Source organism: Camellia sinensis, chromosome 6 (assembly GCF_055761805.1).
Source record: "Camellia sinensis isolate YWXY chromosome 6, ASM5576180v1, whole genome shotgun sequence".
In the NCBI taxonomy this organism is placed as follows: domain Eukaryota; kingdom Viridiplantae; phylum Streptophyta; class Magnoliopsida; order Ericales; family Theaceae; genus Camellia; species Camellia sinensis.
The window spans coordinates 32,153,095-32,225,183 of NC_138966.1; the positions used below are offsets into that span (position 1 = coordinate 32,153,095).

Here is a 72,089-nt window from a genome sequence, read left to right on the forward strand (position 1 = left end):
CATGGCACATCATAATAGTCCATATACATACATGTTAATAACTCACGTCAAAATAAGTAATAGCATAAAGTTCTGTACATACAGGATCATTAAGTCTAAGTCGGTCAAACCCAGAGTTTATATATAAAAGTAATCCGGCGTTTTCGCCAAAATAACAAAACCATATCAAAAGAACAAAAGAGGCGAAGACAAGTCTCGTGCGTGAGACGTTTGGGCTGACTCTCCAAAACCTTGACTGTATCTCACATATTTCACCGAGGCTGGGTTTGGGCGTCCCTTGGCTCACCTACATAAACATGAATGAGCGTGAGCGAAAACCCAGTGCATAATATCTAATAAGGAAGATACATGAACAATCTTTGAAACAGTTACGTCAGACGGCCTTAGGCCCAATTCATGTTGCTATTTAATGTATCACTTGACTAAAGTTCCAGACGTGTCAAACGGCCTCGGGCCCAATTAACTTGTACCTGACGGCCTTTGGCCCAACCGTTCCTGTTCGACGGCCTTTGGCCTAATCATTTATGTCAAACGGCCTTTGGCCCATTCATTCACGTCTTACGGCCTTTGGCCCATTCATTCACGTCTTACGGCCTCTGGCCCATTCATTCACGTCTTACGGCCTCTGGCCCATTCATTCACGTCGTACGGCCTCTGGCCCATTTATTCATGTCATACGGCCTCTAGCCCATTCATTCATGTCACACGGCCTCTGGTCCATTCATTCATGCCACACGGCCTCTGGCCCATTCATTCATGTCATACGGCCTCTAGCCCATTCATTCATATGTCAGACTATCATTTGTATCAGACTATCATTCGTATCAGACGACCTTTGGCCCAATCATCCATGTCCAACGGCCTTTGGCCCAACCAATTGTATCCAACGGCCTTTGGCCCAATCACATGGCATAACAAATATTTGTCCCAAATTCAATGTAAGAAACTTACAAGACTTACACAAAAATAAGCAGTTAAACAAATAACATACTTCAGATATCTTTGTTAAGATATTACTCACAGTGCTATGCAGGTGGATTCACCCTTGAGCTTGACCCTACACATTACATAACACATATGGGTCACAAACGATTCAATCCGTTCTTAATTCATATATCCCTCTTAGGCTTCTTTCTTATCCTTTTTTTTCATTCATAATGCTCAATGCATGCCTAAGAGTACTTAGAAGTGAAAAAGAACGGAAAACGAAACATATAACATCTTTACAAAATTTCTAAAACAGGGGTCCCCGCTCGAGTGTGGACTTTCTCGCTCGAGCGAACCCATAAGGTCTGCAAAAGTACTGGCTGCCTTATTTTTACGCTCGAGCGTGAATTCGGACGCTCGAGCTGAAAGTCTCACTACATGGCTCCCCGCTCGAGCGTGAATCTCCTCGCTCGAGCGAACATCCATGTCTGCAAAACTTCTGGGAGCTCGTATTTCCCGCTCGAGCGGTGCTTTCCCCGCTCGAGCAAACATGCCAAATTCTGGAAAATCCAGAATTGTTTTTGAGGCTCAAACTTGATATTCAAAGGCTCCAAAGCTCAAATTAAGGTACCAAAATAGGGAAACACATTATGTATCATGAGTACACAAACAATATAAGGCCAATTGCTCAAAATCATGGCCCAGTTCTTCAAAATTAATCAACATTCCTTTGTATAATCATGGCTCATGCATTCAAACCTCATATAAGCTCCATATCTTTAATAATCAAACTTGCATGCCAATTTTGACTTCATTTCTATTTCAAATGATGCAAATGGTGTTCATTCTCATGAAACTCAACAAAACCATGCATGCATGTATGATCCAACAACTCAATTTTTCATAATCAACATATTACATGCTAGTTTATGCAAATTCATGGCAATTTTATGCATGCATGTGTATATTGACTCCCAATTCATCAAAACCAACTCTTTTTCATTCAATTCATGTTCTTGATCACCATTCAACTTTGAATTCACAAGTTACAAACTAAAATCCATGAATTTACTCACCTAGGAGCTTCAAACACCCAAATTCTAGCCAATTCTTGAGTTAATCTTCAAGATTTTCAAGCCTCTTGCTCAAATCTCCAATTGTTTCCCCCATCTCACTCTCTAGCCGACCCTCTCTCTCTTTCCTTAGAGCAATCTCAGCCAAGTTGAATGAAAAGAGAGGAATTGAGTGTATAATGGCCCTTTTATAGCCCCACTTAATCAAATTTGATTATAACCAATTAATGACACTTAATTAATCATTTTGAATCTAATTATTTTGATCAATTTTCAATTAAATTTCACCGTAAGCTCTAAAAATTACGCTAATCACAAAGGCGTAGTCAATTTCGGTTTCTATGGCTGATAAGGCCTTCAATTTTCAGTTTATAATAGTAAGTTGAACAGATATTCCTACGGTGAACAGATAGAAATTCAAAATCACATATATTCATATAAGTGGCACACAAAATCATATCAAACACATAATCACAATCATAATTCAGATTAATTAACATAATACGGAACAGGGTTATCACACTTTTACCTCTCTATTCTGTTGTCAGTGCTTTAACTTGTTTCTTTGCTACCAGATTGGCCTTTGCCATCATTGCTTTGTCAAGTATATCCACCTATGTAGGTAGCTTTAGGACACCTACCCAATCAAATACGTCTAGATCCAATCCACCTTCAATTTTCGAGCTTTCTTATAGTTCGTATCCACCATATGAGGAGCAAATCAAGCTAATTCAATAAATTTAGCCTCAGACTCGGCTACAGACATGTTGCCTTGCTTAAGTTCCTGGAATTCTGAAACTTTTCGATCCCGAAAATATTGGGGAAAGTACTTGTCATAAAAGATCTTGTTGAATTGAGCCCATGTTATATTCCCATTGCTAGTTCGGATTAACAACCACCATCTTCGAGCTTCATCTTTTAAAGTATAGGTGGCCAAGAGAACCTTATGAGTCTCGGAGTAGGGAAATACTTCAAATAATTTTTCCATCTCGAGTAACCATGTTTTCGCCTTCAATGGTTCAATACCACCCAAGAACGTTGGCGGTTTCATCTTTATGAATTTCTGAGTTAAATTTATGATATCATTCTTATCCGATTCAACTTGGATCGGAGGGGGAGGAGGAGGTAAAGGTTGTTGTCTTTGTTGTTGTCTCATTGATTCAGTTAGGGCTTCGCGTATTTGTTCCATTCAGCTCATGCGAGCCTCTGAAGATTTAGCTATACCGTCACTTCTTGTATTTTCCATTTGCTATAAGTAAACAGAGCACATATAAAAATAGGCAGATAGTTCTTTTTCACAATCTTCGGAGTATTTAGTTCCAATTCATTCTTTTCAATTTCATATGTTCATGTTTAGATTCAGCTTTCACATTTAGAGAAATTAATACTCACTCATACATGCAGATAAAATGTCCCTAATTCTTTTCTAAGACATCCTATAACTTATATGGACTCATGTGTGTGGCGTAACTCGTGCTCTAATACCACTATGTCACGACCCAAACCCACCCTTACAGATTTAGCATCGTAATCGACCAGTAATCCTCGAATTATCGAAGGCCTGCGACCTGATTAGCAAATTATAAGGGGCTAACGAAAGCAAATATAGAACATACATAGTCTATTGAGCTGTGTAGATATATATGGAACAAAAATTTCAAAACTTTATATACATATACGTGACGTCATAAGTACAGTAGTCTTACGTCATAATCATTACAGATATTACCAAAAGGGGACTTAGCCTGATATACAGATAAACAGAAAACTTGTTCATAATCCAAAAAGAAAACAAAGTCTTAAACATTCACAAAACATGACCACATGACTTTCGAAACTCATCGGGAAGCACATGGGTTGGCCGATAAAATAGAACTCCAGGTTTTCATCATTGAACCTGGCCATGCACTAATCACCTACATACATAAGTAATAGAACGGGCGGAAGCCCAATAAATAATAAAAGAGTAAAGAGTTTTAATTAAATGATGTCCCATATCAGATTTGAAAATCAGAGTTCATATCATAAACAAATTCATATTTATATACAGAAATCAGGATTCCTGCTTAACCATACGTGGTACATCCATTAGTACTAACAGAACAGATTGTGGTTATGTATAACCAGTTTTATAAAGGAATATCTGGATCCGGGTAACAGATAATAGATATGCTGAGCTCTATGATGGAGCCTCCGGTACAAGTAACAGATTGCAGACATATTAAGTTTCATGATGAAACCTCCGTTACCAGGTAACAGCTAACAGATATCACATAATGCTAAGGATGCCAAGAATACATGTCACAAATTGGACGATCATTCATTATACAGAACATAACATTTCAGAAAACAGATCTTATTTCATCATACATAAAATAAATAAAGTTGAACATAACTTTACTAAGTTATTACTTACAAATGGCTCCAAAGCAGACAGACAGAGCAGACAAATTAGATAACTTGCGGCGCATGACCTACACAAACATAACAGATACATATATTGAAACACACACTCGGGTAGTACTTAACTTCTTACATTTCGTTCTTAGTGTGCTTCTAAGTCTTATTCTTATTATTATGTCTTAATTAGGGCTTACGAATGCATAAGATGCAATGAGGATGCCAAAATGTGGGTCAAAACACTTAGTCAAATTTACTGAAAACATGGTTTTCGATCGAATGCAACTTCGGTCGCTCGAGCGGTCTGTAAACTCTGTAAAAGTACTGGTTGTGTGAATTCTCCGCTCGATGGTTGCTCGACGGTCACTCGGGCATGAGACTGAGGTCTTCTCTCGAGTGCGAGCACAACTTTAGTCACTCGAGCGGTTTACAAAATGTGTAAACTTCTGGGACCATGCATTTTACGCTCGAGCCAACTTTTGGTCACTCAAGCGGAAGTGCAAAACAAAGGGTGGTCACTCGAGCGTAGAATCTGTCACTCGAGCGAAAAGGTAGAATTCTAGAATTTCTAGATTAATGTTCAAGTTGCAAAATCCATTTCCAAAGCATCAAAACACATCATTTTGGGCCGAAACTTAGTAAAACATTGAGACACTCTTTGTACATGATGAGTTGTAAACCATTTTGCAAAATCAAGCCCAAAGCTTTGTCAATTGAACAAAACTAAACTAGAATTGTATGTATGTATAATATGCATGTATTGACTTGGCTTCAAAGCTTCCAAAACATGATCAAATGAGGTCTAATTGTGAGAAATGTCATGAATTCTTAAAACCATGCTAGAATTACCACATGCATGAGAGGAAATCTTTGAAAACAACCTCAAAACTCCATGAAATGTACATGCATGCATGAGATGCTCTTTTTTACTACTTCCTTAGTTCAATTCATGCATCTCATGGCCTAATTTCTTTGAATGCATGCACTAACCAATTAAATTACAAGACTAGAGGCTTGAATGCTCACCTTAGATGCTTAATTAAACTCTAGTTGGCTAATTGTTTGAGTTTCCAATTCAAATCCGCGAAGTCTTTACAATACTCAAGCTTTGAACTTAACTTTTCCTAAGTCTCTCTTTTTCCCACGTTTAGGTAAGTACAAAGATGATCAAAATGGCTTTTAGAGGCTATTTTGGCCATATATAGGCCCACTTAGTTTAGTTTAATTAAACTTAGCTTAAGATTAGTCAATCACAATTAGTTAATTCTAATTATTTGGTTCTGAATCGAATTTCAATCAAACCTACCATAAAACTCTAAAAATTTCAACTAACACATAAATCAAGTCAATTTCGTGATCGGATGCCGATAAAGCCTTCAATTTACAGAACAAAACAAAAACACCAATAGATATTCCTACAATAGACATATAACACAAACAATGCAATACACATACAATTAATTCAAAATTTCATCTTAATTACTCATTAAGCATTCTTAATTATGATTTAGAGCTAATCATAGTTCGGGATTATTACAAATCCCATACTAGCCAATCAAACGTGTGACCGCTGAGAAACACCTGCATGTGGGAGCTCTATACTAGAAACTCAAAATGAGCCAGTATAAGGACATCAACCCAAAAAGAATAGAAATAGTGTCTCATATACCCCAAACCCATCTAATTACACCGGTCCAAAAAATATCTCTAATCCCTCAAAAGAGTATGTTTGACTCTCTCAATTCTTGTAATATATTCACACTCAATCTGTCTCTCATATATAGCGATGCGAGTTGCCGACAGTGAATATACAATGGTGGTGTAATACTAGATGATCTTCCATTTGCCTTCATACCATTTAGTTTGGGATTGACCGTTTTCCCAGTGATAACCCTCAAGGCCGAATCATACATGTCACGCCCCAAACTTGCCCCTAAAAGTTTGGGCATGACCTACACAGAAACGGACGCATAACCTGGTATACATATCATATGGGGCCTGGACGGAAGCATTTACCAATATAAATTAACATAAATAAAAGAACTGCATCCATTGAGCGACCACTATCATGCCAGGATCACAGACAGAACATAAGGCAAATAAACATACAGTGACGTGCACCAGAGAGTTAGTTATGTACATATATATATACAGACCCAGCCCTTAGAATTGGGCGTAAAACAACATGGACAGGCAAAGGAATTATATATACATCAACCTTAAGCAAACAATCAGAGTGTAAAATCAAAAGTTTAGCAAAAAGGCTGCCTTCACTTAAGTGCCTGGATACTCTGAGGTTGACAAAAGAGGCACGGGTGCCATGGGTTAAAACTGACCTCCAGGTGGAGTGCCTACAGAAACAGACATAAGACAAAGTGAGTCAAGCTCAGTGAACAGTAGTACATAAACAATTTAAAGATTAACTTAATTTACTTACAATGTACACATTTTTCTAATTAGATAAGTAAATGCAAAAATCCTGTGGTTAGTTTGATTCTGTACACATTTCAGAACAGTCTTGTCGGTTCATAACTTCATAGGTTGGCCCTTGGCCTGATGGGTTCACACATTCACAAATTAGCCCTTGGCTTAACTTAGATGCATAACCTCACAAATTGGCCCTCGGCCTTCGAGATTCATAGTTTCACAAGTTACAGATTCATACTTCACAAGTTGGCCCTCGGCCTCATAATTTCAGAATTCACAAGTTGGCCCTCGGCCTCAAAAGTTCACAAATTCACAAAGTGGCCCTCGGCCTCATAAGTTCACAAATTCACAAAGTGGCCCTCGGCCTCATAAGTTCACAAATTCACAAAGTGGCCCTCGGCCTCATAAGTTCACAAATTATACCTTTCATATCTTCACAAATTATTTCTTTCATAAGTTCACAAGTTATTCCTTTCATATCTTCACAGATTATATCTTTCATAAGTTCACAAGTTATTCCTTTCATATCATCACAAATTATATCTTTCATAAGTTCACAAGTTATTCCTTTCATATCATCACAAATTATATCTTTCATAAGTTCACAAGTTATTCCTTTCATATCTTCACAAATTATATCTTTCATAAGTTCACAAGTTATTCCTTTCATATCTTCACAAATTATATCTTTCATAATTTCACATAACCGGGTGACCCATAAAGGGACCAAATTGGCTTTAAGCCCAGTTCTTGTATGTATGGACTCAAGAGGTGGTTCGCATTGCAGCACTTAGTTTCGTACTAGGAATCAATAGTTCTTGAAGACTGAACAATTCATATTATGTCATAGCATAAACGAAGTGAATAAACATAACATAATAATGCCAGGTTCATACGAATACCGTTCACAATGGTGCACATAAATTTTCCTTTATGATTCATTACATGTAGCCATAGTCATCTTACATATAACAAAGTATTAATAATAATTATTTACAGAAACACATGTGTCGTTACAGTACTATTCATGGGAATAGAACAATTCGCACCATAACGTGAGTCATATAACAATGTTATTGATATTCAATTCTTTGACGTATAAGGAAACCCATGGTTCTGTTCGATTTTCATTTCGTTAATCCATTTTAGGCAGATGTCTATGTCATAAAACATGTATCGAACTAAATAAGGCTGTAGGAGTCCAGGATAGGACGTTCAAAATATCATGTTCCCATTAAGCGGGGTTTATATTCATAATCCCTTCTTACCAACCAGTTGCATAATATTAATAATTCTTGTGCGGAGTTGTAGGTAATTTACAGGTTATTATACCTTAAGGATAACCATTAACCATAACCAGAATGTAGAGTAGTTTCAGCGTCATACCGAAGTGCACATAATCTTTCAATGTTCTCACCGATCCCTAAACAACATAAATGCTTACAAAGAACAGTGCGTTAACAATAAGAATTATTTACGGTAAGTAAACGTACGATTGCAGAACTACTACTCACAGTGATTGGTTCCCGGTGGTAATAGGACGATATCCTCGTCTCGACCTACAAGTACAGTGCACAACACATAATATGAGATTATACTCGCTCATTTACTTATTCTCTTTGATCATTCAATCAATTATCCATGGCGGTACCAAGCTCATTATTTCTTAATAAGTTATACTCCATGTCACAGAAACAGGAGAAATCAATGGAAAATGGTTTAGGCGAAGAAATGGTATAAAATTAGTTGACAGAAAGTGAACAGTTGTCACTAATTTGGGCATAACTATTTTTGTATTTAGAATTTGGGAGTGAGACCACTTCCATTGGAAACTAGACTTCCGGGGCTTGATTTTAGGCTCAAGAATCATTCAAAACGGAGCCCCGAGGCAAAAGATATGCTTATTCAAAGATGGCGGGACAAAGCTGTCTCCCGCACGTGCGGGAAACAGGGCCGCACGTGCGGCTATGGGCAGTGTGTAGTCCGAAAATGGCTCTTTTTGCTCCAACACTTGGTTTTTCCATTTTTAAGCTTGGTTCTTAACATAAATCACTCAAAAACATGTAGAATTGCCCTATAACATGATAAACTAACATCAACCAAGTGTAATTTCATTTCAAACAATTCAATCTTTGTCTCAAAGTTCAAGATTAATGCTTAATCTTTCATGATCTTCAAGGTTCTTAAAAACACAACCCACAACCCACAAATTCACATGATTCTTGCATAATCTAAAGTTTATTTCATGATATCCATGAGCTTGAGCTCCACTCATAAACAAAATTAAAGAACTCAATTTCTAATTCCTCAAATTAGCTCAAGTAAATACATAGATAAACCTTAACTCCAAATGGGTTTAAATCTTCCAAGATCTCTATGATTTTACCAAATTGATACTTTAAACACAAGATTTCAAGATAGATTTTCATACCTAACTCAATGTTTGTCTACCTCTTAGCTCTCTTCAATTCCTCCAAGTCCCATGGGTGATCTTCTTTCTTTCCTTCAATTCTCTTCCTTCATCTTCAAAGCCTCCATGGATGTTGAGAAAATTGACACTCTTCCCTCTCTCCCTCTCACGGTTTCCTCTCTCTCTCTTTAGATATTTTGTTTTTTGACTCCAAAAGTATGAGTTCACCACTTATATAACTCATACACGCCTATATATTAATTATACAAGCTTTATCACAAATAAGGAGGGCCAAACACGCCCTTACGAATCGCGAAAAATTAAATTTCAATTAAACTTTCCAGATGACTCTAAAAATTATGATGATCATAAATATGTCCCCTATTCTGGTTTCTGAAGCCTCTAAGGCCTTCAATTTGCAGTACAAAGTTAACCACCCAAACGCACATTAACAAATCAAACAAATTAGATTTCCAATTAGGTTTCCCAAATAGTTCTAAAAATTTTCATTAACACATCCAAGTCCTCAATTGTGATTTCTGAACCCGTAAAGGTCGGTAATTTCAATTTTACAGTCGTGGCTCAACAAATAATTCCTCAATTTGAACACATATCAATAAATCAAAATGCATTAACCCAATAGGCCGTAAAGGTAATCTCTAATACGGATTTTGGGGTCGTTACATCCTCCCCACCTTAAAAAGTTTGGTCCTCCAAACTTGATTCACCCTGCCACAAGTCCAGTTTCGTCTTGGGTACACAACATTTCTCAATTATTTAACAATTCACAATCCTATATAGTCAATTTCAATGGAGTTTGCTCCAAGAGTCACAAGTAATTCATCTTTACTAGCTAATTGGTAACCCAATTAATAAAAATACTCAATATCATCAAAACATCATCTCATTATTCATGAATCTTGTACATTTCAATTTATTACTCACAGAAATGAATTCATTCGAGTATTCGATTGCATGCAACTCATAATCTATTAAACATAATTCAAATTCTTTAGGTTCACAACAACCCCCATTATCGTAATTCCTCAAAGGTTAAGGAGACATTTACTACATACTCACGTTTCAAAGGCATATGCTTCTTACAACAATTAAATCTAGAATAACACATATGTTCTAAATCAACGACTTCGTGACTTCTGTCGTACCTATTATAAATTATCAATTCAAATCAAATTTCTAACAGACTCCAAAGAACAGCTCAAATCCCATATCAAGGAATTACATGTTCAGGGTAAATTATTAGTAAAATCAAATACGGCTCAAACCTTTATGGTTAACAGGCATTAATAGTTCGTATACAAATCTCAGCACTTGGTAATTCCTATAATAGAAGTCACTTAGTGATAAGCTGGTAACCCAAGCTGTACATCATTTCAACAGACATGAATAAGTCGTATAGGCATGTAGTCTCTAGCTTCACAATTGTTCTTTGTATTTTCCATTTCCGAAAACACAACAAAATCATTTCGTTATATGGATTTAAAACCATATATACTAATTCGTAACAAGATCAAAACGATGGGAAGAAGAATCCCAATCAATATCGTTAATTCTTCACAGTATTACTTCTAAATACAGTAACACAAGGAGAAATCAAGTAGTTATGACTATACCAAAGTAAATAACCTATAGTGTTATAAATTCACGCAAACATACCATTGTAGATACTTGGTCATACCGTCATAAATTCAATCGAACATTAAATACAACTATAACAACCATTATTTTGAGCAAAGGGAGCCACTCAAAACAAAGTCAAAAATCAAATTCAAAATCATGCTTGATTAATCAGTCATAACCATAAGGTCATAGATTTCCTTAAGTTTACAGTATTCACATCCATCCAGATTCCATATTGGCTTGAAATTCAACAATTTAGCGACGAAATAATTTGACCACTTAATATCAGAGTTAGAACACTTAGCCAGATCAGTTTAATAAAATAAGAAATCAACTCGGAATCACGTCGCACATATTATACAAATCAATATAAATACACCGGAGGAGGTAAATGTCCAGTACATACCGTTAACTCACCATCAATATAGAATATGCCCATGCCCACTCTTCTTCTTCTTCTTCTTCTTCTTCTTCTTTTTTTTTCTAAAGTTCACAGTGTCGTGCAGAACAATTGCAATATCTAACATTTGCACATTTACGCAGAAGTATATCACAGAAATGATTTCTCAATCTTAAGTCATTAGTATACAGAAACAGAATTTTTAATTCTTACAGTAACTTATCCGTTTATCAATCATTTAGTTTGATCTCGAAGTAGTCCATAACTGTCTATCTTGTTACAAGTCTCATGTAAACAGACACGTGATGTGGGTAAGGTCCTCCATGTTGTTCAACCATTCTTTATAAGAAATCCTGATTACGGATTACAGTTTACACATAACAAAATAGATTACGGATAACAGAGTTAGCTTTCAGATTTCAACTTCAAATTTCATATTACAGATTTCAGATCGCAGGTTTCCATAAACAAATTACACACAATTCTAACAGGGGTCATCATATGCCTAACTTCTTCTTACAGCCAATCGTACTCAGCACAATTTCAGTTAGCACACAAACACATTTTATCAAAATACTCATGTGTAGTAATTGCTCGAAATCACAGATCTAAACATTGTTGTGGCAAAGAGGACTATATCATTTTCTTTAGTCTTAGAAATATTCTATACTTAGAGTTTAATCACTTCACCTAAACAGATGGTAAGTAACTTCCAATCACAAATAACAACCGATACCTTACATCTTATTTAATCATTGACAAATGGATTGTCTTACCGATCAGCTCGAACCCTTACCACGCTTCTGCAGTGTAATTTTGTTGATTTAATCGCATCTGCATGTCTTATTATGTTCTACATAACAATCATTCACAATATACACAAAGAATATATAATGGACATGGGTTATAATCGTTAGTGTTAACAGAGTACATTTAACGTTGTTATCAATTTTTCCATTTTCATTCAAAATGTCATGCATGATGCCTAAGTCTTTTCTAGACACCCTAAGGCTCAATGGACTCGTGTGTGAGATAGCAACTCGTGCTCTGATACCACTTGTCACGCCCCAAACTTGCCCCTAAAAGTTTGGGCATGACCTACACAGAAACGGACGCATAACCTGGTATACATATCATATGGGGCCTGGACGGAAGCATTTACCAATATAAATTAACATAAATAAAAGAACTGCATCCATTGAGCGACCACTATCATGCCAGGATCACAGACAGAACATAAGGCAAATAAACATACAGTGACGTGCACCAGAGAGTTAGTTATGTACATATATATATACAGACCCAGCCCTTAGAATTGGGCGTAAAACAACATGGACAGGCAAAGGAATTATATATACATCAACCTTAAGCAAACAATCAGAGTGTAAAATCAAAAGTTTAGCAAAAAGGCTGCCTTCACTTAAGTGCCTGGATACTCTGAGGTTGACAAAAGAGGCACGGGTGCCATGGGTTAAAACTGACCTCCAGGTGGAGTGCCTACAGAAACAGACATAAGACAAAGTGAGTCAAGCTCAGTGAACAGTAGTACATAAACAATTTAAAGATTAACTTAATTTACTTACAATGTACACATTTTTCTAATTAGATAAGTAAATGCAAAAATCCTGTGGTTAGTTTGATTCTGTGCACATTTCAGAACAGTCTTGTCGGTTCATAACTTCATAGGTTGGCCCTTGGCCTGATGGGTTCACACATTCACAAATTAGCCCTTGGCTTAACTTAGATGCATAACCTCACAAATTGGCCCTCGGCCTTCGAGATTCATAGTTTCACAAGTTACAGATTCATACTTCACAAGTTGGCCCTCGGCCTCATAATTTCAGAATTCACAAGTTGGCCCTCGGCCTCAAAAGTTCACAAATTCACAAAGTGGCCCTCGGCCTCATAAGTTCACAAATTCACAAAGTGGCCCTTGGCCTCATAAGTTCACAAATTCACAAAGTGGCCCTCGGCCTCATAAGTTCACAAATTCACAAAGTGGCCCTCGGCCTCATAAGTTCACAAATTCACAAAGTGGCCCTCGGCCTCATAAGTTCACAAATTATACCTTTCATATCTTCACAAATTATTTCTTTCATAAGTTCACAAGTTATTCCTTTCATATCTTCACAGATTATATCTTTCATAAGTTCACAAGTTATTCCTTTCATATCATCACAAATTATATCTTTCATAAGTTCACAAGTTATTCCTTTCATATCTTCACAAATTATATCTTTCATAAGTTCACAAGTTATTCCTTTCATATCTTCACAAATTATATCTTTCATAATTTCACATAATCGGGTGACCCATAAAGGGACCAAATTGGCTTTAAGCCCAGTTCTTGTATGTATGGACTCAAGAGGTGGTTCGCATTGCAGCACTTAGTTTCGTACTAGGAATCAATAGTTCTTGAAGACTGAACAATTCATATTATGTCATAGCATAAACGAAGTGAATAAACATAACATAATAATGCCAGGTTCATACGAATACCGTTCACAATGGTGCACATAAATTTCCCTTTATGATTCATTACATGTAGCCATAGTCATCTTACATATAACAAAGTATTAATAATAATTATTTACAGAAACACATGTGTCGTTACAGTACTATTCATGGGAATAGAACAATTCGCACCATAACGTGAGTCATATAACAATGTTATTGATATTCAATTCTTTGACGTATAAGGAAACCCATGGTTCTGTTCGATTTTCATTTCGTTAATCCATTTTAGGCAGATGTCTATGTCATAAAACATGTATCGAACTAAATAAGGCTGTAGGAGTCCAGGATAGGACGTTCAAAATATCATGTTCCCATTAAGCGGGGTTTATATTCATAATCCCTTCTTACCAACCAGTTGCATAATATTAATAATTCTTGTGCGGAGTTGTAGGTAATTTACAGGTTATTATACCTTAAGGATAACCATTAACCATAACCAGAATGTAGAGTAGTTTCAGCGTCATACCGAAGTGCACATAATCTTTCAATGTTCTCACCGATCCCTAAACAACATAAATGCTTACAAAGAACAGTGCGTTAACAATAAGAATTATTTACGGTAAGTAAACGTACGATTGTAGAACTACTACTCACAGTGATTGGTTCCCGGTGGTAATAGGACGATATCCTCGTCTCGACCTACAAGTACAGTGCACAACACATAATATGAGATTATACTCGCTCATTTACTTATTCTCTTTGATCATTCAATCAATTAGCCATGGCGGTACCAAGCTCATTATTTCTTAATAAGTTATACTCCATGTCACAGAAACAGGAGAAATCAATGGAAAATGGTTTAGGCGAAGAAATGGTATAAAATTAGTTGACAGAAAGTGAACAGTTGTCACTAATTTGGGCATAACTATTTTTGTATTTAGAATTTGGGAGTGAGACCACTTCCATTGGAAACTAGACTTCCGGGGCTTGATTTTAGGCTCAATAATCACTCAAAACGGAGCCCCGAGGCAACAGATATGCTTATTCAAAGATGGCGGGACAAAGCTGTCTCCCGCACGTGCGGGAAACAGGGCCGCACGTGCGGCTATGGGCAGTGTGTAGTCCGAAAATGGCTCTTTTTGCTCCAACACTTGGTTTTTCCATTTTTAAGCTTGGTTCTTAACATAAATCACTCAAAAACATGTAGAATTGCCCTATAACATGATAAACTAACATCAACCAAGTGTAATTTCATTTCAAACAATTCAATCTTTGTCTCAAAGTTCAAGATTAATGCTTAATCTTTCATGATCTTCAAGGTTCTTAAAAACACAACCCACAACCCACAAATTCACATGATTCTTGCATAATCTAAAGTTTATTTCATGATATCCATGAGCTTGAGCTCCACTCATAAACAAAATTAAAGAACTCAATTTCTAATTCCTCAAATTAGCTCAAGTAAATACATAGATAAACCTTAACCCCAAATGGGTTTAAATCTTCCAAGATCTCTATGATTTTACCAAATTGATACTTTAAACACAAGATTTCACGATAGATTTTCATACCTAACTCAATCTTTGTCTACCTCTTAGCTCTCTTCAATTCCTCCAAGTCCCATGGGTGATCTTCTTTCTTTCCTTCAATTCTCTTCCTTCATCTTCAAAGCCTCCATGGATGTTGAGAAAATTGACACTCTTCCCTCTCTCCCTTTCACGGTTTCCTCTCTCTCTTTAGATATTTTGTTTTTTGACTCCAAAAGTATGAGTTCACCACTTATATAACTCATACACACCTATATATTAATTATACAAGCTTTATCACAAATAAGGAGGGCCAAACACGCCCTTACGAATCGCGAAAAATTAAATTTCAATTAAACTTTCCAGATGACTCTAAAAATTATGATGATCATAAATATGTCCCCTATTCTGGTTTCTGAAGCCTCTAAGGCCTTCAATTTGCAGTACAAAGTTAACCACCCAAACGCACATTAACAAATCAAACAAATTAGATTTCCAATTAGGTTTCCCAAATAGTTCTAAAAATTTTCATTAACACATCCAAGTCCTCAATTGTGATTTCTGAACCCGTAAAGGTCGGTAATTTCAATTTTACAGTCGTGGCTCAACAAATAATTCCTTAATTTGAACATATATCAATAAATCAAAATGCATTAACCCAATAGGCCGTAAAGGTAATCTCTAATACGGATTTTGGGGTCGTTACAATACATGACAGCAGGCAACATACCAAAGTAGCAGAACATCAACCCCTTACCTTATGACATAGTCAAAGGTCACAAAAGGGTACATAAGTAAAAAAACATATAAATAATGACACGTAATACTCGCACGGTGAGGAAACAGGGATCCATTCTCTCGCCTCATTACTTGGTCGCCAAGCACATGTAGTATGCATACATGCTACGATGGAGTAACTCTTCCAAAGAGTGACATCATACTCGATACACTGTACAAATCTTAGTCTAGTCACTTTCTAGTGCCTAACCCGAATTCTCTATTTGTTTGCCTATCAGGCACCAAATGAGATCTTGCATTTGGCCAATCATAACAGGCACAATATGGAAAGTGGGTACTAACGTCCATGTTTGGTCTTTAACACAACATCATCTTGGTTATAACTAAGGCGACATACATAGTGGATAATTTAAGCCTCTCTTAGCTCCAAATAAAATAAACCACTAGTCTTATCCTTGCTCGCTCCCAAGCGCCATGGGCTATTGCTCATGTGAGTGAGCCAATCTTGCCTACTGACATCATCATCTACTAATCATTATAACTCAAAGCACAAAAGTATCAATATCCCATAATCTCACAACAAATAAGTGATCGATTGAAAAAACACAACCACAGTTTGTGCAATTCTAGATTCCAAACATAAGCCCTATCAGCACCTCTTGCGATAAGCATATACAACAGAATCCACCATGTGCGCTTCATATAAAGTGGTTCAAGATCACTACTTCTTGCGCAATTACCTCTCTAAATATATTTTGGTGACCAATTTGCGTTCATTCAAGATGCGCCCAACAAGCACATTGAATCTTACAAAGGGCAAATTTATACACTACCAGTAAAGCTTTTTATCCATAGTTTAATAAGCAAGGTCAAGGTCTAAACTACTCAGTTGACCATTTACAAAAAATAGCACTCATCATGCCAAATATGCCTACATAGCGTACTTTAGGATCCCATAACAAAGGATCAAGGAATATGGGTCATCTGTTTCTTCTAAAGACAATTCGAAGATTCAGTCAATAGTTAAGGCTCTAGCTTTTACCGATAGGTAAGTCAATGGGTTTGCAATTTCGCATCTAGAATCATTCTAGGAAATTCCTTATGTAAGTCATCAAAAACAAATCGAGAATTCTCCCGAAACAATCTCTAAGGAACGTACAGCCGAGCATATAAATTACATCACCTATATCCATCATGTCTAAAACAGAGGACTGCCAACCCTAAGTGGCGACAACCTTATAAATTCCTGGCTCATAATGACTAAGGAAAAACTTCTTTTGGACCATTGATCATGCCTTAGTGGTCTTAATCGATCATTGTTAGCCTATCATGGCTTGACGAAATCTAAGAACTATTATTTGGATAACTGTCTTAGGCTGTAAAAATTTTATTAGAACTAGCAATTTTTTTGCACTCCTATATTTTCACCAAGCAGAAGGTAAATCCCTACAGATTTACTTATCCAATTCTCCAATGAGAAGTTGGGTCACAATGTCCACAAATCAAAGTTCCGAACTCATGTCAATCATAGCCTAAGTCGAAGTAACCTCACTCCCCATGAGGAAGTCTTCTCGTGGTCTACATCTTCCTCAATGGTGCGACTTTTCGGTATCTAGCGAGCCTTATGCCTCAAAAAATGATTATCCAAATCGCGTATAACTTTAGAACAGTTTCGCATCATAATGGAAAGTCAACCAAATCTTAGAAATGGTTAATCCTCAAAGACTTCGTCTTAAACTGCGTAACATTGATCCACTTTTCTAAAAGTAGGGTACTAGAGAGCCTTTGGCATTATCCTAGGCTCTTTATCATCTTATGAAACAATCATGAATGTTTCCCTCTTAATCACCCAGTGATAATGTGAAAAATTTTCGCATTCGTTACCACGTAACTAAGACTGTAGAGTATTCTTCTCTAATGAAGTAATCTTCTAGTAGGCACGTTGCTCCCACTATCCCTAGGATATTGGAAATTTCTTTCCATTCTCAACTAGGCTATATAAAGCGCTACACTTAGAATTCTCTATCTTATAGAGTTCCAAAACTCTATTCATATCATCTTTACTAAGAAAACTTTATGTGACTTACTTAAACTCCCATAATGCTGCTCACCTATAAGCACATGACCTAGAGGGTTTACATGATAGCATATAATAATGCGCCACATGACCCTAAGCGTTTAGAAGACAGCATACAATAATGTGCCCTAGAACTTTAGGTCTTTAACTTCACAACCTTATGAGAAGTAAAAATAAAGATAAGCTACTTGATGGTTACAAATCACCTATAACCGCTAACCCATAACTCAAAAAGACTGTAAAATCTAATATGGAGGGCATTTAGTTAGGGACATAGGCAACAAACTAAAGTGTAATCCCCAATTGGGAAATATATTGCGCCATCATCCACCTAACATAAACAATACTTAATTTCTTATCTACTACATCATTGTGTTGCTAAGTACTAGGAATAATCAATTTTCTAAGCATCCATTTCTCTTCACAGAGCTTTTTAAAAAACAACTCAAATAGATATTTGCCACCCTGGTCAAGACTAAAAACACGAAAGCTCTTATCTAATTGATCTCGACCTCATATGTGCAATGTCAAAAATCATCTCAAAAGTTTTGACTTATAGGAGATCAAATAGCTTTGCCTAAGATGCATATCGTAATCTATAAATATATAGAGATTGGGGCTAGCTATCATATCCTTACACATATCCAGTCACAAATATCATAGTGGACTAAATGCACCAATGTAGATGACTTTCTACGGCTTTCCTACTTGCTTGTGAGCGGCCATTGCAAACAAAGTTACACATTCAAATGAGAGTAGGATGTCACAAGCGAGTGGGCCCGAGAGGGCCTACACAAACAATTTATGTCATCTTCTCATTAATGTGATTAAGTATAATAAGCCACCAGTTCATGACCAATGTCATAAACTAATTCCAATCATCTTAATGTGTGCGGTTTCAAAGACAAGTGTAAAGGTTTAGGCCCAACTAGGTAATGACTCACGACTAATTCATGTTCACTAGATCATAAAAGGATGTCATGGAGATATCAAGTGCGTCTAAGTCGTAAATTTAACTAATAAGTGCTAATCCCCTATACCTTCAATTCAATTTTATTCTCCATACACTTTATTGTATCTAGTTGAAACATAACGATACTCCTCTTGCCATCTCTATTTCTCACTTCATAGTTAGTTGCAATTAATTCTACTATCCACAAGAAGAAGAAAATAAGCTATCAATATATGAAAGCTCCTGAAGTAATTTAAGCGCGAATTAGGCTAAAGAGTCTAATTCAACACAACGCTCTCACGAGCGACACGTTAAATTCTTATAGTCACAACAACCTTGTTGGCCTTGACCTCTTCATTACTATGCTGCAACTTTTGCGGTTAGAGGTAAACGTCATTCAAAAATGTTAGCCTAGCTAAGGAATCATACAAACAAGCACCTCCTCATGTCTCACACTTAAGTGTGGAAACAGTAAGTGTCCAAACTTAGACAAGTTGGCAATGCTAATAGATTTTTCAACCACTAGGCGCTAATCTTTTCACTTAGTGTTAATAGATTTTGCAACTTCTAAGCACCAATCTTTTAACTTTAAGTGATACTTCAACGCACACTATTATAGTGCATGAAATTTTGCTCTATCCACTCCTATCAGTTGGGTAGAGAGCAAAACACTGCTCATACTGGCTACTCGTCTTACATTTAATGACTAACTCATTTAAGCTCGCATTTCTTGAATGACATCACTCTTGAGTGTTGCTTCATCCAATGATGCAATATTGTTACAAGTCAAATTACAAAGTCAATCCGCACAGCTCAATAGTCAAGATCATATCTAGATCTATTGATGGCTTACTCATTTCACAACTCCAAACTCGCCAATCAAAAACTACTTAGCATGCCGCTAACCATAGCACACACATCAGTTTTTATTACGCCAAACAAGGCAACAAAACCACAATGACTTTGAGTCATGTTTCCTTACTTCGGCTCAATTAAGGTCTGACCTAAAATCTCTAAGACTTTCTACTCATCTAAAGAATAGGATTACATTGTTCACATTTGAACATCTTTTCTAAGTCTAGGTCAACCAAATTAACTTTCATAAGCTAAGTCAATTTAGAGAGAAAAAATGCGCATTGAGATTAATTTGATTAGCATATTATAATATAATTTTGCCACAAAAATCTAAATTAAATAGTGACAATATTACACAAGTCGCAAGATCGAAAATCCGCTATGTTCGTAATCATCTCTTACGCCACAAGTGACAATTATCCAAAATTTAATTTAATTAATGCGCAAAACATTAGTTTTCGGGAGTAAGTCTACAAAGATTTCTCTCAACCAAACAACCTCCCACTAACTATGGCATGTCTAAATCATGATAAAATATTTTAATTCCATACAATAGCATCTTAAAGTAAATTCACAATCAACTCATGCTATGTTACATTTAATAATAGAATTTTAATAAAAAAAATTAATCATGCTATTTTAATCACGACATATTAGAAACTCTAGGAAAAAAACAACAATATGTTGTGTTTAATATTCAAATTATGCCATAACAGAAAGTACGTAACTTTTGGAATTTTCTGGAATTTTCATGACTTTTAAATAATTAATAAACACACATAAAATTAGAAATAACTATTCCAGAATCTGGGAAAGTGCAACAATCATACCAATAAATAGTAAACCATTACAGTAGTCTACTGTAAAAATTTCCGCTTCAGAAACTTAGTCATGCAACACCAAAAGCATTTTAAAGCAGAAATAATGAATTATTATCTCTAGAAAAAAATATCTTTATTTTCATAAAATTTTGAAAATTTTACAGTAGATAAAAAATTTAATTCTAAGTCCAACAGTACCAACCACGCTCAAAACAAGGCTATAACGAATTACTTATGACCATTTAAAGTAATTTAGAATTTTAAAAACAAACAAAGAGAGTCTTACCATCCAGCAACCAAGCCGGTGCGAAAAGCGGAGCAGCGCATGGCGCGTACGTGGAAAAAGTGAATGGTGCGCTTGTGAGCAGCGCGCGTGGCACGTGTGAGCGGGTGGGACACGTGGCAAGCGCTGGCAGCGTCGTTCGGCGCGTGAAGCACACACGCCGCCTTCCGAGGTGATTTTTGGTCTGATTTTGGTACTGTCGGACTCAATTTTCCAAAATAAAAGCAAATGGTGCTCTCAAAATTGACATTTAATAAACATAAATGATAGGTTATATTACACACACTCTCTCTCTAGTGAGAGTAGAAGTGCAGAAATTTTGCACTTCATCTTCTTCCTTAAGCCACCAAGAACTCACAAAGAACCCAATTTAGGGTTTGAGTTTTCTTATCAACTGTGAGTCCAAATCTAACAAATAATATATGGTTTCAAAGGTCTTGAAACAAGAATTCTAAATATGTAAGATTTGTAGATTGAAATTAAAGCATGTAAAACAATCATGCAAGTAAAGTTTCGAGAATATAAAATGGGTTTCCATTTTTCTTAAAATCTAACCGTTTGATTTTCATGAAATTTTGCAGATATGTTCTACATGAGATGTACTACAACACATGTAAATTTCAGGTTGATCAGAGAAAGTTCGAAAAAATATTAATTTTTATGCATATATCATGTATACACACACACACACACATATATATATATATAAATATAATTATATACATATTTTAATGTACAAAAATAAGCACGAAAATACCCCATATGGCTCTGATAACAATGTAAGATTTGTATAATGCAACAGATAAAACAGATTCGGGCATACCTTATGTGTTAGAATCCAAAACAAAGAACCTTGGGGATAAATCACGCGCTTCACATTCACGAACTAAAAATAGCCAACAATGGAGTGATACTACAACATAAGTATCACCCACTCCAGTCACAGTGTAAAGGCTTGATCGTTCTTTGATGGGAGAAAGTTAGGGCGAGAGTCTTGAACAATGTTATAGGGTTGGTATATACATAACGTATCTGATACATATATCAGATATGTAACCATCTATCCATATCTCCTAAAAGAATATGATAGATGTAGATAGATAGTGGGTTATCCTAACAAATAGAATAATCAGAAAATCAAATTCAAATTACATGGGTAATTTGAATGGGCCATGGGTCACGTCACATGAGCGCCCAAATCTGGGTCCAATACTCGGCCTATTTTCCAACAGAAATAATTATGGTATGTGGCATTCTTTAGAGTGTCACAATCTTCCCTCCTTTAAAACTTTTATTTATATGGATAAGTTATTAATTTTCGCTGTGCGCTATGATAAAATCATCATTTATTATTCTCCTTGATTTGAAAATGGTTATTTACCTTGTATCTTATACCTCTCTCAAGAAATAATCTCTTTCTTTTCTTAATTAAAGCTTCATGAAATGGCATGCTACTATTTAATTGAGAATTATCATTTGGCACATCTCATCAGTATCCTATGGTTGTACCCGTTAAGGATTGTTATCTTGGAAACGTTATTGGTGATAGGTGATTGTTCTTGTTAAATAGGCAAGTTGACTTCATGATAAACTTATATTATTATGTTTTCATTTCTATTATAAGTTGAAGGTTTGTTAAAGTATTTCCATTAGTTTTCCTATTTGTTTCTTTTCTAAGCAACATTATAATTACATAGGTATTTTAAATCCGTATTGTTCTTGCACTTAGTCACTAAAACTCGTATTTGAGATTATGATTCTTCTATTTTCGATAGGATGAATAAGTAGTATAAGATTATGACTCTTTTATAAAATCAACTTTTATCAAATTCTTTTATTTGATTTAAGCATGCTAAGGACACATTATATCCTCTCTTGGTTCCATCTTTCTATATTTCGTTTCTCTTTTACTTTAATCAGTTATTAAATGGTAATAGAAATATTATCTAATCAATCTTGAGACTAAATTTTTGGCATTTCAAATTTTCTACAAGTTATCCAATTAAGGTTCTTAATTTCCAATGAGTTTCCTTTAATACTATAGCTATCACGATTCTAGTTTTAATATGCTACATGTCAACAATCCATTATACATGGTATGCAAAAGAGTTTTCTTCAATAAAAGTATTGTTAAGAATCTAAGTTCTAAATTAGAAATACTACATAAGGAACTGCATTACTTTTCTCTTGTGCATAAGCTAAGACAAAATATGATTATTTTCTTTCTTTCTTTATTTATCTTTTTTTTCCCCCCCTCAAAATTCTTTGATTAGGTCCAAGTATATCAAGAGTGTGTCGCTTTTCTATCAATTTTGTTTCTAGGTTATCTTATTCTATCCATTTACAATTAGTAGTCTATTAAATGATGACAAAAATTTCACTTAATGAATCATAAGGTTAAGTTCTTGATTTTTCAATCCATTATAGGTTATTGTGGCATGCTTTTGGGAGATACCCGAGCACGCCCAATAGTTTAGACTTCCGATCTCCTGATCTAGTCTCACAAATGCAATATGAAATATAAATAAGAGTCCAGATCCGACAATTTGTACAAAAATCCATTTTATTACAAAATCTTTAATAAAAATAGACTACATCACCAGATCTCAAGTTGCCGCCTAATCTTTTGGGAAAACTAGAAAGCCCATGACTTTTGCCAAAGGCCATTTTCCGTTGGTATGAAGGGGGAATGTCGTAAATTGAGCACCCTTACTCACCCAATCAAAAGAACAAGCTCTATTAAATCATAATATGAGTTTTATAATCTTTATATGTTCATGTTTTGGTTATTAATAATGCTAGCATTACTATTCGTCTATTTTAAAAATCAAAATTGAATTGTATATTGAGAAAACCAAATCAAACAGTACGATTTAGTCTGGACTAGACTAGTTTACGATTTTTACACTTAGCCCTACCAAATAACATATAACCCATATGTGTAACTTTTTATCAATTAGGGCACTCAATTTATAAATCTAAATTTGAATTTTGTTTGGTCAAAAGTCTACACTCTAAAATACTTTGTTCATAAGGACATACTTCAATGAATGACCAAAATATCCCTGTGTATATATATAAATTACAAACATGGTTTGGAAACCAAACCTACCATACATTTTCTCTCTCTCTCTCTCTCTCTCTCTCTCTCTTCTTTTCTGCATCTTCGATCTCCAATAGGACACCATCGCCACCACCATAACAGAGCCATCCTCTCTCCTCCCTAGAACGCCGTCGTCAATCACGTCTTCTCCGTTGCCTACATGGTCGTCGGCCTCTTTTTCCATGCTGGATCCCTATTTCGCTGCTTTATCTCCAATGACGATTGCTCTTTTCCTCTTCTCTATCATCTTCATCTCAGATACGAAAATCACTAACTAGATCTGGGCAATGGTAGATCCGAAATGGAAAACAGTGTTCATCGACCATATCTATTTTCGACAACTGTGGAGATGAGCTTTGCCTTTTCAACAGTGTTCTTTAGCTAGCAACAAAGCATACCACAATGAATCAACTCAGACGCCGTCGATAAAAACGACGATGACAACTTTGAAACGTTGTTGTAGTATTATTTGTTAATAGTGTAGAAGAGACCCAAAGCGTTCTTTGCTGGACAAGCACACACATTCGCAGATCTACTCATATTTTTCTCTCTTGAATTTCTCTCTCTAGGGTTTCAAACTTTCATTTCAGCTACCTCTTCTCTCGCGAATTAGGGTTTCAACCTTGTTTTTGTGCTGCCATTGCTATGAATAATTATGAGTTAGAGATGCTGCTATGATAGTTGTACTGATGTTGAATGGAATTGTTTATGTGTTCCTACTATTGATCTTGGTTTGTTCTTCTCATAACAAATTAACAGATTAGATCTGATCTAAAAAAGAAAAAGATTGAACAGAAAAGGAAAAAAATTAAACAGATTTGATCTGATCTGATCTGGAAAAAGATTATTCAAAAAAAGATTTTAACATATCAAACCTGTTAAAAAATAAACAGGTAAAGTTTTTTAACAGATAGGTTATATATAATTTTTTTTTTTTACAAATTGTGTTAATTTAGACAAATAAAAAATATAAGACATATTTCCATAGTGAATTTGAACAGATCACTCTCTTTTCTCTCCAAATGGATCATATTTGTTCAAAATTATATAGATAAGTTGAGATAAAAAATTGAATAGATAAAAAAAAAAAAAACAAAAAAAATAATAATTTAAATAAATAGATATAAATTTAAATAAATAAAAAATAATTTAAATAAACAAATAAAAAAAATTAACAAATAAATTAAGAAATAAATTTCTCACTAAATTATTCACTTCTTACCAATAAAAAAATATTTACTACAACTAATCCTTATACGTTCTTTTTCAACAAATTTCTCCATCAACTATCCTTAAATCTTTTAAAAAAATAAAAAGATATATTAGAAAAGCAATTGTCAAAATTTCTGACAGACTCGGTTGTACGGAATCGGCGGACCGAGTTGTAGACCGTTGATAGAAGAGAGAAAAAATAGGAAACGAAGAGAGAGAGAGAGAGAGAGAGTGAGAGAGAGATGGAGGAAGAGCGGAGCAGCAGCGGCAGCAGCAGTAATAGTAATATTAGTTTGGAAGCTGGAAAATCGGAGAGGTCGGTGTGGCTGATGAAGTGCCCACTCGTGGTTTCAAAGTCATGGAACTCTCACTCCCTCTCTCACTCTCAATCCTCTTCCTCCGACTCTCCCTCCCTCGCCAAAGTCGTCGTCTCCGTCGATCCTCTTCGCTCCGACGATTCTTCTTCCCTTCAGGTACTTTTTATGATTTCTTTTCTTTCTTCACATCTTTGCTCAATTTCACCCCAAATTTTTGAGTAAGTGGAATATTGATCTACTTTTGAATTCAATGGATTGTTTTGTTTGATTTGTGTTTGATTGATCTAATAGCTCGTTTGGATTGGTTGATTTATCTTATTCCTCTCAAATAAGAGAAATAGAAAGGTTTTTTCTCTTAAAAATATATATATATATATATATTTGGGTAAGTTATGTAAATGGTCTATGTAGTTTATACAATGTATTAATTTGGTCTCTATTATTTTAATTTACTCGATTTTGTCTCTTAATTTAATGAATTGTGTCATATTGGTCTAATAAATAATGGCCGGTAGGTTTGACGGTTGGAAAGTGGTCATGTGCTCGAACGATGTGTCAATTTGGTCTTTTAATTCGATACAAGATGTGTCAAATAATTTGCTTGATTATGATAGGGGCCTAATTGACACATAATTGACACTCTGTTTGAGTTTTCGTCCACCAAATTTATTGGACCAATGTGCTGTTAAATTAAGGGACAAAATCGAGCAAATTAAAACAAGAAGGATCAAATTGACACATTATGTAAACTACATTGACCATTTGCATAATTTACCCTATATTTTTTTGAATATCTCCAAAATTGGAGAGATTTTGAGAGAAAAGAGGTGTTAACTAGATATCTATTTTGCCCTCATTTTCCGTGAGAATCGATTTCCTCACACTCTTAGGCCCTTATCCAATCAAAATTTGAGTAGAAGTTTCTTTTGATATGAAGCACTCGAATAGCAAACTCCAATTTTTTTCTCAAATTCTTTTTATAAATTCTCATCATATTTCAATAATGGCAATTTGGTAAATAAATATAGCAAATATAGCCTTTGGACATTTTCAAGATTTGAGTCTCCCTTTCTTTTATATATATTTTTTTATTTTTAAAACTCAATTTGGCACGAGTTTGAGTCAAGGAGTGGAGAAGAGTTTGGGGGTGTTTTTACTCAAATTTAATTTTGAGTCAACATTTTGATAAGGATTGGAGATACCCTTACTCACATTATAAAGCTTTCATTTTCCTTTTTCTCTTTTTTTTTTGGTCTCTCTCTCTCTCTCTCTCTCTCTCTCTGTGGTTCAAACAAGAGGAAAGGAAGCCAATTTTTTTCTTTTCCTCTTAGTTTTGCAAACAAACTATAAGCTCATGTTGACGATGTCTATGTAAATCTGATAGTTGATTTATGATGATCGGAGAAGTTTATTGTCCCACATTTGTTACATTATTGTTGTAAAATATTCTACATGATACTGCTGATTAAAAATAAATAAAAACAATCTACATGATATTGGTGAATATGTAGTTTATTTGATCTTTTTAACTAGTAATCACATTATGGGATAAGTTTATCAAAGAGGCAAACAATAATTCATTTCCGTATTTCTCTAAAATTGTATGGATGGAGTTACTGATACATACTGTCTTTTCATCTATGCAGATTGATTGTATTTTAAAAGTTTTAAATTTATAACAAAATAAGAGGAGGTAGTGATACAATTATTTGGTGCTCATTCTATTCTTGTTATGTGAATTGTTGTTTGTTATTTGGGTATGTTCATAGTGTAAATCATTCTTTCTTCTTACATTGATCTTGAATGACAATCAGTTCACAATGGAGATGGCTGGCAATGAGATTGCAAACATGCCAAAAAGCTATGCTTTGAACATGTTTAAAGACTTTGTTCCAATGTGCATTTTTTCTGAGACAAACCAAGGTGAGGATTATAACATTTATGATTATTGATATCTAATTTTTCCAATTAACAAATATTTGACAAGTGTACATTGTCTTCTTCTTCTTCTTTTTTTCTTTTTTTCCCTCCATTTATTGCTATTTACACAATGAAACCAACTCTAAGGTCATGTCTGTGTTATATATACAAGTCAAGAGATCTATTAATTCATGCATTGATAAGAAAAGGAAAAAAAAATGTGAAGGGGGGATTGGACTGATGACAAAATAGAATCCTGGTTCACAAATAGTGACTCAATTGATGATTTAGAAAGAGAATTCGTGGTTCAGTTCTCCACCTTAACGATAGAAAAAAGGATTGATCAAATTCTATTATCTGACTCATAGTGATCATTGATCAAAGAATGACTCTAGTTTTAAAATGATTGGACAACCGAGAGCAATTTACTTGCGTACTTAGTTGACAATCATAAAAAGTATCTAATCAATTATGAGTTCAATACATCCTGTTTAGGGGTGACAAGGTGAATAATATTATAAATTCAGCTGTAATGTGTTAACAACCTCTAGAGGTTGTTAGTACAAATGATGACAAATTTTTAATTGGAGAAAGGATTGGAAGTGTTGCCTTTACCTTTAATGGGTATTTGACATGGTACTTGTACCTTTATTGGGTGTGAGGGGGTTGATAATGTTAATTAATCAATTGGAACATGTGTACAAGTCTAAGAGGTTGATTTATGCCTTGCATATGAAAACTTAATTGCTTTGGTAGGTCTTTTATCAATCATTTTATGTAATCCTATTTTTGTGGAGAAAGGAGGACAATGAAGTGATTTGATGAGACACTACGAATACATATTTAACTCTGAGTGAGAGAATAATTTTTGTTTTTGTTTAAATTTTACACTGCATTAGGGTGATGGTCTATGATAGGATTCATTGCATACTAAAAATGTAATCATGACAGTACTATGCTATATGCCTATTGTTACTATGCCTAGATTATTCTTTACTCATAGCGTGACCTAAAATGATTGCAAACTATTGGTTGCTTGGTTTTGCGTTAGTGACTTGACAATTGATTGAACATCAACTATGTTTGCTTAGGCATTATGCAATATACGATTGAACCGGCATTGTAGAAGATTTGGTTCGTAAAACTTCAGTGTTATTCACAGTGCAACATTTAAATTGCCAAAAGTTCTCTGAAGCCCCTAATGTATGTACCATAAATAGAAGTCAAACATGGTGTTTGGGATGATCTAAATAAGTATATTTTTTGACTTTTTACTGACAGATGTGTAAAAAGTAGAGAGGTGATGTGACCAAAAAAAGATAAAAAAGTGCATTTTTGTAGAGGATGCCAAAGAGTGCCTTAGGAGGTTAGGAAAATCATCATTATGGTAGTAGTAATACTTTCAAAAATCTTTTTGGTAACGCAAAAAATAAAATAAAATAAAATAAAGGTTTGATTATGATATTTCAAAAACGTTGCGGCCCTTCTCAATGAGCACATACACATGATCTTCTACAAGGAAAGTAACTTGTTATTAGTTCACGTCTAACGTGAGATGAATATGTTATTAGTAAGCCTAAAGGCCCTACAATCTTCTAAAGCGCTAACGTGCCCCCAAGCGAGAGACTATAACTGTCAAAACGTCTTCAACTAAAATGAATATAGTCATGAAGCTCATTGTTTCACTTTTAACGTGAGATGAATATGTTATTAGTAAAGCCTAATGGCCCTACAATCTTTCTAAAGCGCTAATGCGCCCCCCCAAGCGAGAGACTATAATTGTCAAAAGGTCTTCAGCTAAAATGAATATAGTCATGAAGCTCATTGTTTCACTTTTAAAAGATGATGGATAAGCAGTCTTCCCTTACCATAGTCCTCCCAATCCAGAAATGGTGGAATGACTTAAAGCTAGTATTCTCAACTCTTTTTGGTTATTTATATCAACTTCTATCTATTGGAAATACTAAAGGAGGTATCCTTTGGTATGGGGGGGGGGGGGGGGGGGTGGTTATGGTGAAAAGAAACATTTCTTAATAGCTTGCGATGCACACAAAAGGAAGGATGGATAATTTAATGTCAATCCTAGGCATGTAGTTTTAGTATGAATTTGGTGATAAAAAAAATGTAGTTTAGTAAGAAGTGTACATGCTTTGTTCTTGCTTGAACTTCTTGTTAGTCACCATTACGAGTGATCATAGACAAACGGAATTCATCTACCAGACTACAAAGTTCCTCATACAAAATGATATGGTGTCTTAGTCTCTTATAATCTAAAAGCTAATTGGCTTCTAGCCTATTTTTTCAATTACTATTCAATGTTTTACTTCTTAATGGCCTTTTAGTTTTTTTAATTTTTAATTTTTTAAATACGAAGATCCAAAACTGAAACTATTTAAAAACCCAAATGTCAAATAAAAAGTCTAGTAAAAAATCTGATCCAAATAAGGTATAAGACAAAGTGCAGCTGTCACATCATTCTAGACAAAATCTTGTTTTTTGATTTTGTGAAACATTTTACTAATGATTATAAACACACAAATGCAAAGAGTGATTTGGCTTCATTGTGGTTTTTCTATCAAGTAAGTGTTAGAATGTGTTAGAATATTTCCTACTTTATTCTGATGAATATTCAGTATTCTTATTTTATGCCTTAGGGTACTCCTGTAATTATGGTGATGATTTAATATAAAAGAGGATGAGATACCACTCATACTACTAACTTTTCTCCTCTCAAACATTGACATGGTATCAGAGCCACTCTAAAACCCTAGAAACCACAACCCTATAGCCACCTTCACACCACCACCGCACCACCACACCAGCAGCAGTCCACACCACACTAGACGCCATCCCCCTAGGGTTTTGGCAGTACCAGTCGCATCTTTCTAGGACTTCGGCAGCCCTAGCCGCAGCCCCCTAGGGCTTCGCCAGCACCCTAGGGCTCGTCAAAGCCCCCTTGTTTCCAGCCTAGGTCTGTTAGCAGGCTTGGAGGTTCAGTCTGGTGGGTTTTCCTCCCTTAGGTTGCCGATAGCCACTCAGGACCTCTCTGGCTCAGTCGGCTCTCTGGTTCAAATCGACTCTCTTTTCTATTAGGTTCAGTCGACTCTCTCTCCTCTTTGGTTCAATCAGCTCTGTCTTGGATCTAGGTTGAAGTCCTCATTCGATGATCTTATGTAATTTGTCTTCTCAAAAAAAAAAAAAAAATGTTTTGTTAAATTCTTTTTTGTTTTGTTTGGTATGTTTTCTCATCTTTCGGGTTTGTGATTAGACTAGTGTTTGTGTGAGGGTTCCTTAGTAGAGTATTCATGACAGAATTGACTAGTGAGTCCACTACTTCACAGCCTGCTCCTCAAGGCGCGAGTCTTGGTTTGCCTACTACTATGACTGATTCCCTCAACCCTGGCCAGAAAAATCACCACCTCTCTTTTTAATGGTTAGAATTATCTAGCGTGGTCCTAGAGTTTGACTATATTTTTGAAGAGCAAAGGGAAGCTGGGATATGTTGATAAGCGCGTTCAGGCCCCCAGTCTCACAGATCCGGGTTATGATCAGTGGGAGATTACCAATTCTTTTATCATGGGTTGGTTGATACATTCCATGGTTTCGGTGATTGGTGAGGGATACTTGTCTATGGACATAGCACAGGATATTTAGGAGGCTGTGGCCACTACGTATTCTTGCAAATGTAGTTTTTCATAGACTTTTGAGTTGCGATGCTCAATTGACCGGTCCGTCCAGGGTGAGATGACTATCCTCCAGTATTTTACTTTCTTTAGCAATGAGTGGAAGAGACTTGATCATCTTCAGGACTACAAGTTTGTCCCACAAATTCTATTGGGTACCGAAAATTTGTTGAACAAGTGCGGGTCTTCAAGTTTTTAGAAGGTTTGAATGTGGAGTTTGATCCTGTTAGGAGTCGTTTGCTGGGTATGGATGTGCTTCCTTCTCTCCAAGAAGCGTTTGCTTATGTGTAGAATGAGGAGAGTTATCGTTCTGCTATGCTTCCGTCTGCCGCTTCTGATCGATCTGGTCTAGTTTCTGTACCTTCTTGAGATGGGGATCGTAGTTCTTGTCCTCCTTCTGAGAAGGATACCCTTTTCTATGACTATTGTCGTCGCCTTCGCCACACCCGTGAGACTTGTTGGAAGTTGCATGCCATCTGGGGGTCGTGGAGATCGTTTTGGGTCTCGAGGGGGTCACTTGGGTCAGTCTAGAGGCTGAGGGCCCAATGCCGAGCTCATCATTCTGATACAGTTGAGCCACAGTCTCCCGCTCTGGTTGTTTCCTCTGCTGATATTTCTGGGTTTCCTCTACTTTCCTATATCATCAAATGTTGCCTTGGATTATTGATTCTAGTGCTTTCGACCATATGTCTGGATCTTTTGATTTGTTCTCTGCATATACCCCTTCTTCAGGATAGGATAAAGTTTGAATTGCTGATGGTACCATTTTTTCTGTGTCAGGGAAAGGTATAATTCATGCCACTGCTTCCCTTTGTAACTTTTTTCTTGATCATTGTCTGTTTCAGGACCTTATCACGAGGAAGATAATTGGCATTGGTAGAAACGAGAATGGTCTCTATATCCTGGATCAAGCAGACAACTTGGCTCATTCATCCATTTAGTTACCATTTATAAAGGAAGACCTATGGCTGTGGCATCGTCGTCTTGGGCATCCACCTTTTTTGTTACTTAAGCATCTTTTTCCTTCCGTTTTTTTGAAAAATAATGTTTTTGAGGTTCAATATGAGTCATGTCAACTTGGAAAACAACACAGAGCTTTTTTTGCTCCTTCTATTAATAAAAGTTTAGTTCATTTTTCATTAATTCATTCTGATGTATGGGGTCCCTCTCGTTTTGTGTCTTTAAAGGGTCATCGATGATTTGTCAACTTTATTGATGATTGTTCTCGGACCACATAGGTGTATCTTGGGTTTTTTTGTGTTTCAAAATTTTTATTAAATGCTTTGCACTTAGTTTCAGGTGATTGTCAAAATTCTGCGTTCTGACAATGGGGGGGAATACATTGACTCTGGCTTTGCCAGCTATTTTGCCACTCATGGTATTATTCACCAAACTTCGTGTACAAATGCCCCTCAACAGAATGGTGTTGTAGAGCATAAAAACCGCCCTCTTCTTGATATTGCGCGTTGTCTGTCCTTTGAAATGCGTGTTCCTAGATCATATTGGGGGGAAGCTTTTCTCACTGCAGCCTTCCTCATCAATCGTTTGCCTACCCAAGTCCTCAACAAACACTCCTCTTCAGGTTTTAGGGTCCCACTCATTTGGTTTCTTCATTCCTCCCAAAACCTTTGGGTGTGTGTGCTTTGTTCATAACCATTCTCCTACCCGTGGTAATCCTAGGTCTTTTCGGTGTGTCTTCTTAGGTTACTCTGCCACACAAAAAGGCTACAAGTGTTATCATCCCCTCTCTCGGAAAATGGTTTGTCACTATGGATGTGTCTTTCTTTGAGTCTCCATCCTACTTCCTATCCTCCTCAAGTGTCCTAGTCATCCCTTCAGGGGGAGCCTTGGCGTGAAGCGATTCTTGTGTCGCTATCATCAGTGATTGAGCAGGTTGAGAATGTTAATGGTGACCCTGCTATTGAGAATGTTCAGTCTGAGTTTGAATCCGCAGTGAAAGATGTTGAGTCTGAATCCGCAGTGAAAGACGGCAAAGTTTATGTCAAATAGAAAACAAGTTACTTGGGTACAAGAGACCAATTTAAATTCTCCACTGCTATCTTCTCCTCCTGATGAGTGTCCAGAATCCTCTTCTTTTGATGAAACTCCAGGTAACTCTATTCTTTCTTAATCTAGATGTTCCTATTGCTAAAGGAAGGGGGTTAGGTCTTGTACTCAACGTCCTATTTCTCATTTTGTCTCTTACACTAATCTGTCTCCTTCCTATAAAGCTTTTTTGTTTAAAGTTTCTTCTGTGAGTCTTCCTTCTTATTTTCAGGATTCTCTTTTTACTCCTGAGTGGAAGCTTGCCATGATAGAGGAGATGAGAGCCCTAGCTAAAAATGACACTTGAGAATTGACTGAGTTACCTAAGGGAAAGCGACCTATAGGATGTAAGTGGGTGTACACAGTGAAGCACAAAGCTGATGGTTCTATTGAACATTACAAGGCAAGATTGGTAGCCAAAGGCTTTACACAGACTTATAGAGTAGACTACCAGGAGACATTTGCTCCTATTGCTAAGATGAACTCTGTCAGAGTCCTCTCCCTTACCTCTAATCTTGACTGGCCTCTCCATCAATTGGATGTGAAGAATGCCTTCCTTCATGAAGATTTGGAAGAAGAAGTGTACATGAACATTCCCCCAGGCTTTGAGGATGTTAAAATCAAAGGAAAAGTATGCCGACTACACAAACCGCTTTATGGCCTCAAACAGTCACCTAGGGCTTCGTTTGAGAGGTTTACTCAAGCCATGCTGCGATATGGTTTCAAATAGAGTCAAGCTGATCATACTTTGTTCGTGAAACACTCTTCACATGGTAAGACGACAACTCTTATTGTTTATGTGGATGATATTGTACTCACAGGGGATGATGTTGAGGAGGTTCCTCGGTTAAAGGAGTATTTGGCCAATGAGTTTGAAATCAAAGACTTAGGTAGTTTGAAGTATTTTCTAGGTATTGAAGTTGCTCGGTCCAAAGAGAGCATCTTCATATGTCAAAGAAAGTATGTGCTTGATTTGCTAAAAGAAACTGGGATGCTTGGAAGTAAAGCTTGTGATACACCACTAGAGCCTGGACTAAAGCTTAGTGAGGATCAAGGAGGTGAGCTTGTAGACAGGGGGAGACGTGTCCTGACATTGCTATCGCAGTGAGTATGGTTAGTCAGTTTATGCATACTCCACGTGCAATTGACTTGGAGGCAGTTATGCGGATTCTGAGCTACTTGAAGTCTTCTCTGGGAAAATGGTCATCTTAGTGCAGAGGCATATGCAGATGCTGATTGGGCTGGATCAGTCACTGATAGAAGGTCAACCTCTGGTTATTGTACCTTTGTTGGAGGAAATCTAGTTACTTGGAGAAGCAAGAAACAAAATGTAGTTGTGAGGTCCAGTGCAGAGGCTGAATTTAGGGCTATGGCTCAGGGTGTGTGTGAGCCATTATGGATTAGACTACTTTTGAGGGATTTGGGGATTCATCAGACAGATTCTATGTGGCTATACTATGACAATACAACAGCCATCAATATAGCGCACAATCCAGTTCAGCATGACAGGACCAAGCATGTGGAGATTGATAGGCATTTTATCAAGGAAAAACTCACTAGTGGCACTATATGTACGCCATTCGTGAGGTCTAGAGACCAACTGGCTGATGTTCTCATCAAAGGATTAGGGAATAAACCATTCCGTGACATTCTTAACAAGCTGGACATGAGAGATATCTTTGCATCAGCTTGAGGGGAAGTGTTAGAATGTGTTGGAATATTTCCTATTTTATTCTGATGAATATTCAGTATTCTTATTTTATGCCTTAGGGCACTTCTGCAATTATGGTGATGATTTAATATAAAAGGGGATGAGATACCACTTACTTTTCTCTTCTCAAACATTGACAGTAAGAAACTACTTTTAAGAGTTAGGTTGGACCAATTTTTTGGTTTCACTTGGTTTCAAATATTGTCAAATTTGAACAAGTTCGCATGACCAGTAGTAAATTGTGAGATCAACTTGAAATTTGTCCTATATTCCTTTTACCTTACCTATTTAAGTGGTGGATTATGACAATATAGAATTAGTGTTACTCGAAAATGCTAGTGACTTACGTATTGGAAAAGCACACTTCGAAACATGGTATATTTTCTTTATAGTAAATTCGACGATCGAAAACAATCACAATTTTTTTCGTATTTATTTCCTTGGGAGATATAAAATCATATATAATGATACATCAGATCTTTTCATCAACCTATGATCTTTTGTTTTATAGGTATAGTACATGCAGTTATCTATAAGTACATGATATACCATAAAGAATAAAATGTACACTTCTTGGGTGTTTGGTCTTAATTTAGCAAGTTGGATTTGATATTAGTCCAAATACAAGTTGATTGAGCCAATGATAGGTCAACTCAATAATCTATTGCATGTTTGTTAGTATACCTCAATATCTTGTTTTAGAAGTAGAGTTGAAGTACGCCATCATATTAGCATTGGCCCATGCAAGGACCAACTAAGGCGGGGGTTGGATTTAGCTATGACCTTGAAGGTGGGATTTTGAAGAAACTCTACTTCAGAGGAAACCGGAAAGAATGTAGAGGGTTTTAAAATAAATTTTTTGAAATATTTTCTTGTATGTTTTCCAAATTTTGATTTTTGGCTATGTCATCTACTTAGTAAGAGTAGATACAAAGGAAACCTTGAACGAAATATATAAGTATATTGCAAGTGGTTTAATTAAAATTTTGGAACAATTAAAAGAATTGGAAGCAACTTCATTGCCTTTGAAGTTCGGTTATCAACTCTAAACTAAGAAGCACAAACCCATACACATGAACATGGATGCGGACACGAGACACGGTGATTTAAAAAAATAGGGATACGGACACGGCGGCGGGCACAACAATAAAATATTTTTTCATATATTTTTATTTGTTATGTTGATTAATATTAAATTCACAAAGAGTCAAAATTAACAAAATTTATTACTATTTTGATATTAAAGAAAAAAAAATCACTTTTAAATTAACACTTATCGTTTGTATATTTTTTATTTTATTTTATTTTTTGTGAATGATCTATTAAGTATTTAAATCTAAGTAATAATGAATAAACATTCAACATTCAACATCCAACATCCATCAAAAGCATCAAAGAAATGGAAAAAATAACTACTTGGCGCATCCCCAAAGTGTCCTCGATGTGTCCTCGACGTGTCCCTTAAAAAAAAAAAAATTAAATAAAGGGACACACTATGTGGCATGTCCCATACGTGTCCCCGCCGTGTCCTACGTCTGACATGGCTACGACACTTATTTTGAAGTGTCGGTACTTCATAGACTCCAAACAATAGTCAATTGACCACGGTAGGTTTGTACGTATTAAGGGTTCGAATGGGTTGAGGGTTGGTCCAACATTCCAAGCTCATTCCGAAGTGTAGAGGAATTTGCCTAAGCTTGACCTGAGCCGACTCGATCTTGACCTCTATCCTGAACTAGCTTAACCAAGCTTGAGCATTAAGTTGTCTTTGATTAAGCATTATGTCGTAAAACCGATGTGTTGCACCTTTTGAAAATGAAAAAATTACATGGAACACAATATGAAAATTGACATATGTAGGATACTATGTTATATGGACTCAGGTATGAGTATTGGTTGTTGATGCGCGTCCAAGAGTTATATCTTTCTAAACCTAATTCTTAAGGACATTGGGATATTGATATTATTGCTGGTTGAAACTTGAAGCGTACCCTATTACTATTGCTTGTTTTACATCATGGCTTCTTATACACTTCACAACCCTTTCATTTTTTTTTCTTCTGAGATATTTAGGTGATAGTCTATGAAGCATGGGTATGGATACTGGTACAGGTACGCCAGTAAGGCAAGAACTAAAAAAATTAGGATACGGGTACTGTTAGGGGACGCCGAATTTATTTATAATTTTATAATTTGTAATTTGAGATTTAACCTACAAATCAAAGTTTAATACCAAAACTAAAAGGAGAAATTACAAAACCAAAAGAGAAATCATATTTCAATAATACCAATACCAAAGCAAAGTTCATAAGCTATTTTAATGCCATTAAATAAGAGAAATTACAAAATAAAGTTTCATTCCGAAAGCAAGCTAATTAAAATTTAAAAACTTGAAATTTGAATTTTCACTTCCATCAATTTCATCATTGAATAATACATCTTTCATCTTTGGCGCATCAAATAAAGGATTTATAATTTCAAATAAATTAGAACTTTAATAAATTAAACGTATCTCCACCAATGTCCCATAGCTTGAGGTACCCCTGTATGCCCGTCTCGTACCCATGAAGTACCCAACTGTCAAAAAATGTATAGAATGTACCCAATATGAATTTCGAGTATCCGGTACGCATGCAACTCTATCGGTTTGCGTATCAATTCCCGGTACGAGTACGACAATATTTTCGGAGTACCCGTGCTTCATAGGTGATAGTTGTAGCTGTAACATTTTTTTATATAGAAAAGAAACCATTTGGCTGTTTTATTTGTTGGGACCCGTATGTGTTTTTTTGGGGGAGGGGATGAGAGGTAGGATTAAATTATCTGTAGTTAAAAACTTCCTGTTCCTCTGACTCCTGTGCTACATTTGCATTTTTTTTGGGAAATTGTTTTAAAATAGTTAACCAATTTGGTAGAAAATGTTGATATTGTAGGTAAGGTTGCAGTGGAAGGGAAAGTGGAACATAAATTTGACATGAAGCCCCATAATGAGAACTTGGAGGAGTATAGCAAAATGTGCCGTGAAAGGACAAATAAATCAATGATTAAGAATAGACAAATTCAGGTAGCAGATATCTCTGTTTATTTCCTTCATCTCTCTCTCTCTCTCGCTTTCTCATGGAATATTTTTCTTCTTCTTCTTTGGCTATTCAATAGGTGATTGACAATGATCGTGGAGTCAATATGAGGCCTATGCCTGGAATGGTTGGCTTAATTCCCTCCAGTTCTAAGGTATTGATTCAAAAATTTATGGTGAAGTTTACAGTTGCCCTCATTTAAAATTATAAGAACAAGTTTAAGAACAAGAGAAGAGAAGAGAAAACAAAAGAGAGAATGATTATTAGGAAAGAGGCACAAAACCTTAGATTAGGTTTTCCCCTCTGTGACAATGTATATTTGTACTAATCAAATAAGTGCATAAAGACAAAACTACCCTTCATCTAACTAACACCCTCATTTGCCTTTTATTCTGCTTTCCCCCCCTCTCCCTGTCAAGGTTTTGGTGTCCATATTTCCTTGTTGGAAAAGAAATCTCGCCAATGCATCAAAGGGCTCAGCTAACATGTTCTAACAGGATATTAGTTGGTGTCCTAATTAGATTGTTGTGGCTTAAGCTTACCAAGTGCCCTATGACTCCTAATCATATTTATTAGTATGTGCATGGGCTGTGGAATAACAAACAGTTGTTATCAACTTCTGTGTCCAGGATAAAAAGAAAGCAGCGCCTGTTAAGGGACCAGAAGTGAAAAGAACTAGAAGAGATCGCGGGGAACTGGAGGAAATTATGTTTAAGCTTTTCGAAAGGCAACCTAATTGGGCCTTGAAGCAGCTAGTCCAAGAAACAGATCAACCTGCTGTATGTCTGATCATTTATATTTCACATTCTTGTGCAGTTATTGCTAGTAAAACTATAAGATAAGCATTGATTATGATTTAGTATTTTATTGGGTTCAACTTAATAGTAGACTTGTCTGATGTTGTTAAAATCATCTAATAGTTACTTTGAATATAAGAGAGCAAAGTTTTAACCTTTTGTAGGTTAGATTACATAATCTTCTGTTTTGTTGTTTGTATGAGGAAATAACGATAACATGGTGTCACATATGTTATAAAATCTCCCAGATGGGTTTTAACTTGTCTGGAATTTTTTTGGTCTTTTCCCTTTTTCCGCAGCAATTTTTGAAGGAGATTCTGAATGAGCTGTGTGTCTACAATAAAAGGGGTACAAACCAAGGAACTTACGAGCTAAAGCCTGAATATAAGAAATCTGTTGAGGATACAGGTGCTGAATAAATTGTTTTATCTGACTGTATATTTATTTGTGCAAGTTGGATTAAGCTTAGGAAAGAAAGGTGGAGTTTTTTCCATTGGCAGCACCTCTGTTCTTTACAAAATCTGCATGGTGTAGTCATGAACAATCCTTGTTATACTTGGTTGGTTGGAGACATATAAAAGAGGCATATACTTTTATTCATTTGCTTGTCAACTCTATTACTCATATTTTGGGTTATTGCTAAATATCATTTTGTTTAGCTTGGTTCTAGATTAGGGCTACACTTCATTTGCATGGGATCTCACTAGTTAGTTATGTTTCGTGAAAGGGCACAGGACTGAGAGTCTGTTTCATTGAGGGCTGTGAGAGCAGTTCCAAATCAAGGGAAACACTAACCTTAAAATGACGGGGAAGACTATGAACTAGAATGAAATGCAATGAAGAAAGGAAGGCTCCCAAAGATTCATCGTTCTTTTTTTTTTTCGAGTTGCTTCTGCTTTTATTTTGTTTACTATTATTTCATGGGGGAAGTTTTAGTTTGGCAGCTTCCTCATAAGTTCGTTGCTGTGTGCTGGAAAAAGTCATAAAAAATGTTCCAGTGTCAAAAAGGCTTTTTGGTCATAGCTAGCCAGCAGGGATAGATATCATTCTCCTTTGTCAGACTCAATATCCTTGGATGGAAAAGGTATTGTTAAAGGCTCGAATTACTTCCACATTTGAATTTATGACAAAAACTATAATCATACATATTCTTTAAAAATCCCATGCCTTTCAAAGTGTGTGCACTATGTTTGGTGGTGTAGTTTGAACCACGATGGTATGAACAAAACAGTTGTACCAGTGCACAAGGTTCCCTTTTACAGTAGGGTATGGAAAAAGTAGTAGGTAGGCAACCTTACCCCATTTTCTATAGAGAGGTTGATTCTTGTGACTCAAATAAGCGAACCACACAACAATGCTGGAATGAATAGCATTTGCTTCACGCCAGGTTTGAAGCTGGTAAAAGGGGTCAGTATCTAAAATATTTTTGGAAATAGTATAGGACATATTTGAGTATGTATTCAAAAAGTGTTGCTGTGTGGCATGGACACAACACCTTAGAAGTGTTCGTGCTTCTTAGTTGGTACCATTGGTCTGAAAACCCACAGTACGAAGTCGTTATTTTGACTAGATTGTTCTGAAAAATTGAAAGAGATAGAGTGGAAAGTGAGATAAGTGGTTCCCTCCCTTTCTTTTCCCCCCGATTAGATTGTATAGATATTAGACCATTAGTGGATTACTTGTTTTTGTATTGAAGAAAACTTGGGTAACCATCTGACTGTTTTGTTGCAATCATCCTTTAAAGTAATTGAAGTTACTGGGGTCTTTGGGAAAAAAAACAGGTGGTGCAATTAATAACAAACTAGTTAAACTACCCATAAATGCGCAACCAGAGTGTCTTGCATTATGACCCAACAAAACAAATGAAATTTCCTTTTGTTGATGATCCCAAAAAAAAAAAAAAAAAAAAGGTATGAACATAGAGTTATCTAAGATTTCAACACACTTGAATGAGCTTGTTCAGCAATGTGCACTCCTTCCCCTAATAAGTTGCCTAATGGCCGTAGATTTTAATATGTTTCTTTTATAGATGTCATGACTTGGCTTACTGACAAGTGCTATCCAACTCCAGCGCTATGGCGAGTGTTTGAGTCGCGTGAATCATTATTTCCACAAAAAAGGAAGGGGATGAGGGTGCCTTACTACCTCTCCCAGACACTGCTATAAACAAGAGCCTGGGTATGACCTTTTATCAAAAAGTTGCCTTAGATTTTGTTGAGTCTATATATATATATATATTTATATTATAAATAGAGTTTGAGTTATTGAGTCAATGGATGCGGAGTTTCAAGTTGAGTGGAGTTCTTTGTTTCCAAGCACAGGTTAGAAAGTGTTAGGATGAGTTAATTGAAAGTCAAATATTAAGCAGGACAATGAATGAATGGTAAAGAATGGAACTCAAAGCTGAATGACAGAAGTATTAATCAGAGTGTTGGAAGATGAATTGTAAAATTAACAATGATTGTAAAATTCCACACAGAGTTCTATTGCTTTGAAAGAATGTAAGAAATGTGAACAATAATGTTATTTCATTTTTTTAAATTACTATTATTATTTTTGGGGGTTGAACTCATAGGGAGAAAAACAAACTACAACCTAGAATCACAAAACTAACGGGAAAATGTAGAAGGAAATAGCACTTTTGATGTTACATGTAATGTACATTTATACATTAGTTTCCAATTTATAGAGATTCAAGCCAAAATATCAATTTATTCAGAGACGAATTATATTAATTCATGTAAGTTTCATATATTTTTAAAGCCAAATGTTAGAATTCAATGTATAAAAAGAAATAGAGAATTGTATTATTGATTGTTATATGTTGTTGTATTTATTACAAATGGTGAGTGGCTCATTATATAGGAGAGGGTGAGTGTAGTATGTGAGGAGTAGGTGAGGAGTAGGTGGTGGTAGGTGATGGTAAATTGGTGGTAGGTGATGGTAAATTTTAACAGCCCCCCACAAACTCAAGGGGAATAGGAACTAACTAACTTGAGTTTGGAGAGAGCAACAAAACAAGAAAATACATAAAAATAAAAGAGGATAGGAGACACTGTATGGTCGTGTCAGACCATTGGTGAAGACACTGGATGATGGTGTCATAACGTTGTAGAGGACACTGTATGGTGGTGTCATAACGTTGTAGAGGACACTGTATGGGGGTGTCAGACCGATGTAGAAGACAGTTTATGGGGTTATGTCGGACCGTTGTAGTAGACAATGTTGTGATAGTTGTTGTGACAGTTTATGGAGTCTTGCTGGACCCTTGTAGAAACTAACCGGAATCAATGTCGGGACAGTTTACAGAGTCTTGTCGGACCCATAAAGGAGCTAACCGGAATCAATGTCGGGACAGTTTACAGAGTCTTGTCGGACCCTTGAAGGAGCTAACCAGAATTAATGTCGGGACAGTTTACAGAGTCTTGTCGGATCCATAAAAAGTCGCACCCTCAAAAGGTGTGCCCAATCTATCAAAAGGCGTGCCATTAAAAAGGCGTGCCCAAGTCATCAAAAGGCGTGCCATCAAAAGGTGTGTCCAGGTTGGCGTCGAGCGCCGAGCGGCGCATGATGCGCGTGGCTGCCTTGGCTATTTAACCAAGGTTGATGCTGAGGCTGAGGCAGACAAAAAACTTCTGAAAATCCTCTGAAAAAACTCTTCCTTTGCTGAGAGAGAAACGCTGTAATACTCTGTAACCAACCCGTCTCTGAAACACTCAGCAACATGGCCTCTTCTTCCCGTCCAGCTACCCAGAACATGGCCTCCTCGTCCCGTGGTCTGCTCACGCTCTTTCCAGAACTGAACGAGTCCACAAGAGAAATAACTGGTGCGGTGGCCAGTGAACCTCAACCAAACACCTCTGGTTTTGCTCCGTTGAACTTTCCGATGCGGTCGGTGGAGCAAAAAATGGCGGTGCAAACTGATATTGAGGCCAATCAGTATACTCTGAAGTCATGTGTGGAAACCATGACTGCGGTCACAAACTTGTCGCACCGGCTGCAGAGCAGGACAAATGAGGTGCAACAGTTAAACTCCCAGCTGGCTCTGCTCCAACGCATGTATAAGGATGCGCGAGCAGAGATAAGTGTGCTAAAGACAGAAAACAAGGAGCTGAAGCGGAAGGCCACCGTGATGTTCCGATTTGGAGGTCCACCATATGCTGTAGTGGAGGAGCAGGGAGGAGGAAACTTGCTTGGTGGTTTGGGAAACACGGAGGCAACACCGGCAAGAGCCGCCCAGGACGGAGGCAAGAAGAAAAGACCGGCGGAATAGGCGAAGAAGTGAGGTCGGGTGGTGGCCGGCTGCAGAAAAGAAAACAAAGCATTTGGTGTTGTGTGGTGGTTTGTTGTTGTTGTTGTTGTTTTTTTTTTTTTTGTGTAAAATTGTGATCGGGGTTGATCCCTGAGATGAATAAAATATGGTTTGGTGTGCAAAGCTATATGGTATGAATGGAATTGGAAAAAGATTAAAAATAATGTGAAAGAAAAATAAAGGAAGAAATAATAAAAATATATGTGAAATCAAAAATGAAAGATGGGGGAAATAAGGAAAGTGGTTTGGAGAAAATAAATAAAAATAATGGAGTTTGAAATCAAACGGAGGAGAGATGATGATGTTTTTTTTTTTTTTTAAATATAATATAATAAAAAAAGATATATATATATATATATATATATATATATAAAATAAAGAAAGTGGGGAACAAGAGTGTAATGAAAAGAAAAAGTATAGGTTGGAGAATCTGAGCATCGTGGGTCACATGGGTGAGTGGTGGTAAAGGAAGTAAAAGAAAAAACAAATAAAGAAATGAGTGGGTGCATTATTGTAATATATATATATATATATATTAAAAGAAAAGTGTGAAAGAACGTGGGTGGTGGATGTTTTGGGATAATATTTTAGAGTAGCCTGATCAAAAAGTGGGTATGGGTTTGATTAAAGAAATAGCTATGATCAACATGGCAAGCAATGACCCACCAAAAAAGAGGCAACCCAGACATTACTTTCACTTCATACGGTAGGGATAACAACATTCCTCAGTCTTCTTTGTTGGCATCAACAGCAGACTCGGTTTCTGTGATTCCAGTAGCTGCATTTTCAGATGGACCATTGTCTGTAGGCTGATCATCAACATCGCGGTCAGTTGTCTCGATAGCTTCCCCACTCGATGACCCATCAGTCACTGGTACTGTCTTTTTAACAGACCCAACTTTCGCATACTTGGTCATGAACTTGTATTCCCAATCTTGCGACGCGTCGAGTTCGAATGGACCAAGACCAGAGATATCTCCAGTTAGATCTTGCTCCTCAAAGGACATCTTTGCTAGAGCTCTGCTAGCATTTTTTCCAGCAAATAGAGCATATGGGCCACCGGGTCCATAAAACATCCTGCTCTGTGTGACATCATAGATCTGACCCTTGATCGCCATGAGAAGAGGCCTTTTAGGATCAGAACCATCGTAGACCTTCAATTCCTCTTCAGTGACCTCACCAAGCTGAACAGGAGGGGGAAGAGGCTGCATCTCCTCCTGCAACTCCCTAGAACTCTTACGTTGATTATTACCAGAGGAACCAAACAGACTGGAGAGAACATAGTAGATAGCGAGACCCAAAGCGAGACCTGTGAAGAAAGTTGCTGGAGTGAGACCCGTGTAGACGGTGATCGCATCTTCAAGGGTCTCCCAGAGTTGCAGAGCCATGGCTTAGATAGATAGAGAGAGAGAGATTAAGGAAATTTGGGTTTGTCCGGCGGACGGCCAAGGCGAAGTTGCCGTCCGCCGGTGAAGCGGAATTACTAAGTTGTTAACCTTGCTCTGATACCATGTTAGAATTCAATGTATAAAAAGAAATAGAGAATTGTATTATTGATTGTTATATGTTGTTGTATTTATTACAAATGGTGAGTGGCTCATTATATAGGAGAGGGTGAGTGTAGTAGGTGAGGAGTAGGTGAGGAGTAGGTGGTGGTAGGTGATGGTAAATTGGTGGTAGGTGATGGTAAATTTTAACACCAAAAATGATGAATATGTTGCAATGACTTAGTAGCTAATCATTGGCTAAACGTTGCCTATGCTTGTAGGTGTGGGTGAGTAAAAGTGGTTTAATGGGCCAGTGGCAAAATACGTTGGAGACACAAGAGTTTTGGAGAGGAAACAGTCCAATGAGATAGAGTGACAGTGGAGCGTCGAACAGTTGTGTGTTTAGTGGCAATAATTAGTAGTTCATAATTTTATGAACAATTAGAGGCTCCATGTGCTTAATTTTTAAGGAAACCCTCAGAGGCCAAGGATCCAAGTTTGTAGAAGGTTCTAGGAGATCCAAAAAAGTATAGAGAAATCTCTACTCTCTCTATGAATTGGCCTAAGGCAACTGAATCCATGTGGGGTGAAGTGCCATAGTCAGCCTTTGCCTCTCTACCCACCAATCCATAGCAAGGTTGTCTTTTAACCAAGAGTCCTAAGCCTTGCTTCTGCCTAAGACAAGAGACCCCATGTATTAGTTTGATCTTGTGTCCTATGAGATGATTAACAAAGTGCCTCATTATGTTTCTCTTGAGGCTAATGAGACCAAAGTGCGCACCAAGTGCTGTTGGTCCTTTGCCTCATGAGTTGCTCAGCTGTATAAGCACTGAAGCACAATTGTTCAGGATATCCGTTCACATGCCCTGTTGTGGCTGACACATGGTGGACCATGTGATTTTGTGTCAACTGTAGAGGACACGTGGAGTTGTTGAAGTGTCAAGGACATGTGCTAGGTGCTAAGCAGTAAGTAACCACACTAGAAAGAATGGCTTCTTGGTCCTTGATATTTTCAATTCTCCCTTTTTCTTTTCTGTTTGAAAAGTGTTCTTGCAGATTCCAATTATAGGAGCTATAGTAGGCCTACTTTTGTCTTAGTTTAATTGCTGTAGTTGCAAAGTAATTTTGCATAGGGTTATTCTTCTGCATTGAATGCATGTTTTCTAGTAGGGAAAAAAATAAAATTAAATTAAAGAGGGATAATATGGTTCCTGGCTACAATTGTGTGCCGATTAGTATTTAGCTTGGAATACTAAGCTGAACAACATGGAGCAGACAATTTGGGTAGAACCAACATGATGATAACCAAGGTGCTTGGTAATGTAAGTCCTAGAAAAAGTTCTATGATCACTTTGTGATTGCTGATGTGGATCCTTGTTTTTTGAGAAATCATTTCAAGCGTGGGGTGCAGAATGCAGCCAAAAGAGCTTTTAGGCATAGTTGAAAAGCTTCACTACCTTGACGGCTGGAAGAGCCATGTGGAAAAGGAATCGACAACTTAGCCTAATGAAATGAGTGCCATATGACCACAATGCTGATGGATGTTGAGTGCTTGTCCAGGTAGAGATGGTCGTAGATGATATATAGTTGATGTTTGTTTCATGTTCACTCCTGTTAGAAAGTAGGCTGCCTGTTTCGAGTCTCTGGCTATAAGTGTTGTCAGTATCTTACGATTCGATACTTTTCGGAGGTAAACAATACTATAATTAATACGCATCTTAAATTAAATATATCTTAAAATACATATACAATATATAATGCGATATATGATACGCATGTTACATAAATACTTAAATTTCTTTAGAAATTTTGAAAAAAATTCAAATTATTTTATGTAAATAATATTGTCAATTTTTTTTATGAACTTATTAAAAATAAGTATTTTTTAGATGAGAATGATACTTTTTATTTTATTTCTCAACCCTTTTAACATATTTATTGTATGGTATTAAGTATTTTGCGTTATTGATATCTGCCTTGTGAAGACAATATGTATTGATAGCATGTAATTAATTTAAGGAGCTTTGCTTTTGCTTGCTTTTGCAATTTATTTATTTATATTTTTTGATAAATACCTATGCTTTTGCAATTTAAAGAATTATACATTGTTAGTGTTTTATTTTCACAAGTTATTGTTTTGTATAAATATTTATTTTTCTACCTATTTTTAAATGTGTTAAAGTATCTTACGATGCACAACACTAACGATATGATACACGATTTAGAAAAATAAAAAATTGATACACGATTTGACAACTATGAGTATAATTAACTGGTTGATGCCTACCTGAGGCACCTTAAAGGACATTTAAGTTCCAGTTAGGAACTGTGTGTTCATTCAGTTACTTGGGGGGGTTCAGGATGTTGTGAAAATTTCGATTTACATCATTCTTTATACAGATGGAAGCAAAATGTTGTAAAAATTGGATATGCCGACACTTCTTCAAATTTAAGAATTGGTCTGGCCCAAGAATTGTACACTGATTTATTTTATCTGAAGGCCCCGTTATAGGTGATGAATTTACCTGTGAAAATTGAGGTCAGTGTTAACTTACTGTTGTAGCAAATAAGTGTGACAATGATATGTTACAAGGTTTGGGGATCTTCTTTCCTGGTTGATTTGATTTTCATAGAGATAGCCGCTAGACCTATGTGTACATACATTATTCTAAAACTTATGATGGCACGGCTGTTTTTTGCTCAAATATCATCATTGCACGCATTCCACATTAGTGCTTCATTAACATCAGTCAAATTTGTTGATTTTTTCACATCCCTCTATTATACATTGTTGATCTATTTGGCATCTTTGTGTGTAATGCTTGGGTACAGATTGTCTAGCACAGTCTCATCAGGATGCATATGGTTATTAGAATCCTAATCTGGATCTGACGACTATGACCCGTTTGGGCAAAATTGATTTGGATTGTGTAGAAAATTCCTTGTAGGTAGGATCAAGGGATCGTGTAATCCTTGTACGTGTGATCTTTCGATCCTGAAAGTTGAATCTTATTGGATCATGGAATCTTGATCCGTATCTGATCCTACTTGATTCAAATTTTAAACATTGTTTTTCATTATATGAATTTTGTATTTGTTGCCTAAATACCATTTTTACGTGGTATAAATAAATAAAAAAATTCTTATTAAATTAAGGGCAAAATCCATTTTACACCCATGTGGTATTGCTCAATAGCACTTTAACACCCGTCTTTTAAAAATAGCCATATACACGTCATGTGATTTTGGACTAAAATGCAACCCTAACTCCATTAATGTAAACAATAAAAAGACAATTATATCCTTTATGTTTTCTTCTACATTTGGCTCTATTTGTAAATAATAAATAAATTTACCTTCATGACTAAGCAAAAAAATTAAAAAACTTAACACAAAAATCATTAAAGAATCTAGAGTTTACCAATTTTTTTTTTTTAAAAACTTAATTTTTAATTTTAGTTAGATATTATGATATAGATGTATATATACCCTATATATATAAACTGTAGAAATTTAATGTATAAAGAGAAATAGAGAGAGAATAAATTGTATGTATTATTGATTGTTGTATATTGATATCTATTACAATGATTCATGATTCCTATATATAGAAGAGGGTGAGTGTGTAGTAGGTAAGGAGTAGGTGAAGTGGAGGTGGTAGTGGTGTAGTGGGTTAGGTTTAGTGGAGTAGGTGAGGTGGTAGTGGTGTAGTGGGTTAGGCTTAGTGGAGTAGGTTTAAGTGGGTGAAGTAGGTGGAGAGTGGGTGAAGTAGTGGGTTAGGTTTAGTGGAGTAGGTTTAAGTGGGTGAAGTAGGTGGAGAGTAGGTGGATTTTAACAGCCCCCCGCAAACTCAAGGGGGATAGGAACTAACCAACTTGAGTTTGGAGAGAGTAACAAAACAAGAAAATACATAAAAATAAAAGAGGATAAGAGACACTGTATGGTCGTGTCAGACCATTGGTGAAGACACTGGATGGTGGTGTCATAACGTTGTAGAGGACACTGTATGGGGGTGTCATAACCATGTAGAGGACACTGTATGGTGGTGTCATAACGGTGTAGAAGACACTGGATGATTGTGTCAGACCAATGTAGAAGACAGTTTATGGGGTCATGTCGGACCGTTGTAGCAGACAATGTTGTGACAGTTGTTGTGACAGTTTACAGAGTCTTGCTGGACCCTTGTAGAAACTAACCGGAATCAATGTCGGGACAGTTTACAGAGTCTTGTCGGACCCATAAAGGAGCTAACCGGAATCAATGTCGGGACAGTTTACAGAGTCTTGTCGGACCCATAAAGGAGCTAACCGGAATTAATGTCGGGACAGTTTACAGAGTCTTGTCGGACCCATAAAGGAGCTAACCGGACCCAATGTCGGGACAGTTTACAGAGTCTTGTCGGACCCATAAAGGAGCTAACCGGAATTAATGTCGGGACAGTTTACAGAGTCTTGTCGGACCCATAAAGGAGCTAACCGGAATCTATGTCGAGACAGTTTACAGAGTCTTGTCGGACCCATGAAGGAGCTAACCGGAATCAATGTCGGGACAGTTTACAGAGTCTTGTCGGACCCCTAAAAAGTCGCACCCTCAAAAAGTGTGCCCAATCTTTCAAAAGGCGTGCCATCAAAAGGCGTGCCCAATCCATAAAAAGACGTGCCATCAAAAGTTGCGCCCTCAAAAGGCGCGCCCACTTCATCAAAAGTCGTGCCCGACAGAAAGCGTCGAGCCATCAAAAGGTGAGCCGGAGACGCGGCGAGGCACGTGAGCGACAGAGTGGCGTGTCGGCCGCGTTGTCAGTGTCAATATAAACCAATGCGGAGGCTGTGCTTGAGGCAGAAGCGAAGACAAAAAAACCTGGGAAAAAACTTCTGAAAAACTCTTCATTTTCTGAGAGAGATATTCGTTTTTCTGAGAGATTGCCTCTAAGAGCTGCAAATCTTGAAACACTCCCCTTCCGAACATTATCAGTCTGAAATTGCTATTTCGCTGAAACACTCAGCAACCCAAAAAACATGGCCTCTTCTTCCCGTTCAGCTACCCAGAATATGGCCTCTTCATCCCGTGGTCTACTCACTCTCTTTCCCGACCTCAACGAGTCAACAAGAGAGATAACTGGTGCGGAGGCCCGTGAACCTCAACCAAACACCTCTGGTTTTGCTCCGTTGAACTTTCCGATGCGGTCGGTGGAGCAAAGAATGGCAGTGCAGTCGGATGTGGAGGCCAATCAGTATACATTGAAGTCATGTGTGGAAACCATGACTGCGGTTACAAATTTGTCGAACCGGCTGCAGAGTAGGACAAATGAGGTGCAGCAGTTAAACGCCCAACTGGCTCTGCTCCAACGCATGTATAAGGATGCGCGAGCAGAGTTAAGTGTGCTAAAGGCGGAAAATAAGGAGCTGAAGCGGAAGGCCACCGTGATGTTCCGATTTGGAGGTCCACCGTATGCTGTAGTGGAGGAGCAGGGAGGAGGCAACTTGCTTGGTGGTCTAGGAAGCACGGAGGCAACACCGGCAAGGACCACCCAGGACGGAGGCAAGAAGAAAAGACCGGCGGCTGAGTAGAGAAGAAAAATCTCACTGTGGGTGTGGTAGTTTTGTTTTTGTTTGTGTGGGTTTTTTTTTTTTTTTTTTTTTTTTTTTTTTTTTTTATGTAAAAGTGTGATCGGGGTTGATCCCCTGATATGAATAAAATGATAAGGTTGTGGAATGTTGTTGGTGTTATTTTGTGGTGTTGTTTTGTTTAATAAGAAAAATAAAATAAAAGAAAATAATGGATAAAGAAAATAGAGAAAAATATTTGTGGATAAAGAAAATAGAGAAAAATATTTGTGGATGGGTGATAAGAAAAATAGCAGATTTTTTTTTTTTTTTTTTTTTTTTTTTTTTTTGGTGGAATATAAAATAAATAATAATAAGAGAATGGAAAACGGGTGATGCTTACTGACAAGGGATAGGGAAAATATATTATAATAAAATATATATATATATATATTAAAATAAAAGAAAAGGGTGAAAGAACGTGGATGAAATAAATTAAGAGAAAGGAGAGATATGATTAAAGTGGGTTTGAAAGTGGGAAAAGATGAGAGAGAGGGATGTCCAAGAAGCTTGTGCTTTTGATAGTTACACATTACCCAAGCTGTATGTGAAGATGCATGTTACTGTCTTACACTTCTGCAGGCTTGGTATTCTTTGTGAGGCACTTGCAACACGTGACATTGAAAATTGTATTCGAAAATGATGACATCTCCAACATGAAACGTCTTGGAAGCAGCCCAGGCCTTGTAATCAATATTCCCAATGATGGTTCAACCAGCGGAGTCCCCAACCTTGTACACTGCTGCCATTGAAACCTTCAAGCCAGCAAACATGGCTACCAACAACAGAGCCACAGCTCTACACCCCACACCCAAATCCATGGCTAAGAGAGAGAGAGCAAATCGGGAAAAAAACAGCAGTGACGAGCAGAAAAGCAGTGCCAGAAACGCCAACGACGACGACGAGTAAGAGTACAACCACGAATATGTGAGAGGCGAGGTGAACGGCGATAGAGGCTAGACGATGATGCGGGTGCCGCCGCTGACATAGCGGAGGAGGGGTGTAAGAAAATGTTGAAGAAGTCAAGGTATGTGTAGAAAATAAGCGGAATAGGTTGAGGTCCGGCGGGCGGCCAAGGCGAGGTTGCCGCCCGCCGGTGAAGCGAGAAATACTAAGGTCTTAACCTTGCTCTGATACCATGTAGAAATTTAATGTATAAAGAGAAATAGAGAGAGAATAAATTGTATGTATTATTGATTGTTGTATATTGATATCTATTACAATGATTCATGATTCCTATATATAGAAGAGGGTGAGTGTGTAGTAGGTAAGGAGTAGGTGAAGTGGAGGTGGTAGTGGTGTAGTGGGTTAGGTTTAGTGGAGTAGGTTTAAGTGGGTGAAGTAGGTGGAGAGTAGGTGGATTTTAACATAAACATTGTAATTAATTTATGATTTAATTTGTTAAATATATATATGTGTATATATATTTACATGTTTAATTTAAAATGTTGTTACATAATAAATTGGGTTAAAAATTAAAAATTAATTTAAGGTACTTTTATGATTTTATTTTATGGTAATAAATTAAGTTATTTAGGTTAATTTATGATTTAATTTATATATATATATGTATATGTGTGATTTAAAATGTTATTAAATAAGGTAATTTTATGGTAATAAATTAGGGTGTTTAGTTTAATTTATGATTTAATTTGTTATATATATATATATATGTATGTTTATGTTTATTTTAAAATGTTATTAAATAATAAATCGGGTTAAAAATTAAAAGTTAGATTAAAGTCGTTTGATGATTAATTTTGATAATAAATTTAAGGTATTTATATTAATTTATGGTTTAATTGTTATCTATATAAATGTTTAATTTAAAATCTTATTAAATGAGAAATTGGGTTAAAATTTAGAATTAAAAATTAGATTAAGGTAATTTTGTGATAATAAATTATTGTGTCTATATAATTTCATACATACACTATGTGGTGAGAAGGGGTGGGTTTGGGTTATAAGGCTTTAAGGTAGGTAGAAGATAAAAAAAGGTAAAACAAGGCTAATTTCGTCTTTTTACATTGAAATTTAACTTTGACTAATTTTTTTTTTCCTTCCCCATTTGCAATAGGCATGTGAGACACTCTCTGTTAGTTTGGATGGCAAAAGTAGTTTTAGTAGTTTAGCCCAAAATCACATGGGAGGTATGTGGCTATTTTTAAAAGATAGAGGGATAAAATGCTATCGGGTCATGTCAAAATGGGATAAAATGGACTTTGCCCTTAAATTAAATTAGACTAAGATAAACAAACTAGGGAAACAAACATTCAAATATTGCAGTAATTTTGAAACAAACTAGGAAAAAAACGGAGGGGTAAAATGCTATCAAGTTATATAAAAATGGGATAAAAATAAAATGGATTTTGCCTGTAAATTAAATTAGACTAAGACAAACAAACTGGGGAAACAAACATTCAAATATTGCAGTAATTTTGAAACAAACTAGGAAAAAAACAAACTCATTTCATCTCCAACTATGCTTTGTTGCATCTCTCTGCCCCCTCTGTTGTTGCATAGTATATTATTCGGTTGTTTTTATTTTTTTCTTCTTTTCTCTCTATAATAAAATAGCTTACGATCTATTTGTCCCATTTTCTTTGTTTTGGCTTCTTGAAGAATCCTTTTTCTTTTACTCTATTTATGTTTTTCTCTCCTCTTTATTTATTTATTTATTTATTTTTATTTTTTTTTACATACACTAAAATATGATAAGTATTATTTTTCAACCCTTTTTTGTTTTTCTTTTCTTTTGTTCTTCTACGCCTATCTTTTAACATTATTTAGCTCTTATTCTTTTATTTTCTTTGAAGGTATCCAAAGTTGTCCTTTATTTTACAATTGTAGAATGCAATTATATATTTAATTTTATGACACATGTAAAGCTATATTTTTTTTCTTTTATTTCTTTATTCTCTTGAGTTGTCAATCTATTTTTAAATTTGACTATGTTAACTATTTTTTATTTTCTTTTTATGCACTCATGTGGAGTGCAAAGTATTATGTTATGGAACTTTTCTTCTCCACCTTTTTTGATAAAACACAAAATCTTTACTATTGAGTTTTCTATTGTATTTAGAATTATATTTAAAATTTATGTGGAACATCATATTTTTTTTTTTTTTTACAATATATCCACTTCTTTTTGGCATAATTTAGTCTTATTTTGTGTATAGTTTCTAATAAATGCTTATCAAAATTAATTATTGTGAAAATTTTCTTTTCCATAGGATCTTACAATCGTAATCTAACTCTACGATATTTTTCATAGGATTTTAAGATCCGCAATCTGATTCTACAATATGATCCTATAAACCCACACAATTGGATTCTATGATACGATCCGCAATCTGATTGTACAATATGATCTAATGTAGGACCTTGATTTTGATGACAAGTACGATAAGTTTGACTTGCTGCTGCAAACCAAAGCAAACTAAAGCAAACCAAGCCCTGTATCCCAAACCAATGAAGTGAGGTTGGCTATATGAATCCTCCTTGACCATTCTACTCTTTCAAGGGCTATATGGCCATTTAAATTAAATTCATATCTTTGTTTACTACTGCATCCCATGTCAATCTAAGTCTTTCCTGCCCCCAAATATTTCCATTTATAGTGATAATATCACTGTTCTTGGCTGTTGCATCTACAGGTCTTTGTTGCACATGACTAAACTATCTTAGTTTGTTCTCTATCAACTTATCTTCAATTGGTGCCATTCCTACCATTTTAATTCTGTTTTTCGTAGTCTCTTAGTCATACCACACACTCATCTAAGCATCTTCATCTTAGCTACACTCATTTTGTGAATGTGTTGTTTCTTAATAGCCCAACAATTTGTCCTATAAAGCATCGGTAGACTTATTACTGTTCTGTATAATTTTTCTTTCAATTTTTTTAGTTTCTGCCGAGATGTGAGTTGAGGGTAGCCCCTCACTTGACTGATTTCACAAAGTCGGAGGAAGATCTCTCATTTGATGACCCTAAACAAAAGAAAGATCTCTTATCTTATTTCTTTCGCTACGGCTCCCGATGTGAGATCAACAACAAAAGAAATGAGAGGAATTGGATCCCTAGAGCAGTAGCCTCCGAATAAGTCTTCAAAAAAACACAAACAATAGACCATACACAAACAAAAGAAAGAATGAACGAATGGAAAATAGAAGCACGACTGGGGTCTTTGTGGTCCAAGATAATAAATCCATTAGTAAGAGTAATGCAAGTGTGTGACTCTTAGGTAGTTGTGGTGAAATAGATGGCCCGACGATGGAATGTGTGATGGAGGACTTGCAATATCTTTCTAGATTGGCAACAATGAGTTATTCTATACCTTCCCGCAGGGTGAGGGATGCCAATCTGTAAGTGTGGTAGGTAGAGTTGAGTGTGTTAGGTGAAAGTTGAGTGTGGTAGGTAGATGTAAGTGTGTTAGGTGAGAGTTGAGTGTGGTAGGTGAATATGTTTTTTCTCTTCTATATATAGGAGAGTCATTGTATACGAACATACAACAATCAATAATACAATCATTTCTCTTTATACATTAAATTTCTACATGGTATCAGAGCTATAAGATTTAGGCCTATATTCCTTTCTTTCCGGCCATCAGCCGGCCGGCAACCATGCCTTCACTGCCCGCTAGAGTTTTTCAACACCTCCACCTCCACTGCCTCCCATACCAGATCCTATGCCGAATGGCCTCGATTCAAAGCTCTACATGGGTACACATAATATCAGAGCAAACTTACATCAGTCTATGGTTCAGCAGCCTGCTGCACCAAGAATCAACTCGATAAGGTCTGATGCAATCTGTTATCAGGCTCGTGATTGCAGAGATCTTCAGATGCAAACACAGATTCCTGATTCTTTTGGCTCTTGTTCCCATCCACTAATTCAACCTGTTAGTAGTGCTCAACAGACAGATGGTGCCACATTCAGTAATAAGGCTTATCATCTGCGACCGCCACCCCAACCAGCACCATCAAATCAGTTCTCTTACGTTCAAGCAGATCAGCGAATGCAGACACTGAGGGAAGCCCAACCCCCTTCATACCCTAACAGACCCCATTTTGTGCAGAACACAGATTGTGGTACTTTTTACAGTGACCATGATAGAATGGAATCAGCTGTGGATCTGAAGGAGAAGATGAACATCCCATCCAATGAGAAGAAAGACCCTGCAAAGCCACCTGCCAAGGCACAGGTTGTTGGTTGGCCACCAGTTAGGTCATACCGAAAGAACATAATGACTCAGACGACTACCACCGAGGAGGTTTTCTTGGCCGAATCCTTGCGCATCACCTTCTTCGGGTACTTGTTTCCATGATGAGCGTGGTCTTTTGTTAATGGCAGCAGCAGCATCTTCACGAAGGACTCTCTCTCTCTCTCGGGTTCTCTCTCTCCCAAGACCCCTTGTGTGCGTATCCCTCTTAGCCACTGATCCGTGCCTTCTCCTCCTCTTGATTATTTTTTATTGATCTCCTCCTTCCACCAAAGAGAGAACCCATCCTGGCAAGAGAGAGCACATGCATATGTGTGTTGTTTTTCTCTCTCCCATGTGACCCACCCACTGTGAAAGGTCACCCAATGCACACCATCATTCAACACGATCCCTGAAGACATCATGTTGTTCCCCACTTTTTTTATTTTATATATATATATATATATATATCTCTTTTTATTATATTATATTAAAAAAAAAAAAAAAAAAAACCCAACACAATTTACCAATTTGCATAACAAACCATATTTTATTCATCTCAGGGATCAACCCCGATCACAATTTTACAAAAAAAAAAAAAAAAAAAAAAAAAAACAATAACAACAACAACAAAAACAAACAACACATCCACAGGCGGGATTTTTTCTTATCTACTCTGCCGCCGGTCTCTTCTTCTTGCCTCCGTCCTGCGCGGCCCTTGACGGTGTTGCCTCCGTGCTTCCTAGACCACCAAGCAAGTTGCCTCCTCCCTGCCTCCCTGCTCCTCCACTACAGCATACGGTGGACCTCCAAATCGGAACATCACGGTGGCCTTCCGCTTCAGCTCCTTATTTTCCGCCTTTAGCACACTTATCTCTGCTCGCGCATCCTTATACATGCGTTGGAGCAGAGCCAGTTGGGCGTTTAACTGTTGCACCTCATTTGTCCTACTCTGAAGCCGGTGCGACAAGTTTGTGACCGCCATCATAGTCTCCACACATGACTTCAAAGTATACTGATTGGCCTCAATATCAGTTTGCACCGCCATTTTTTGCTCCACAGACCGCATCGGAAAGTTCAACGGAGCAAAACCAAAGGTGTTTGGTTGAGGTTCACTGGCCACCGCACCAGTTATTTCTCTTGTGGACTCGTTCAGGTCTGGAAAGAGCGTGAGCAGACCACGGGAAGAGGAGGCCATGTTCTGGGTAGCTGGACGGGAAGAAGAGGCCATGTTTTTGGGTTGCTGAGTGTTTCAGCGAAGCAGCGATTTCCGACTGGTACTTTTAGAGAAGGATTGGTTACAGAGTGTTTACAGAGTTTCTCTCTCAGACAACGAAGAGTTTTTTCAGAGTTTTTTAGCAGGTTTTCAGCCTCAGCCTCAGCCTCAGCCTCAGCCTCCGCTTCGGTTTATAAAGACCATGACGAAGAGGCCGACACGCGCTCTGTCGATCACGTGCATCGCCGCGTGTCTGGCGCGCCTTTTGATGGCTCGCTGCTCGGTGATTTCTGTCGGGCACGACTTTTGATGCAGTGGGCGCGTCTTTTGAGGGCGCGATTTTTGAGGGCTCGATATATATATACATGTATATATATTTGGGCAGCCTATCTTCACCATCATACAGTGTATTCTTCAACGGTCCGACATGACCCCGTAAACTGTCTTCTACAGCGGTCCGACATGACCCCGTAAACTGTCTTCTACACCGGTCTGACATGATCCCATAAACTGTCTTCTACATCGGTCCGACATGACCCCGTAAACTGTCTTCTACAGCGGTCTGACATGACCCCGTAAACTGTCTTCTACACCGGTCCGACATGACCCCATAAACTGTCTTCTACAGCGGTCCGACATGACCTCGTAAACTGTCCAGACATTATCTTCTCCAACGGTCTGACACGACCATACCGTGTCTCCTATCCTGTTTTATTTTATTTATCAGTTTACTTTCCTGTTTTGTTACTCTCTCCAAACTCAAGTTGATTAGTATTTATCCTCCTTGAGTTTGAGGGGGGCTGTAAGTGTGGTAGGTAGAGTTGAGTGTGTTAGGTGAGAGTTGAGTGTGGTAGGTAGATGTAAGTGTGTTAGGTGAGAGTTGAGTGTGGTAGGTGAATATGTTTTTTCTCTTCTATATATAGGAGAGTCATTGTATACAAACATACAACAATCAATAATACAATCATTTCTCTTTATACATTAAATTTCTACACAATCACATAATATGCCTAAAGCACTCCACTTGTGCCAACCTACGTTGATTTTGTGGATCACATCATCTCTAACTTCTCCATCCTTAATAATAATTGAACCTAAGTAACAAATTTTTCACTAGTTGTGATTTCCTAGTTTATTTATATTTATATTGTTACTAAAGTTACATTTCATATATTTAGTTTTATTTCTACTAATGTTATAACCTTTTGACTTGCATTCTTATCTCCATATTTCTAATTTAGTGCTAACTCCTTCCTTAGTTTCATCCATTAGAATAATGTCATCTGTGAACAACATACGCCATGGGTCATCATCTTGAATGTGTTTAGTTAATTCATCCATGGCTTAGGCAAATAGGTAAGGACTTAATGCTGGCTGACTTGCTATTGTAATTTGTACCTGTGAAAAAAAATATAAAACTGAAGACATGTGGCTTTGATGTTTTAGAAGCATAAATTGAGCATTTTAATTGTATAGTAACCTAGAGCATATTATCTTTAGAATTTATAGAGAAGTACAGGTGCATTTACCTTTCCAGGAAATACATTTTTGAAACTCAAGTGACCTTTTTTTCCCCCCTTCCATCAAATGGTGTTTGAACCCTTTTGTCTGCAAAATGACCACTTTGGTTTCCTAGTCAATTAAATTTTTCCTCAGCAAGATAGCGATGATCCATCCCTTTCTCTCTCTCTCTGAGGAATGGTTTACCTCTGTTAAGAAGGTTATAATAATATGACATGCTTCTTGATAGAACTTTTTTGTTGGCATGATGTTTGTTCCTTTGCCTGGAAACTTAAGTGCTGATATGAGGTGAGGAAGCCGAATTACATCTATATTGGCTTTGATGTGCATGGATTTGGACATTATAGGACTTACGAAATTCTAGCAGCATTTAACATGTCTATCAAAGGATATTGGGAATGTGCCTCATTAAGTAAAAGTTGGACATAAACATGCCCAGAATGAGCTCTTGTTGAGCATGAAAGGCCACCAATGTGTCCCCCACTATTTGTTTTATTAGAAGAACAAAAATGATGATGAGGATCTTGAAAATGACCAACTAGGTGTCATCTTGGTCGTCTTTGGAAGATCTTCATCCCTTGCCCAGAGATTCCTTTACTATATGCTTAAATGAGCCGCTGGGCAACGGATCAATTTAATCACATGATGATGTGTCAAGGACACATGCTAGGTGATACTTACCCACACTTGGAAGAGGGGCTTCTTTGTCTATTATATTTTCTATTGTCTCTTTTTCCTTCTCAGTTTGGAAAGTGTTTTTGCAGACTGCAATTATAGGAGCCATAGTATGTCTAGTTTTCTTGTCTGAAAATTGTTATTATTTTAATTGCTGTAGTTAAAAATTAATTTTGCATAGGATTATTATCCTGTATCGACTGATTAATTTTCTAGCTTGAAAAGGGAAAATGTTTAAGTAGTGAAAATATGGTAGTGGACTACACTTGTGTGCCATTTGGCATTTAGCATGGACTGTGGAGTATTACGGGACTATGAATTGTGGATGGTTTTGGGTGTAACCCTGCCTATTGGCTGATAGAAGGTGCTTTGGTTTGTCATTTGAGAAGATGGTATTGCAACTTATGAGATGGAACTGTGCCAGTTTTAGGTGGACACCGTAGAACAGACAAATTGGGCCAAATTTGCATGGTTCAAAAGCCAAGGTGCTTGGTAATGTAAGTTCTAGAAAATATTTCTTTGATCACTTGTGATTGGTGAGTTGGATCCTTGTTTCTGTGAAAGATCACTTCAAGCGTAGTGCCTAAGTGTTAGCACCTTCTACTTGAAGACTGCGTGGTTGGCATTGGCGGCACCTTGCGCCTATGTCCAACTAAGGCCGCGGTATGATGGTGGCATGCCAAGACAACAAGGTGGGAATATGATAAGTGCTATGTGGCAGCAGCATTCAACCTTTGGCCAAAGTATGGATAGCATGGCACAGATGGAAGGCATTAATATGACTTGAATGCGGGTCATACTTTGGGGTTAAACGCAATCAGTGGGCAAGACTTGGTCTGGTGGTCAAGACAAACAATTTCGTGGCTGGCTTGATGGGGCAGACTGCAAGGCAGTTATTGATAGTTATGCATGTCAGTTGAAGGCAGTTACCTTTGTTAGGGCAAAGACAAGGCAAGGCTGGAAGTTAGGAGGCAAGGCTGGAGGTCAGGAGCAATTATTGGCAGTTATCTCCAGATTAATTCTAAGTCCCTAGGCAGTTAGGGGTGTCAACTGCCATGCCACTTGGCATGCTTTCCTTGTATTGCTGGTTATATTTTGTAACTGATTGTAAGCCTATGTTAGGCATGGCCATGGAACTCGAAAATTCAGAAAAGTATTTTTGAGAGTCCCATTGGCATTCCTTTGTATTGTTGGTGCAACAATAAAGGTTGGTAAATTCGTGTTGCCTTCTCACTCACTTGTTCTAATTCATTGTGTGAGTAAACCAAACCAAACCAAACCAAACCAAGTCTTAAGTCCCATCAAATGAGGTCGGCTGCATAAATCTTTGTTCTCCATTCGACTCTATCCAAGGCCATTTCATTAGTCAAATTAAGGAGATTCATATCTCGATTTAATAAACTAGTCCACGTCAATGTAGATCTATCCCTTCAACTAATACTACCATCTTCCGTCACTGCATCAGATCTCTTCACTACTGTCTTTGTCACGACCCTGGCCCACCTCTAGAGGTTCAGGTCGTGACTGGCCAGTAATCTCGGATTACCTTCGGCCTCAAAGTCAAAACAATCGTAATATAATAATAGGGCTTAAGTAAAAGCATAATATAGTAACAGACCATTGAGTAGTGCATACATGCCGAAATCATGAGTATTAAAGACCTTGAACTTCATACAACTTATATACAATATTTCAAAGTTAAACTTCTCACCAACTACATACATCCAAGTTGCAAAATTAACAAAAGAACAAAAGCAAAACAAAAGTTAGGTTGACAACGCTTAACTCCTCTCGAGTCCAAGCTCGCCTCTTCATGGAGGCGCTTTCCGGAAAGGCTTCAAGTGGTAGACATCGAGGCGGCCTTAAACTTGACGTTTCACTTGCTCACCTACATATATATAAGGGAGAGGGGTGAGCTGGAGCCCAGTAAGTAATATCAGTATAAAGGGTTGTATGAATGAAGTCTAATAAATTGTAATTCAATCATTCCAATCCCTTCTTGCAATTAGGCCTGCAAATGAACCAAGCTGTTCGTGAACAAGCTCGGCTCGGCTCGACTCGTTAAGGGCTCGGCTCGGCTCGGCTCAGCTTGGCTTGTTTAGTAAATGAGCTGAGCTCGAGCTCGAATATTAGGCTCGTTTAGTAAACGAGCCGAGCTCGAGCTCGCATGTGTTCGGCTCGTTAGGCTCGGCTCGTTTATCTTTATTTAAATTATATAATAAATATATTATTTATATATTAAATAATATATAAATATATATATAAATACATTATTTATATATTAAAAATATATAAATACATATAAAAATAATAATATAAATACATTTTTTATATATTAAATAATATAAATAATATTTTTTATTTAAATATTTATATTTAAATAATATAAATAATATTAAAAAAAATTTATCGAGCCGAGCCGAGCCGAGCCGAGCTCGAGTTTTATTAAAATTAACGAGCCGAGCTGAGCTCGAGCCCAGTTCCTTATCGAGCCGAGCTCGAGCTCAATAAACGAGCTCGATAAGTAAACGAGCCGAACTCGAGCTCAGCAAAGCTCGGCTCGTCTCGGTTCGTTTGCAGCCCTACTTGCAATAGCGATACACAATCATTCAATTTACGTGGTACATCCAATAGAGTTCAATAGACAATGTGTCGAAGCCAAAGGACCACAAGGGTCAATCCAATAGAACCATGATAGGTCATTCAATAATTCAATGTGGACCTTTAAGGTCTAACATTAGAGATCTTTGTGTTTCAATTAATCCAATGAGCCACGGTATTGTTTTCCCTGGGGGAGGGCCAATGGCCATGGTATTGTTTTCCCCAGGCAAGGGCCAATGGCCATGGTATTGTTTTTCCTAGGCAAGGGCCTTACTAAAGGATGCCACAAATACATTTCAAAAAGGGACATTCATTCATTCATATAAAATAACATTTCAAAATCATCATCCTGTAACAATTTTCAAAACATATTTCGAACATATCTTGAAAAGACATTACTCATAGTGGGTTAGATCGATATTAGGCCTCGGACGTCCACTTACACAATTCACATAACACCAATACACATTGAAGCACACGTTGAAAACAAGTAACGTATTTTAATTCATTATCCTTACGTGTGTTTCTAGCTTATTCCATAATTAAGGATGTTCAAATGGTGCAAAAGAATGCCTATATGGGCATGGAAATGCAAACATGTACTTATAAGTGTTAGGCAAAATTTGCCGAAAATAGGGTCTTCGCTTGAGCGCACACTTAGTCGCTCGAGCGGTGTGGCCTGTCTGCAAAAGTACTGGATGCTCATATTTTATGCTCGACGGTCGCTCGAGCCAAGTACTGAACAAAAGTGAGTTCACTCGAGCGCACACCCAACAGTCAAATGTCTATAAAAGTACTGGATGCCTTCGTTTTTCGCTCGAGCGAACTGGACGAATTCTGAGTTTTCTAGATTTGTGTTTGAAGTTCAAAAACATGCCTTTCAAGTTCAAAGCTTGCATGGCTAGTCTCAAAAGCTTAGAAACACTTTATAAAACATGAATCTTTGGAAATTAAGAAGCCATGATCTCAAATATTCTTTCATTTCTTCAAAACAAAGTTTAAAACATCAAGTTCTTAACATGCATGTAACAAACTCAATTCTTTTCTTTACAAAGCCTGCTAATATGAAGTGTTGAATGCAAAACCATGAAGAATCTCAAGAAATATCTCATGTAAGTCCCATGCACGTATGAATTTTGAAGAAATCCAGGTTCAAAGATGAAGAACTAAATATGCATGTGCACAATTCACTCAAACTCACTACACTCTTGATGATTCATGTTCATTTCTTCCAATTACATGCAAATGGTCCTACAATTTGGTGAATTCATTATCCTACATGGATTAATTTTAAGAATTATAGGTAAAGATCGTACCTCGAGCTTGAATTAGGCTTTAGTTAAGCTAAATCTCCTCAATCCCTGTTGAACTCCCTTGAATTAAGCTAAATTTTGTCTCTCTACAACGTTGAGTTCACCCTCTCTATCTCTAAATTTCAGCTCAAAGTTGTAAAATGAAGTCCAAGCATGCTTAACAAATATATATAGGGTGATTAAGGCCTCACTAATCACACATGATTAAGACTAATCAATTGGGCTTAAGTTTAGACAATTATAATTACTTTATTCTAATTATTTTGATCCGAATCAAATTTTAATTAAACTTACCATATGGTTCTAAATATTCCAACTAGTCTATTGAATCAACCAATTTTGGTTCCTGAAGTCGTTTAGGTTCTCAATTTCAAATTCTAAGTCGACAATTAAACAGATATCTCACAAACAAACAGATAAGTATCCAATAAAAACATATTTATGCAATTTATGCCCAATAAAATATTAGGGAAAAAAATAATACGAAGGTCGGGGTCGTTACAGCCTCTGTTGGTCTCCGTTGTATATGACCAAATCATCTCAATCTATTTTCTCTCAATTTATCTTCTATCAGTACTGCTTCTACCTATTCTTGAATACACTCATTCATAACTCTAGTCTTGCCATACATTCACCTTAGCATCCTTATCTCAGCAATACTCATCTTATCTACATGTTTCTTGGTTGACCAACATTCCGTCTCATACAACATCGCTGGTCTAATAGCCATTGTATAGAACTTCTTTTTTAGTCTAATGGATACTTGTTTATCGCACAATACTCCAGACGCACTCCTTCACTTAAACCACCTCGCTTTAATTTTGTGGACCACATCGGCTCCAATCTCCCTAGTCATTGTGATAATCGATCCTAAATAACGAAAATGTTCACTCTTCGGTAATTCTTGGTTCTCAATCTTCACTTCTCCTCTGCTTCCATTGTGACTATTATTAAAATTACATTCCATATACTTTATCTTAATCTGCTTATCCTAAATCTTTTAGATTCAAGTGTTTTTCTCTAAATCTTCAACTTAGTATTAACTTCTTCTCTATCCACCAACACAGTATCATCTGCAAAAAGCATACACTATGGCACATCATCCTAAATATTGCACGTCAATTCATCCATAACTATAGTGAAAAGATAAGGATTTAAGGTTGATTCTTGGTCCTTACAGTAATTGGAAATTCACTCGTCTCTCCAGCAGGCGATCTAATAGTGGTCATTACACCTTATACATAACCCTAATCACATCAATGTAACATTTTGTCACCTCTTTCTTCTCTAACACCTACCAAATTATATCCCGAGGCACTTTATCATATGCTTTCTGAAAATCAACAAATATCATATGAATGTCTCTTTTCTTTTTTCTATATTTTTCTATTATTCTCCTCAAAAGATAGATCGCTTCCATTGTTGACCTACCAGGCATAAACCCAAATTGATTCTCTGACTAATTCATTGTGTGTGTTGGAAATTGGCTGAGACTAAGTGTTGGAACTTAGTGCCATCACAAGACTAAAAATTTATACTTTGAAAATAGTGTTATGACAATTGATAGCAGAGCACGGTTTTGCTCCAATGGTGTATGGGATGGATGCTTTAAAAGAGAAAGTGACTCGGTTGGAGAATCTGGTGGGGACGCCCGCTGATGAAAGTTGCTCGCTGACAGATCGATTAGATGTCGTAGCTTCTGGGTTCCTTGCCCTTGAGGCCTTGACAGCAGATTCATTCAAGGGAGTCTTGGTTGCCATGGTTGATGCCTGGAAGGACAAGTTGTAGAACGTGGAAGACGAATTGTCTATCCTTAAGAAAGCCGTCTGTGGGCATTCAAATAATGGTGAGCCCTTCCATTCCAAGATCAAAGTTCCTGACCCTAAGGCATTTAACGGTGCTCTCAATGCCATGGAACTTGAAAATTTCTTATGGGACATGGAGCAGTATTTCAAGGTTGCTCATGTTGCTAATGCGGAGAAAGTAATGATCACTAGCATGTACCTTTTTGGTGATGCTAAATTGTGGTGGCGGACGCGAACAGAGGACGATGCTCGTCCAGTGATCGAATCGTGGGAATTATTGAAAAAGGGATTGAAAGAACAATTCCTTCCTTATAACTCGTCTTAGGTTGCAAGAGAAGCGTCGAAGTGACTAAAACACACCGATTCTATGCGGGATTATGTGAAGGAGTTCAGTTCGTTGATGCTTGACATCAAGAACATGTTAGAGGAGGAAAAACTCTTTAACTTTATGTTGGGCTTGCAAAGTTGGGCACAGTTGGAATTGCATCGACTGGGGGTTAAGGACTTGGCCGTGGCCATGGCTGCTGCAGATGGGTTGCTTAACTACAAGTTGAGCAAAGATTCTGTGTCAGAGACCAGCAAATCCAAGAAAAAAAGGGAGGAGAAATGTGGGGAAAAGAGGACTGGTTTCAAGAAAGGGAAGGGCAAATCCAAGTACAAATAGAAGGGAGAGTCTTCCTCACATTCATAGAATGATGGTGGAAAGTCGAACGAAGGATGCTTTATATGTGATGGACCCCACAGGGCGAAAGATTGTCCTAAGCGGGAGAAATTGAATGCTATTGTGGCAGAAGACGATAGAGGGAACACAAATGGTGATAGTCCAACTTGGGTAAATCCCTTGCAATTGTTAAATGCAATTCATGTGGATAAGGCCCCTTTGACCGGACTGATGTACGAATAAGTGGCATTGGGTGGTGGGGATGTTTTGGCTATGATGGACACCAATGCCACTCACAACTTCGTTTTAGAAAAGATGGTGCAGTCCGTCGGTTTACAAGTTTCCGAAAGTCCAAGCCTGATCAAGCCCGTAAACTCTGCTGCACAACCGGTAAATAGAATGGCTTCCAAAGTGCAGATTAAAGTGAGTGAATGGGTTGGACAAATAAACTTGATGGTGGTGCCATTGGATTATTTTGATATCATCGTAGGAAATGACTTCTTTGTGACTGCCAAAGTGGCACTGATGCCTTATCTTGATGGGTTGCTTATCTCGGATAAAGACAGACCTTGCTTTGTGTTCTTGGTTGTGGTAGGCCAGATGAAGGCAAGGGCATGAAGAGGAAAATAGAGACGCTATCAGCAATTCAAGTGCATAATGGCTTGAAGAAAGGGGCTGAGACTTATCTTGCAGTCTTAGTGGAAATCAAGCCTCATGTGATGATGGAAGTGCCTGATGAAGTTGCTCAATCTTGAAGGAATTTGAGGATGTGATGCCTCCAGAATTGCCCAAGTCTCTGCCTCCTCGACGTGCCACAGATCACAAAATCAAGTTGGTCCCTGGTGCAAAGCCTCTGGCAAAGGCACCTTACAAAATGTATCTGATGGAGTTAGTAGAGTTGTGCAAGCAATTGATGGAATTTTTGGATGCTAGACTGGTTCGGCCATCAAGCCTTTTACGGTGCCCCATTGTTGTTCCAAAAGAAGCAAGATGGGTCCATGTGGATGGGTGTTGACTATCGTGCCTTGAACAAGGTGACAATCGAGAACAAATACCCAGTCCTTTTGGTGGCCGATCTCTTTGACTGTCTATGCAAGGCCACTTACTTCACCAAATTGGATTTGCACTCCAGGTATTGGCAAGTTAGAGTGGCTGATGAGTCCAAGACCACGTGTTACTAGATGTGAGTTTTATGAATTTCTCGTAATGCCATTCGGACTCACAAATGCGCTTGCTACATTTTGTAACTTAATGAATGATGTTTTTCTGATTATGTTGTTATGTCGTTTATCTTGATGATATTGTAATTTATAGTGAATCTTTGGAAGATCACTTGTCCCACCTTCGTATGGTGTTTTCTCGGTTGAAGGAACACCAATTATATGTAAAGAAAGAGAAATGTGAATTTGCCCAGTGGGAAATCAAATTCTTGGGACACATTATTTGCAGACGCCATGTGAAGATGGATGATAAGAAAGTCCATGCCATTCAAGATTGGCCTGCTCCTAGCGATGTTCCGGAGTTGCGTTCCTTTTTGGATCTTGCCAATTATTACAGAAAGTTCATTAAAGGCTACTCCAAAAAGACCGCACCACTCATTGATTTGCTTAAGAAGGATAAAAAATGGAATTGGAGTAAGAAGTGTCAAGTGGCCTTTGACAAATTAAAAGTTGCGGTGTCAACTGAGCCAGAGTTGCAATTGTTGGATTTCGAACTTCCTTTTGAAGTGCATACTGATGCGTCAAACAAAGCTATTGGTGGTGTTTTGGTGCAGGAGGGGCACCCAGTTGCCTTTGAAAGTCACAAGTTAAATACTACGGAGAAAAACTATTCATCCCACGAGAAAGAAATGACAGCAGTGGTGCATTATCTTCTCATCTGGAGGGTTTATCTATTAGGAACCAAGTTCCAAGTCCCAACAGATAATGTAGCGAACACTTTCTTCAAAATGCAGAAAAGTTGTCTCCTAGACAAGTTCGATGGCAAGAGTTTTATAGGAGTATGATTTCGAGTAGAAGCATATGCCTAGTCGGCACAACCAGGGTGCGGATGCATTGAGTAGGAAGGTGCTTGAGGAATATGTGGCTGCCATTTCTGCCGTGAAGTCAGATCTGTTGGACAGAATTAGAGAAAATGCTGTTAGGGATGTCACTTATCAAAAGTTGGTACAGCAAGTCAAGGAGGGGATTGTCCATAGATATTGGTTGGAAGATGACCTTCTCTAACCAAAGGGGATATGTTGTTCGTTCCTAGCAATGGGGGACTTGGATAGGAATTACTTTGAGAAACACATGATCCGCAGTGGGCTAGTCACCCTGGCGTGAAGCAGATGTTGGCCCTTCTATCTCGTTCTTATTATTGGCCGAAGATAGAGGATGACATTGACATGTATGTCAAGACATGTTTGGTTTGCCAACTAGACAAAATAGAATGGAAGAAAGAAGCTGGTTTGTTGCAGCCTGTTCCTATTCTAACGAGGCCATGGATTTTTGTTTCCATGGATTTCATATTGGGATTGCCTAAGGTGGACGGTATGCGTTCCATTTTTTGTTATTGTTGATCGTTTCTCGAAGTATTCTTTTTATTCTTGCACCACATGTATGCCTGACTAAGGTGGCTGCAGAGTTGTTTTTTAAACACGTGGTGAAGAACTTTGGGTTGCCAGAGGACATTATAAGTGATCGAGACACTCGTTTCACCGAACAGTTTTGGACAGTGATGTTTAGGTTGATGGGGTCAGAATTGAAATTTTCCACAGCAAACAACCTGCAAACAGATGGACAAACAGAACGCTTTAATGCTTTGCTGGAGGAATATCTGAGGCATCATGTCACAGCAAGTCAGATAATTTGGGTGGACCTGCTTGATAGTGTACAATTCTGCCACAACATGCACCGATCCTCAGCAACCGACCTTAGTTCGTTTGAGTTGGCTATTGGATATTAGCCTCTCACTCCCCATGAGGTGGCCAAACAGAAAATAGGGGGACGTTGTCCTGCAACTTATCGGTGTGCATGTGCCAAGCAAGAGTTGCTAGAAAAGGCACATGATAGTTTGTCTAAAGCCTCTCGTCGCATGAAGAAATATGCTGATAAAGGGGAAGAAGACCACTTGAGTTCCAAGTTGAGGATAAAGCATTGCTGAAACTTAACCCCCAAATATGGAAGAAGATCAGTAGTAAGACTGTTCATCGTGGGCTCATTTCTAAATATGACCGTCCTTTTGAAGTTATGAAAAGGGTTGGGGCAGTGGCTTATAGACTCATACTACCAGATAGGACTAGATAGGCTGAAAATTCACCCAACATTTCATGTGAGTTTCTTGAAGCCTTATCATGTAGATATGACGAATGCTGAGATGAAGCAAGCAAAGAGAGCCCCACCAGTGATCCAGGAACAATTTGACAAAAAGGTTGAAAGGATTCTTGATCACAAGACAGAGGGCATGAGCAAAAAGAACAGGAGAACCCATTACTTAGTGAAATGGAGAGGTCTGCCTGAAGCTGATGCTAGTTGGGAGAAAGATGTCACGTTGTGGCAATTTGAGAAACAAGTGGCTGAGTACTTGAAGACTCTACCAACAAGGACATGGGCTTCTTCTGGTAGGAGTGGTCTATTAGCACCTTCTACTTAAAGGCTGCGTGGTTGTCATTGGCGGCACCTTGCGCTTATGTCCAACCAAGGCTGTGGCATGATGGTGGCATGCCAAGACAATAAGGTGGGAATGTGATAAGTGTTGTATGGTAGTAGCACTCAACCCTTGGCCAAAGTATGGGTCGCATGGCACAGATGCAAGGGGGTTGAACACAATCAGTGGGCAAGACTTAGTCTGGTGGCCAAGACAACCAATTTCGTGGCTAGCTTGATGGGGCTGCAAGGCAATTATTAGCAGTTATGCATGTCTGTTACAGGCAAAGACAAGGCAAGGCTAGAGGTCAGAGTAGTTACTGACAGTTATCTCCAGATTATTTCCAAGTCCCTAGGCAATTGGAGGTGTCAACTTCCATGCCACTTGGCATGCTTTCCTTGTATTGTTGATTGTATTTTGTAACTGATTGTAAGCCTATATTAGGCATGGCCATGAAACTCGAAAATTCAGAAAAGTATTTTTGAGGGTCTCCATTGGCATTCCTTTGTACTGGTGGTGCAATAATGAAGGTTGGGAAATTCTTGTAAATTCGTGTTGCCTTCTCTCTTACTTGTTCTAACTCATTGTATGAGTGTGTTCGAAATTGGTTGAGACTAAATGGTTGTTTGGGATAATTTTTTGACTTTTTACGAAAAAATATTAAAATATTATATCAAATATCAAATTACATTCCTACCCTTCTGACAGTGCACTGAGCACACCTTACTACTCGTCTGATAGTGCACTGAGCACTTGTCACTTCCCCTCTCTCACAGTGCACTGGTGCATTGTTTGACTTTTTTTTGTTTTTTGTTTTTGTTTTTTTTTCTTAAACAGCCGTGAGCGGTGCATGTCAGTGGAGGGCCGAAATGTCTTTTTTCCCTCTGAATACTCAGCCCCATTTTTCCGCCCAAACATTGTGAATAGTATAAACTTTTTTGCTTTTTTAGTAATTTTTTAGCTTTTTGTCTTTTTTAGATGATGCCAAACAAGCACCAAGTGTTGGAACTTATTGCCATCACAAGACTACAAATTTATACTCTGAAAATAGTGCTGTGACACCGAGCATAGTGCTGCCAAAAATACTTTTGGCATTGTTGAGAAATTTCACTACCTTGATGGCTGGAAGAGTCTTGTGGAAATGGAATCAACAACTTTAACCTAATGAATTGAGGGCCACAGGACCACAAAGCCAATGGATATTGAGTGTTTGTTCGGATAAACATAGTCATCGATGTCGAACAGTTGATTCTTGACAACTCAAGTAAACTACACTGAATCCCTTCAAGATGATGTTTCATGTTCACTCCTGCTAGAAGGTAGGCTGCTGGATTGATTGTCCTTGTTGCCTTTTTAAGCTACCTTAAATGACATTTAATTTCTGTTAGGAACCATGTGAAGTTACTTAAAGTCATTCTGGATGTCCTGAAAATAAAATAAAATGATTTGCATCATTATATTTATATAGCTAGAGTAAAATCCTGGAATTGATCCGATTTGAGAGTTGTGCGCTGATTTATTCTGTCTGATGTTCCATTATAGGTGAATGTGATAAGTTGTACCTCAAATTTACCTCAAATTTCATGTAAGAGACAAGGTTATTATGCCATTGTATCTTCAAATTCCTACGATGACATTGAGGTCTGTGTTAACTTACAGTTGTTTCAAATGATTGTGACAGTGAGATGTTACAGGTTTTAGAGATCCTCTTGGCTTGAAACACTTTGAAGAGATACATAATGTCTTACCTTGACAAGAGTTGAACCCAGTTGATTAGCATTCTAGAGATAGCCACTAGACCGACATATACATTCATTATTCCAAAACTTATGATGCTGCTGCTGTCAAATTCTCACATATGATCATTGTACACATTCCACGGTAGTGCGGTGTCCACATCAAGCCAAATTGCTTGATTCGTCAGGCTTGTTCTATTATGCTTTATTGAATGTCCAAACAGGAATTTCTCCTCCAAGCATAATGCGTGGGTACTGGACAATTGTCTAGGACAGTCTCATCAACTTGCATATGAGTTCTAACTTAATACTGTTCCTGTGAAAAAGAAAAGGAGGAGAGAATGCTGAAGTCAAGTGTGTCATTGATGTCTTGATAGGCATATTTTTTGAGCATTTCGAGTGTATAGTGACCTAGAGACCATAACCTTTAGAATTTGAAAACAAGTTGTTATGAAGGCATTTAGCTTTCGGGAGAGGCATTATTGGAACTCTTGCATTGACAGGAAGTCTAATTACTTAATTGCATTGTATTATGGGAACTCTTAGGAGTGGTCACCTTCCTACAATGAGACTAGGAAGCCTAATTATGCCTATATTTTCTTTTCTTTTCTGTTTTTTAATGTGCATGGTTTTTCCCATGATAGGACTATAATTAGATTCTAACAGCTTCCTTGAACTTCTGATTGAGATTTAACTTGCCTTTTGAAGCATAATATTGGGAATGAACCTAATTTGAGTAGAAGTTGAACGCATGCCCAAAATGAGCTCTTGTTGAGCTTGATAGGTCACCAATATGTCGCCCACTATTTTGTTTTGTCAGATGCATGTGATTGACGATGTGGATCTTGAAAATGACAGACTAGGAATCTTATTTGTCGTCTTTTTGGGATATGGTTGAGGCATCCCTTGCCCAGAGATTCCTATACTATCTTCTCAAATGAACCACTGGGCAATGAATCAACTTGACTTGAACTTTATTTAGCAATTGTGGCAAGGGGTACCCCAGTTATGGGACCCTTCTCTCTGTATGGTGCATTTTAAAGGGTGTGATAGTGGAGACTTGTCACTCCATGAACGAGGATGTTGAAAGTGGGTAACCAATAAATGAAGGGAGAGAAAGTTTGTCAAGATTGTATTGATGGAAGGGGTGAATGGTCTTTCGCTTGCCTTGTGTGGCTTCTATGCCATTGTTGGATCAAACATCTACTCATTTATATGATCTTCATTAAATTTAGTGAAGTATTTATTGTTTTGTTTTCACTATGCTATTGGGGTACCCCTTCATTAAATTTAACTGATTTCTTTGATTTTATTTGCTATTTTCCTTTCTTCATTTTCTGTTAGGCTATATATTCTCTTGCCATATTTTGATCTTGAGTTCCTTTTAAAGTTGTATGGTGGTGTGCATGTTGGTCTGGAGCCATGTTGGGGATTATTTTAATGGGAAATTTTATAATACACACCCCATTTTGGGGTGTATA

General features: G+C 37.2%; 2 protein-coding genes and 2 long non-coding RNA genes across 4 annotated transcripts; 2 read left to right on the forward strand and 2 right to left on the reverse strand.

Annotated features, from left to right (window-relative positions):
• Positions 1-14,206: 14,206 nt before the first annotated feature.
• On the reverse strand, positions 14,207-15,865 carry LOC145792260 (uncharacterized). Its single transcript, XR_014331648.1, has 3 exons — positions 15,307-15,865; positions 14,390-14,434; positions 14,207-14,314 (listed from the first exon to the last, which is right to left on the reverse strand). It is a non-coding gene; the product is annotated as an uncharacterized LOC145792260 (long non-coding RNA).
• A 9,496-nt stretch (positions 15,866-25,361) lies between these two features.
• LOC114287645 (transcription initiation factor IIF subunit beta) lies at positions 25,362-39,453 on the forward strand. Its single transcript, XM_028231082.2, has 6 exons — positions 25,362-25,775; positions 27,434-27,542; positions 37,913-38,043; positions 38,136-38,210; positions 38,686-38,835; positions 39,153-39,453. Exons 1-6 carry the CDS (start codon positions 25,545-25,547, stop codon positions 39,270-39,272), a joined length of 816 nt encoding a protein of 271 aa, XP_028086883.2. The 5' UTR covers positions 25,362-25,544; the 3' UTR covers positions 39,273-39,453.
• Positions 39,454-42,343: 2,890 nt separating this feature from the next.
• LOC114287999 (membrane steroid-binding protein 1) lies at positions 42,344-44,870 on the reverse strand. Its single transcript, XM_028231498.2, has one exon. It carries the CDS (start codon positions 44,551-44,553, stop codon positions 43,891-43,893), a length of 663 nt encoding a protein of 220 aa, XP_028087299.2. The 5' UTR covers positions 44,554-44,870; the 3' UTR covers positions 42,344-43,890.
• A 3,285-nt stretch (positions 44,871-48,155) lies between these two features.
• Positions 48,156-49,057, forward strand: LOC145792613 (uncharacterized). Its single transcript, XR_014332142.1, has 2 exons — positions 48,156-48,385; positions 48,447-49,057. It is a non-coding gene; the product is annotated as an uncharacterized LOC145792613 (long non-coding RNA).
• The last annotated feature ends 23,032 nt before the right edge of the window (positions 49,058-72,089 follow it).

Bases quoted from the DNA above. Each gene is read 5' to 3' on its own strand.
- LOC114287645 (XM_028231082.2), top strand. From the start codon at position 25,545: ATGGAGGAAGAGCGGAGCAGCAGCGGCAGCAGCAGTAATAGTAATATT. The intron at 38,044-38,135 runs GTAGCAGATATC...GCTATTCAATAG, and splicing joins TTAAGAATAGACAAATTCAG to GTGATTGACAATGATCGTGG. The intron at 38,836-39,152 runs GTATGTCTGATC...CTTTTTCCGCAG, and splicing joins AAGAAACAGATCAACCTGCT to CAATTTTTGAAGGAGATTCT.
- LOC114287999 (XM_028231498.2), bottom strand. From the start codon at position 44,553: ATGGCTCTGCAACTCTGGGAGACCCTTGAAGATGCGATCACCGTCTAC.